Source organism: Aegilops tauschii, chromosome 4 (genome assembly GCF_002575655.3).
Source record: "Aegilops tauschii subsp. strangulata cultivar AL8/78 chromosome 4, Aet v6.0, whole genome shotgun sequence".
Lineage (NCBI taxonomy): Eukaryota > Viridiplantae > Streptophyta > Magnoliopsida > Poales > Poaceae > Aegilops > Aegilops tauschii.
Genome location: NC_053038.3, coordinates 489,366,795 through 489,438,883, shown reverse-complemented (window position 1 = coordinate 489,438,883; position 72,089 = coordinate 489,366,795).

The following is a 72,089-nucleotide window of genomic DNA, read 5'->3' as shown; positions in this document are numbered from 1 at the left end:
AACCTGCGGGTTTATAAAATGATGCTTAATCCGGCCAAGTGTGTCTTTGGTGTACCTGCAGGCAAGCTCTTGGGCTTTTTGGTGTCTAACAGGGGCATTGAAGCTAATCCGGAAAAAATCAAGGCCATCACCTCCTTGGCTAAACCGAAGTGTATCAATGATGTTCAACGCCTGGCAGGCCGGATTGCCGCATTGAGCCGGTTTGTCAGTCGCCTTGGCGAGAAGGCCATCCCTTTATATCAGATGCTGAAGAAAACGGATACCTTCGTCTGGAGTGACGCTGCTAATGAAGCATTTGAGGACTTAAAGTGGCAGCTGGCTAACCCGCCGGTTCTCGCTGCTCCAGTGGACAAAGAACCATTGTTGCTATATGTGGCAGCTAATGCTCGGGCTGTTAGTGTGGCTATTGTGGTGGAGCGCAAGGAGGCAGGAAAGGAATATCCGGTTCAGCGGCCGGTTTACTATATCAGTGAGGTACTTATTGAGTCCAAGCAGAGGCACCCGCATTGGGAAAAATTGCTGTATGGGGTTTTCATGGCAAGCCGGAAGCTTAAGCAGTATTTCCAAGGTCATCCCATCACGGTGGTCAGCTCTGCTCCTTTGGGGGATATAATCCAGAACAGGGAAGCAACTGGTCGGATTGCTAAGTGGGCTATCGAGCTCGGGCCTCATGGGTTGAAATACATACCCCGAACGGCGATCAAATCTCAGGCACTTGTGGATTTCATCAATGATTGGACAGAATTACAGGCGCCAGAGGAGAAGCCGGATCACACTTATTGGACTATTCATTTTGATGGGTCCAGGCAATTGGAGGGCTCCGGGGCTGGAGTCGTATTAACTTCCCCATGAGGTGATAAGTTTTGTTATGTTCTCCGTTTAATGTTCCCTTGCACTAACAATGCAGCTGAATATGAGGCTTTACTCCATGGTCTTTGGATGGCTAAGGAGATGAACCTAAGCCGAGTTAAGTGCTTCGGTGACTCGGATCTGGTGGCTCAACAAGTGTCCGACACTTGGGATTCCAAGGACCCACTAATGGCAGCATATCATCGTGAGGTGGATATTGTTGCAGGTCACTTTAAAGGTTATCAGGTGGATCACGTGGACCGGCGGAAGAATGAAGCGGCGGATGCTTTAAGCCGCCTGGGTTCCCAACGTAAACCGGTTCCACCTAATGTCTTCCTGGATGTTTTGCATAATCCGCCCGTCAAGCTCCCTGGTGAAGAGGATTTGGCTGTTCCTGATCCGGAGGCTCAGTTGGTGGCGGCTCTTCATGTTATCTCGGATTGGACGGTTCCATATCTGGCGTATATAAACCGGGGCGAGTTACCATAGGATGAAACTTTGGCCAGGCAGATAACCCGGCGGTCCAAGTCCATGACTATTATCAATGGAGAGTTACATCATTGCAGTGTAACAGGGGCGTTTCAACGCTGTGTGTCTCCTGAGGAAGGTCGTGAAATTTTGCGTGAGATCGATGAAGGAGATTGTGGTCACCACGCCGGTTCAAAATCTTTGGTGGCCAAGGCGTTTCGTCATGGTTTCTATTGGTTGACAGCTCATGCTGATGCCGAGGACTTGGTCAAAAGATGTGATGGCTGTCAAATTCTCAAGGCGCCCTCATGTACCGGCTCAAGAATTGAGGATGATTCCAATCACCTGGCCGTTTGCAACTTGGGGGCTAGATATGGTTGGGCCTTTCAAGAGGTCCAAGGACAAGAAGGCCCACCTTTTGGTGGCGGTTGATAAGTTCACAAAGTGGGTGGAGGCAGAGCCAGTTAGTAAGTGTGACGCAGCCACGGCGGTTCAATTCATCAAAAAGGTGATCTTCCGGTTTGGCTTTCCACACAACATTATAACAGACAATGGTACCAATCTGTCAAAGGGTGCCATGAAGGAGTTCTGCCAACGTGAGCACATCCGGCTTGATGTGTCATCAGTGGCTCACCCCCAGTCCAATGTTCAAGCGGAGAGGGCCAATCAAGAGATCTTGAGAGGCATCAAACCCCGGCTTATGGTTCCTTTGCAACGGACGCCGGGTTGTTGGGTTAAGGAGCTACCTTCAGTGTCATGGAGCATCAATACCACACCCAACAGATCGACAGGATATACACCGTTCTTCATGGTTTATGGAGCAGAAGCGGTTCTTCCTAGTGACATCCGTCATGATTCACCTCGTGTAGCGGCATACGTTGAAGCTGACAACGAGATGGCACGGCAGGAAGCTCTTGACCTGTTAGATGAGGAGCGTGACATGGCGGCAGCCCGTTCGGCGATTTATCAGCAAGATTTGCGTCGTTATCATAGCCGCCGAGTTAGAACCAGAACCTTTCAAGAAGGAGATTTGGTGCTTCGACTGATCCAGGATCAGACGGATATGCACAAGCTATCCCCCCCTTGGGAAGGACCTTTTCTGGTCAGCAAGAATCTGCACAACGGTTCATACTACCTAATCGATGTTCGAGAGCGTAAAGACTCACGTAAATCGGAGGAGAAGACCAACCGGCCGTGGAATATTGCTCATCTTCGACCCTACTATACTTGAGCTACAGGCTCTGCTTATGTACATATTATGACATTGTATATATTATGATCAATATAATAAACCGAAACCTCAGCTAAAGCGGGGTATCTGTTGTTTTCTTACATCATGTGTGGTTACATGGAGCTTACAAAGCGGCGTCCGGTTTACCCCTTGATTTAGCTTCTCAAAGCTTCATATTAGATCACTTGGGGGCTTGGTCGTATCCGAACCATAGCTACACCTCTTGATCGGCGTAATGCCACAGCATCACTTGGGGGCTTGGTCGAACCAGAACCATAGCTACACCTCTTGGTCGGCGTAATGCCACAGCATCACTTGGGGGCTTGGTCATATCCGAACCATAGCTACACCTCTTGATCGGCGCAATGCCACAGCATCACTTGGGGGCTTGGTCGAACCCGAACCATAGCTACACCTCTTGATCGGCGTAATGCCACATCATCACTTGGGGGGCTTGGTCGAACCCGAACCATAGCTACACCTCTTGATCAAATTTGGGGCCTGGCAGCCCGTGAAAAGCCTCGACTACAACAGTTTTTATTTGCCTTTTGCTGAGTTTTCTTTGTTTTCATAAGATTTGTGACATTTTCAAACCGGTGTTTATCAACCCGGTTAGGCTGTCAACTACAAGTTGTTAGTACATGATCAAGTTATACTCCGGAGACTATCAGCTCGGTATGGTTTTGACTCATAGTCACCAGTATGGAGTAAACCGGTGTTTATCACAACCCGGAACGGTTTTATTGTAAACCGGCATCATATAACAGGAGTTACTTTTACTCCGGATTAGGGTTATTACCCTCTTTACAAGGTTGGTCAGCCAACACTATGCCTAAAGGTAACAGGTATCATGTATTTCCATATTTGGTTATATTTTACAACCTTGGTTATAAACCTTGGTCATATATATATTTGGGTATCATGACCCGCCCGGTGGTAAACCGCCAGGGCGCTTTTAACTTCTTATCTGCAGGAACAGCTTGAATAAATAGCTATGGATTATGAACATCATATCTTAAGCATGGCGGATTAACATGCATCAGTCGTAGATAAATATGCACGAAGGCATAACAGACCAAGTGTTTTAACTAGCCTATTACAAGGCGTTTTAGTGCCCAAAGGGATAATTGTTTCTCAATAAGCATTGCAGCAAGTGGAAGACTAAACCGGCCCCCGGATTATGATTGCTTCTCAGCTTGACCTGACGGCTGCGGATCATCTTGCACCGGTTCATCTTCTTCGTCTCTACCCAGCGGCTGGAAGTTAACAGTTGTCCAGTCGATCCCAGTTAAAGCTTGGAACACAGCTTCGTCGCTTATAAGGGTTGACGGTTCAATATCAGGGGCATAAGTGTGCTTACGGATTGGAGGGATCAGATTTTGCGCTTCTGGAACTGGCGCCGCAACTCGTCTGTTCTTATCATCATAACTTGCCTGATAGTGTGAGAGATCAACTTCTTCAGCCAATTGACAAGCCAGTGGACGTACTTCCCGGTTTATGGCGCGGAGATCCTCCTGGCCAAATTCTGATCCGTCTTCTTTTAAGCTTGGGAAGCCTTTAGCCACGTCCACCGGATCAAGATCAGGCACCCACGCCTTTGCCCGGGTTAGAGCGGTCAGAGCGCCAACCCTTGCAGCAGACCTCTTTAGCTCTTCTACCCAGGCAGTCAGCATAGATAGCCTGTCTAAGGTATCCTTGATTAACGTCAGGGGCGGCTTATTGTGAGAAGCGGCACAGATAATTCGTTGAGCGCCGGTATACAGTTGTTCTATCAGCGTGTAGGCAGCCTTCAGCTTCTTCTGAACATCAGAGCCCAGATGACTAATGCGAGTTCCTGCATCATTGCAAACATCAGTAAACCGGCAACGCATGGGAAGATATGTTGAAAGTATTAAGGAAAAGATGCTTACCAAACACAGCAGCGGTCATCGCATGTACTTGCCTCTTTACACCAGTCACCTCGTCTACCACCGGTTTGAGAGCTGCTTCTGCGTCTTCAGCTCTTTTCCGCAAAGCGGATTTCTCTGTGTTCCAATCCGCCCGCTCCTTGGCAAACCTCTCCTTTAGCTTTTCCATAGCGGCTAAAGCGCTCGTCAGCTCATCTTTTGCTTTTGAAATTTCGGCCTGTTGGGACTTGATGTTCTCTTACAGATCAGCGGTTTGGCTTTCCTTCTTGCTCAGTTCAGCCTATAAAGAGACAGATACACAATGAGTTGACAGTACATATTTGAAGTACCAAGCACATAACAAGTTATCCCCTTGATACTTGGGGGCTAATGCATATTTGCTCCTTATCAGAAATTTCTACAAGTCCCAAGCACAATACAAGTATTAATCTTGGCACTTGGGGGCTAATGTGTGTTTGCTCAAAAACTGTTGGTATGGGAATTCTTCTACAGTCCCGGTTCATTTTTATAAAGTTAACCCGGCCCTTGGGGGCTATACCGGTGAAAGAGCAGTATGACAAATTTTAAGGAACCGGTTCATCTTAAAAAGGTAATCCGGTACCTGGAGGCTAAATATGCAAAGTTAAGTTATCACAAAAGTCCCAGTTTAGATTGGTATCATAAACCGTCACTTGGGGGCTACTAGGAGTTGATAAACTGCAATTGGACAAAAGAGAAAAATAGTAGTTACCTCATATCGCTCCTTCATCAAGTTTACCAAACTAGCTTCATAGTCACGGCTGGTATACAGACGGTTCAAGAAGCCAGAGTGAATGTCTTGAGCATTGAGATTGGCATAGCTTGATAAATCGGCATTCCAGCCTTTGCCGATAGCAGAGAGCTCGTCCTTGGAAGTATGCTTTGACAAAGCGACAGGGTTGCCAGGAGTGGTGTGGCCAGTGCCAGTAATCATAACGTCATCATCTTGATCATCAGCAGCCTTCGCTGGAGTTGGCGGTTTGTCAGTATCCTTAACCGGACTCGCCGGTTTGTCATCTGTTTGGACAGGGCTGGTTGGCCGGTCTGCATGGCTTGTAATGTCAACTTGCACTTGTTCAGCAAGGAAGTCATGGTCTTGAGGCGGCGGATCGTTAAGCATGTCGTCAGCGTCAGTTTCTTCCGGATTTGGAGTTGTCTCCGGTTCAGCAGCTACATTATCATCAGCCGGTTTACTTAACCGAGCCTTCTTGCTGGGTCTTGGCTTGGCGCTGAGAAAATATAAGACATAAGGATCAGTACAGTATGTAAACATAACACATCAAGAATAAAGACACGTGCATAGCTCACCCAGGAACTGTTTTGAGAGGTGGAAGCTGCGTGGCCGATGACTCGCCAGAGGATGAGTGAGAAGTACCCTGATAATTTGAATCAGACGGGTCAAGAGGCTGGCGGAAACAACTTGCTTTCGGGCATGAAGTATCAATGGGATAAGAGATCTCTGATCGGCGTTTCCGAACCAGACTGTTCGGTAAACCGGCGGTGGTAACTACTTGGCCACTGTGCCGGGTTGTACGGCGAGCTTCGTGCTACTGCGTCTTCAAAAGAAAGTTTGGGTCCAAGTAAGCAAGAGGGTGAGAAAATTTTACTTTCCGGTTTGCTTGAAGGATCTTTGATGTTGGCAGAGGATCTGAATCGGAGGAAAGAATAGTTACCTCTACGTCCTCAGCATGACTGCCTTCAGCGTCGTCCTGATAATAATCATTGTCAATGAGATGTACGAAAAATGAACCAAGAGAGTCAAGTTCTACCTCTGGTTCCGGGTTACCCACATCGTCATCAGCTGGTGGATCGGAGGATGCAGTGGTCCTTCTCTTGGCAGGTTTTTTAACAACCTTGGTCTTTGGACGAACCGGCTTGACCGGTTTATCTTGCGGCTTCGCCGGTTTGTCTTGGGATGGTTTCTTGTTCCAGAACGGATCATCACCCTGTCAGAAAATAATCACACTTTTAGAGAATATTTTGACAGAAGCTACTTCAGATAAAAAGATTATATGATTCTTACAGCTGGCGGTTTGTTGAAGGTGCAGAAAGGGAGTAGTCCGGTTTGGGCACAGACAGCCTCCGGTTCGTTCAGTATCTTCTTTACAGCTTCAGTGACTTCTGCATCTGTAAGCTGAATGTCAATGTGCCACTGAGCATCCTTCAAACTCCCCGTGTATTCAAACATCTAACCGGGGCACCGGCTTAAGGGCAGAATACTCTAGCTTATCCAGCAACGAGCAAGATCAACTCCTGTTAAACCGTTCACCATGAAGGCTCTAAGCTTTGATAATTGGGGAGCATAGTTGGCCCTTTCTCTTGCTGTCAACCTCTGAGGAAAAGGATGTGTGTTGCTAAGACGTTCAGGGCGGTAACTCGGCAAAGGATTTTCATCAGATGGAGATGTATCAATGCAGTAAAACCAAGTCTGGTTCCACTCTTTGGGGTGACTGTGGAGTTTGGGGTGAGGGAAGGTGACTTCCTTCCTTTTCTGAACCGCCATTCCGCCCAGCTCCATATTGGGTCCGTCTGAGAACTCTGTGCGACGGTTTAAGTTAAAGAAATCCCTAAACAGTTCGACTGAAGGTTCCTCTTGCAGATAAACCTCACAAGAGACTTGGAAGTGGCAGATGTTGGTCACAGAATTGGGACCGATGTCTTGAGGGCGCAGCTGAAAATTGGCCAGTACATCCCGGAAATTTTTTGAACCGGGAGGGCTAAAACCTCGTCCGAGATGATCAACAAACACGACTACCTCTCCGTCCTTGGGTGTAGGAGGATTTTCCGGGCCAGGGACCCTCCAGTGGATGACATCTTTCTTGGCTAAAGCGCCCGTTTTAACAAGATTGTTTAATTGTTCCTCGGTTACTCGAGAAGGAGCCCAATTGCATTCATACACTTGCTTGGCCATGGCAATGGAAGTCTGAAACATGATTATTGCCAGTTTAAGATTTACAGTGGACAACTATGCAGCAGTATAAGGATACAAGCATATTGATAAACCGGAATTGGTTATTCATAAACCGGCGTCTGACAATGGAAACAGTACAATGATGAAAGCATTGGCGGTTCAACAAGGGACTAATGGTATCTACTAGGTCATCATTTTGTATGTGAAGTTAAACCGCCCAATCTGGTATTAAAGATGTATAAGTGAAGGGAAAAACAAGTTTCACAAGTTGGCGTCGTAATTTTGGATCTACCGCATGTCAGAAAATGAAAATATATCCAGACCTAAATATTGGTACCGAAGCAGTTGATGAATGTTCAGATGGGATTTTCTACTTAAACGAGATGAGTTGGATATCAAACAGGTGCTAAAACTACTACCGCGCAAGATCTATGTGGTTTTTGGATCTAATCCATGGATATAAGTAAGGATAAAGAAGGGCAGCGAAGAACACCGACGAACGACAGAAACCCTAAGTGCAGATCTATGGTAAGAGAAAGGGGAGACTTACGGAGGCTGTCGAGCAGCGGCAGCGCGCGGAGGAGCTCTGGTACGTTCAGGTCGATGCATCAGCCAAGGTTGGTGCAGCAGTCGAAGGTTGACGGCGGCGGCTGAGGTCGAAGGCTCGGGCGTCGCGAGGATGACGATGACGCGAAGAGGCACGAGGGGGAAAATGGAAAGACCCCCTGGCCCTATTTATAAGGGAGATAACCGACAGGAGCGAAAATCGAGGAGCCGAATTTTTGGATATGAGGCGGAGCTGTCGCCTCGATTGTCGGAGGCCCGTTAATGACAGGTGACGTCACGGCGGTTTACCATGATCCTAGAAGATGATGTCACGGCGGTTTACAAGATTGTATGAAGATGTTGAAGAAGAAATTTTCTGAAGTATTGAGGATTGACATGAACCAGTTCAAATCAATCTGGGGCCTAATGTTGGGGATATTACCACTGGGTGTAAACCGGCCAGGAGAGGCCGGGTTAACCCCATAAGTAGTTCATCTATATCTGAAGCCCATGAAGACAGACGGTGATGCCTCATGAAGGCCCAGGGCCCAAAGCCGGTTTAAGGCCTGTAGACACAAACCGGCATTGATATGTAAACTTGTGTTGTAAGATAGAGGTAGCAGAGACCGAGCCGGACACGATTATGAGCCGGCCTCGGGATTCTGTAAACCGGCGGGCGTCAACCCATGTATATAAGGGGACGACCCGACGGTGGTTCAGGGACAACAGACAACAACTGGAGACCCAGGCAAAGCGTATTCGCTCCCTGGTCATCGAAACCGCATCAATTCCATCACAACTAGACGTAGGCTTTTACCTTCATCGTAAGGGGCCGACCTAGTATAAAACTCTCTTGCGTCCCTTGTCCGCTTTAACCCCTTTAAGCTAACCCGTAGCGATGGCTCCACGACTAAGTCCTTTCTCTAGGACATCTGCCGTGACAAAACCACGACACATTGCCTCTTATTGCTTTCAATTTTTTTTCTCGTGTCAACATAGAACAACAGGAGTGTTGTGTGATTTTTTGTGATTTTGCGGGGTTCGTTTGGACATTTTTATGCATTAACTGAGTTTTCAATGCATTTTATGTGCATAATTCAAATTTGAACTACATGCACATGCTCCAGTGCATATAAATTGGTCGAAAAATCAAATCTGTGTCCTTGGGTGCATGCTTAGGTCCCATGCAAGAAATGGGAATGAATTTCAAACACCGGGGCACCATTGATTGCCGGCAAAACATTGAGATGCTTGGTTTTTAAATTCTAGTAAATCCAGAACTCGTCTGAAATTCATGAAACTTGGCATGCTATCATGGAGCGGCATCAACATGTCGTGGTACAAATTTTGTCCCATTTGGGGCAGGTTTGGGTATATGCTTCTTGTTGGGGATATGACTATCAGATATGACCCGCCCAGGAGGGGCCGGGTCATCCATTATGGCGGTTCATCTAAATGAAGCCCAAGAGTATATTAAAGATGGCGGTTCGTAAATAGGCTTGTTAAAAGGCCCAAACCCGAAGGCGGCTTAAGGCCCATAAGTGTAAACTGCCATGTATATGTGAACTTGTATTGTAAGGCATGTAAGATAGGTCACCGAGCCGGACACGTTTGTATGAGCCGGCCGGGACTCTATAGGCCGCAGGGCGTCAACCCATGTATATAAGGGGACGACCCGACAGCGGCTTAGGGCAAGAAACAACAGATCGAGAGCCAGGAAAAGCGTATTTGCTCCCTGGTAATCTAAACCCTAGCAATACCACCTCAAACTGGACTAGGCCTTTACCTTCACCGCAAGGGGCCAAACCAGTATAAACTCTTCGTGTCCTTTGTCCTGTTTAACCCCTTTAAGCTAACCTCGTCGTAATAGCTCCACAACTAAGTACTTTCATGAGGACATCTGCCGTGACACTTCCACGACAGTTGGCGCCCACCGTGGGGCCAGCGCACGGTGGTTTTGAGTTCTTGAAGGGCAGCTTCAAAGGGATCAAGGGATACGCTGTGGGCCGGATGACCAAGAGTCGTCGCGGCAAGCTCTACATCGACGACGCAGGCTGGGGCCCCGACGCCGGCTCAATCGAGTACGGGTACCGAGTCCCCTTCAGCGGAATCCATGTCTTCATCGGCAAGATCGGCGAGCCGGGCCCTGAGCCGAACATCTACACCGACATCATCGAGACGGCTCAGCGTGCACGACTCGCCCGGGTTAAACCCGCCGTGAAGCATGCTTTTGTTGGATGTATCCATGGGGCTGAGTTTAAAGGCTCTGTGTCTGGCGGTGAGACGGCCATCTACTCTGATGGAGAGTCGTCCACGGGCGAAACCGATTCGATGTATCAACTGCAAGACGGACGGCTTGGGGGCTGTTCCGATGGCGACAGTATTCCAGACCCCCACGAGCCACCGAACAGAGTGGAGATCTTCATGGCTGGCACCCAGCCGGTTCTCGGTTCAACAGCCGCCCCGGCCATGACTTCCAGTGCGGCGGCGGTAACAGCGGCTGGTGTTGGCGGGTCAGCTCGCCCGCCGGCTCAAGTTTTAATAGATTTGTTGGATGATCTGGCGACTCTGATGGGAGTGGAGGTAACCGCAGACAACCAGGAGCAGGATAAGGTGGATGTGGCTAAGTTGCGTGATGAGATAGCGCAAGCTAAGGCGGAATTGGCAGCGAAAAACACTAGGATGGCTGCAGAGCGAGCCGTCTTAAACGCCCAGGCACAACGGATTCAAGCAAATTCGTACCGACTTATGGTGGATCAGAACGCTTCAAACGAAGTCTTGAGGAGAAAACGCCAGAGTCGTCTGCCCTCGATTTATGAATCAAGGAACCTCTTCAACACACCCGGAGTGGGGGCTAGTAACCCGCCGGTGATAAATTAGACGCTTGAGGCGCCTGGGGGTGGGGCGATGGGTCAGCCGCGCATAGCAGGTTCTCCGCATATGAATAACATCCAGTCTCAGCATGTAGTGACGCCACCGGGTCATTACTCCACCCCTCTAGACAACATGATTGCGGCAGCAACGCGATTGGCGGCTCTGCCAGTCGAGGGCGAGACACCGACGGCGATTGAAACCAGAAGGGCCAGGGAGCTTCTTCAAACGGCTTTGGTATAGCAGCAGGCTTATTCCTATAGTCGTGACCGGATTCACTCGAGCCCTTGTCCAAGCCGGAGTTACAGTAGGCACATTGACTCGCTAGCAGTCTCGAGTACTAAGGAGCGCCGTAATCAGCCTCATGGACATAACCCAACGCGCAATGGGGCCAATGCACAGGATTTGGTGGACCAGGGCAGAACGCGCCGGGAGGCCGAGCTGGCGGCTCACCAACACACGCCGGTTTACCCGACGGTTTCAGTTGAGGCGAGTGTAACTTCTAGAGCTTTCGGTGTGTCGTGTCTAACGACGGCTCTACGGAACGAACGTTTTCCCAAGGACTTCAAAGGCCCTCGCAAGGTGCCCAATTACACAGCAGATCAGCCCCCTGAGGCTTGGGTGGAGAGTTGTGAGATGGCTATGGAGATGCTGGATGTTAGTGAGGCTGCATACGCTAAGTACTTCACCATGATGCTGGAAGGGACGGCTCGTACCTGGTTGAAGGGGATGCCGGCTAACTCCATCGGGTCATGGGCAGAGCTGAAAGCCCGGTTCATCCAGAATTTCAAAGATACATGCAAGCAGCCTATGTCGATAGTGGATTTGGTTTCTTGTGTTCAAGCTGAGGGCGAGTCAATGACCAGCTGGGTGCGCCGGGTCTCGACTATCATACATTCCTCAGATAACATCAACGTCGGCTCAGCGTTTCTAATGTGGGAGAAAAATTGCCGTTTTGTTCCACTCAAGTAGAAGCTTGGGCGGCTTAAGCATCATTGTAACGACATGGGGGAGCTTATGGCAGCTCTGTTAAGTATGCCGACTCTGATGGTACCAAGGACCCCGACTCTGAGGATGAAAGATCGGGAAAGGGAAAGAAGAGTAGCGGCATGAAGGGACAACAGTATAATCCTACCAATCAGGGCGGCAACGGTAAGCGCAAGGCTGATGATTTTGTGGCTAACACCGGTGTGCGCAATTATAACCAGCGTCGTAAGGGACCGCCGGCTCAAGGGGCAAGGTTTGACCTTGATGCAATATTGAATCAACAATGTCCAAAGCACGGAACGGATTAGAAGTCGGCTACTCATCTATGGAAAGATTACAATATAATGAGAAGCTTTAGGGAGTCCATCCAACACAACCGTGGCCCGAACAGCGGTTCAGGGTCCGGCTCCCATGGTCCGGGTCATGGAGGCGGCGGTTCAAATTCCGGGTTTCAAGGCCACGGTAACCAGGGTAGCTACAACCAGCAGAACAATCAGGGAAATCAGCAGCAGCAGTCTGGTTATCAGAGCAACCCGAAGCAGTTGAATAGTGGACAGTACCACGTTTTCACCACTAGCTTATGTAAGCGGGATCAGAAGCTTCATAAGAGGGCAGTCAACGCTGTTGAGCCGGCAGTGCCACGTTATTTACGGTGGTCAGAGCAGCCTATTGTGTGGAGTCGTGAGGATCATCCGCCCCGGGTTGATAATCCGGGTCACCTGGCTCTGGTGGTGGCGCCTCAGGTTGGGGGCTATAAATTTACTAAAGTACTCGTGGATGGAGGCAGCAGCATTAACATACTTTATTACGAGACCTTCCATCGCATGGGACTGACTGATAAAAATCTTAAGCCGTCAAACACTGTTTTCCATGGCGTGGTGCCGGGTAAGTCAACCTATCCAGTGGGTAAGATATCTTTGGAAGTTGCTTTTGGAGATGAGCATGACTCTAGGTCTGAGACTTTAACCTTTGAAGTGGTCAAGATCAAGAGCCCTTATCATGCTCTGTTTGGGCGGCCGGCTTATGCTAAGTTCATGGCAAGGCCTTGTTATGTTTACTTGTAGCTTAAGATGCCTGGTTATAAGGGCACCATCATATTGCATGGGAGTCGCAAGGTGTCCTTGGAGTGTGAGGAAGGTGATGCGGCTTATGCTGAATCAGTTTGTGCAACAGAGGAGCTGAAATTTTACAAGGATAATGTTGACCCGGCAGACATGACGTCCTTGAAAAAGCCAACCACAGAGCATGATCCTTCATTGAAATTTAAGTCGGCGATGACACTAAATTGGTTGACTTCGTCCCTGGCGACTCATCTAAGCAGTTCAGCATCAGTGCTAATCTAGATCCGAAATAGGAAAGCGCGCTCATCGAGTTCATCCATGAGAACCGGGACATCTTTGCATGGAAGCCTTCAGACATGCCAGGTGTACCGAGGGAACTCGCTGAGCACACTATTAATATTGATCCGAAGTTTAAGCCGGTTAGGCAATTCCTCCATCATTTTAACGAGGAGAGGCGGAAGGCCATTGGTGAAGAGGTGGCCCGGCTCTTGGCGGCCGGGTTTATCGTTGAAGGTTTTCATCCTGAGTGGTTGGCTAACCCAGTGCTGGTGCTTAAGAAGAATGGCACTTGGCGCATGTGTGTGGATTAAATGGACTTAAATAAGGCTTATCCGGCTGATCTATTTGCTCTCCCCCGTATTGATCAAATCATTGATGCTACGACGGGTTGTGAGCGTCTGAGTTTTTTGGATGCTTATTCTGGTTATCATCAGATCAAGATGGCAGTTAAGGACCAGGAGAAGACGGCTTTCATTACTCCATTTGGAGCCTTCTGCTATGTGTCTATGCCTTTTGGGCTCAAGAGTGCCCAGGCGACTTACCAGCGGTGTGTGCAAAATTGCCTACACAATCAGATTGGGCGCAATGTTCACGCTTAAGTAGATGACATTGTGGTGAAGTCCAGGAAGAAGGAGACCTTGATTGATGATTTGAAGGAGACGTTTGACAATCTCCGGGTCTACAAGATGATGCTTAACCCAGCCAAGTGTGTCTTTGGTGTGCCAGCAGGCAAGCTCTTGGGTTTCCTGGTTTCTAACAGAGGCATTGAAGCTAACCCAGAGAAGATCAAAGCTATTACTTCTTTGGCTAAGCCGGCTTGTGTTAATGATGTTCAGCGCCTGGCGGGTCGCATTGCAGCTTTAAGCCGGTTTATAAGCCGGTTGGGAGAGAAGGCTATTCCTTTGTATCAGATGATGAAGAAGACAGATCATTTTGTCTGGAGTGATGCGGCTAATGAGGCGTTTGAGGCGCTTAAGAAGCAGCTGGCTGAGCCGCGGGTTCTTGCTTCCCCTATTGATAAAGAGCCTCTATTGTTATATGTGGCTGCCAATAGCCGAGCCGTCAGTGTGGCTATTGTGGTGGAAAGGAAGGAGGCAGGCAAGGAATATCCGGTTCAACGGCCGGTTTACTACATCAGTGAGGTGCTTATTGAGTCCAAGCAGAGATATCCACACTGGCAGAAGCTTGTGTATGGGGTTTTCATGGCAAGCCGGAAGCTCAAGCAATATTTTCAGGGTCACCCCATTACCGTGGTTAGCTCTGCTCCCTTAGGAGATATCATCCAAAACAGAGAAGCCACAGGCCGGGTCACTAAATGGGCCATTGAGCTTGGACCCCATGGTTTAAAGTATGTGCCTCGTACGGCCATCAAGTCCCAAGCACTTGTGGATTTCATCAATGATTGGACAAAGTTGCAGGCACCTGAGGAAAAGCCGGATAACACATATTGGACTTTTCACTTTGATGGATCCAAGCAATTGGAGGGCTCAGGGGCTGGAGTTGTCTTGACTTCCCCACGAGGTGGTAAATTTTCTTATGTTCTCCGGCTAATGTTCCCTTGCACTAACAATGCAGCAGAGTATGAGGCCTTACTCCATGGTCTTCGGATGGCTAAAGAGATGAATTTAAGCCGGGTGAGGTGTTTTGGCGATTCAGATCTAGTAGCTCAACAAGTCTCTGGCACCTGGGATTCTAAGGATCCACTCATGGAGGCTTATCGTCGAGAGGTTGATGCTATTGCGGGTCATTTCAAAGGTTATCAAGTTGAGCATATTGATCGCAGGAAGAATGAGGCGGCTGATACTTTAAGCCGGCTAGCTAGGGTCTCAGCGTAAGCCGGTGCCACCTAACACGTTCCTGGATATTTTGCTTAGCCCTTCTGTCAAATTACCTACAGAGGAAGATCTTGCTGTCCCTGACCCGGAAGCACAATTGGTGGCGGCTCTTCATGCTATTCCTGATTGGACAATTCCATATTTGGCTTACATGACCCGGGGTGAGTTGCCAGAGGATGAGATTTTGGCCAGACAGATAACCCGACAGTCTAAGTCAATGACAATTGCCAATGGGGAGTTGCACCATCGCAGCGTCACAGGGGCGTTTCAGCGTTGCGTCTCTCCTGAAGAAGGCTGTGGGATTCTACGAGAGATTCACGAAGGAGATTGTGGTCATCATGCCGGCTCTAAATCTCTTGTCGCCAAGGCTTTTCGTCATGGGTTCTATTGGTTGACGACTCATGCTGATGCTGAGGATTTGGTAAGCAAATGCGATGGTTGTCAAAAGTTTTCACGACGAGCTCATGTGCCGGCTCAAGAATTGAGGATGATTCCAATTACTTGGCCAGTTGCGACTTGGGGGCTTGATATGGTTGGGCCTTTCAAGAGGTCCAAGGATAAAAAGACCCACCTTTTGGTGGTGGTTGATAAGTTCAATAAGTGGGTTGAAGCAGAGCCGGTCAGTAAGTGTGATGCGGCAACGACGGTTCAATTCATCAAGAAGGTGATCTTCCGTTTTGGCTTTCCACACAGCATTATAACAGATAATGGCACTAATCTCTCTAAAGGTCAAGAATTGAGGATGATTCCAATTACTTGGCCAGTTGCGACTTGGGGGCTTGATATGGTTGGGCCTTTCAAGAGGTCCAAGGATAAAAAGACCCACCTTTTGGTGGTGGTTGATAAGTTCACTAAGTGGGTTGAAGCAGAGCCGGTCAGTAAGTGTGATGCGGCAACGACGGTTCAATTCATCAAGAAGGTGATCTTCCGTTTTGGCTTTCCACACAGCATTATAACAGATAATGGCACTAATCTCTCTAAAGGTGCTATGAGAGAGTTCTGTCAACGGGAGCATATTCGGTTTGACGTCTCCTCTGTGGCTCACCGTCAGTCAATGGTCAAGCGGAATGGGCTAACCAAGAGATTTTGCGAGGTATCAAGCCCCGGCTTATGGTTCCTTTGCAAAGAACGTTGGGTTGTTGGGTAGAGGAGTTACCCTCAGTGTTATGGAGTATCAATACAACCCCCAACAGATCAACGGGTTACACACCTTTCTTCATGGTTTATGGAGCAGAGGCGGTTCTCCCTAGTGACATCCATCACGATTCACCCCGGGTGGCGGCTTACGTTGAAGCTGACAAGGAAAAGGCACGTCAAGAGGCGCTTGACCTGTTAGATGAGGAGCGTGACCTCGCGGCGGCTCATTCGGCGATTTATCAGCAAGATCTACGTCGTTATCACAGCCGCCGGGTCAAAATCAGAACCTTTCAAGAAGGCGACTTAGTGCTCCGGCTCATCCAGGATCAAAGAGATATGCATAAGCTCTCGCCGCCCTGGGAAGGACCTTTTGTGGTCAGCAAGAATCTGCATAACGGGTCATACTATCTTATCGGCGTTCGAGAACACAAGGATTCACGTAAGTCGGAGGAGGAGACCCATCGGCCATGGAATATTGCTCATCTTCGGCCCTACTATACTTGAGCCACCGGCTCTATACATAGTTACATGATGTATATATTATAAGCAGTATAATAAAGCCGACATCCCTGATAATTCAGGGCCTCTATCATTTCACTTCCTCGAAGCTGAGTCTTTATCATCATATTCATTTAAGAGGCTTGACGCCCAAACTTCAGGGACCAACGAGAGTTGGATGCACAACACAGCTCAAACATAGGTCCCTGATGAGCACGACTTGTCAGTATGTCACTTGGGGGCTTCCTGTTCAAACATAGGCGTATTTGACCAAAGAGAACATAGCGTTACTACCCTCTTGACCAGGTTTGTTCAAACATAGGCGTATTCGACCAAAGAGAACATAACCTTTCCGGGTCAGCCTACCTGTATACCAGCTGCTTCAACTCCATCGGGTAATCCCGATTGACCCGTCGAACTCTTAACGATCAATCTTTAGAGCGTATTCGACCAAGATCTGAGCTTGTTAAGGTTCAAACGGCGGCTTGTCATGTGAGAGCACGGCTTACAGATACTCAGGATCGATCCAGGCTTCATAAGCCGCCTTCCTTGAAACTTGGATAAATCGGCCCGTGATGTATGTTGTTACTCTGACCCCGCGTACTCCTGATAAGTCTTTGAGCCAGACCTGACTTTATCTGGGTTCAAATGTCGATTGGGTACTGTGAGTCAGGCTCACGGAATGCACGAACAATCTAGTGGCTCAGGCTAGTTTCATTGAAGAAGACACTTTGGCTTGGCAGCCTACAAAAGCCTTGATATTCTTTTGATTTCTTATTTAATGATTTTTTATTTGCCTTCTGTTTTTTTACAAGTCGGGCCCAGCTGCACTACTTATGGCTCATATTTGAAGCATCTTTTGGGTCTCTATAACCCGCCAGGATGGAAGACTCTAAGTCGCCAGAGTATCATACTCTTATGTTTACAGTTACAGCTCTACCGCCTCTAACTGCATAAGGTTGCTCAACCGGCAGTCTAAGCATAAAGCCACAAGTATGATATTTTATGTTAAACATTATGGTTAGACCAGCCCTGGTTATGGACTATTTGTCCCCAGTGGCTTCAATTGGGTATCATGACCCGCCCGGCGGTAAGCCGCCAGGGCACTTGTGCTTTCTTTGTGTGCAGGGTAATGATAAACCAGATCTACATCAATCAATGCTATTATAAGCATAAAGTGATGGTTTTTTAAACCAACGGACCAGCGGTGTTGCGCAAAAAACAGAAACATGCACGATGGCACGACAGATTCAAGTTTTCACTACCCTTTTACATGGCTCCATGAGCCGAATGAGATCAAGTTTTTCAAGGATCAAATATATAAACCGCCAGGCGGTTCAATCTTCTTGGCCTTGCTGATTGGAGGCCTCTGGTTCATCCCTTTCCGGTTCTTCATCCTCCTCTGCCGTCTGAAAGTTTGGTGATGACCAATTGATGTCAGATAAATCTTGAAATTCAGCCTCGTCATCTATAAGATCAGACGGCTCAACTTTAGGGGCAAAAGTGTGGTTACATATTGGGGGGATTAAGTCCATCACTCTATAAGACGAGGTCGGCATCTTCTGATTCTCCTGGTTATAAGCCGGATGGTACTTCGCAAGATCCGAATCATTGGCAATCAGAGTCGCCATTGGACGTATTTCCTTTACGCAAGCTGAGAAGTCCTTTTGACCAAACGGAGTGCCACTTCCTTTAAGCTTGGGTATCCAGTGGCTACCTCAGACGGGTCAAGCTCTGGTACCCATGCCTTGGCCCAGCTCAAAGTCGTCACAGCGCCGGCTCTTGCAGACGATCGCTTCATCTCCTCAAACCTGGTAGGCAGCACAGAAAGCTTTTTCAACACATCTATCAACAGAGTAGGCGCCTGGTTCGTTGGAGAAATTGCGGCCAATGCACGTTGGGCTCCTGTGTACAGCTGTTTGACAAGTGTGTAGATAGCCTTGAGCTTCACAAGCATGTCTTGGTTCAAGTTGCTGCTCCTGGGACCTGGATACATCACAGATTGGTTAAATGGCGGTTTATATTATCACGATAAGGATTCACTTTTTTGACTAGCAAGGCGACTCACCAAAGATAGCAGAAACCATCTGAGATACACGGTGTTTTAAGCTGGTGAGCTCAGTAGTCACCTCTTGTAGAGCCGCCTCTGCTTTCTCAGCCTGCTGCGTTAAAGCCGTCTTTTCTTCAGCCCAAGTTCTTTTCTCTGCCTCAAATCTGGTCTTCAGCTTTTCCGATTCAGCCACGCTAAACTGGAATTTTGGCTCAGCTTTCTGGGTCTCAGATTCCTGAGTCGCCAGCCGGGTCTTTGCGTCATTTAGCTGTGACTCCAGTTCAGCAGTAGCAGCCTGTGTGAAGCACAGAGTTGTCAACACATTTATATCAGGATTACAAGAATATAAGTCCCAAGTCTTTTTCAAGCAACAACACTTGGCACTTGGGGGCTAATGTCTGTCACAGAAATTTCTTTAAGTAAAACGGTTCTTACGAATAAAGTCCCAAGCACTTTGCAAGCAAGACTACTTGGCACTTGGGGGCTAATGCATATCGCTTGTGTCTTCTTAATGATGAGCCGCTTGTGCTGTACATAGTCCCAGCCGACTCATGGGGGCTACACAGATAAGCTCTCTTTTCTTAAGACAATGGTAAGTAGGACCGGCTTATTCATGCTGATTAAACCGGCCCTTGGGGACTACGGATGCAAGGCTACATTGTTTCAAACATCAGGTTTAATTTTAAACCGGCCTTGGAGGGATTCTATGACAGAAGCTTATGGATTATTCTAAGTCTACAACCTATTCACTCTTATCATAACCAGTAGACTTGGGGAATGGAAGGATATACATAACTTATTTAAAAGTCGGAAGTCATACCTCATATTTTTGGTGCATCCGCTTCACCGTATCAATTTCAAGGTCGCGACTGGAATGAACTTGGTTGAGATAACCAGAGAATACTTCATTGACGTTCAGTTGAGAGTAATCAGCAATGTCAAATTTCATTTTCCACTTCTCGATGAATTCATCTTTCGTGGAGTGTTTGGCCAAGACGGTTGGATGTCCCGGTTCTTTGAAGCTGGTGCCAGTAATTATGACATCTTCACCATGTTCTTCTGGCGGCTTAAGTGGATTGGATGACTCGGTGAGCTCAGGATTGACATCCCTGTGATCACGGGAGAGGTCAGGAATTTCAGGTGGAGCATCAGAGGCCGGCTTTTCTAGCTGTTTGTCAGAAGTTCCAGGTATAGAGATTTGCTGTTCCGGTTCAGTGACAGTAGGCGCCTCGGTTGGCTTGGTCGCTTTTGCCTTCTTATTAGGCTTCGCTTGTCCACTGTACGGGTTATGATAAATCAGTCTAAGTATAAGAATATAAAGAGGTACAGAGTAAAAAGTAATTGCCATTACCCAGGGGTAGTTTTAAAAGCTAGCAACTCAGTTTGCGATGAATCGCCAGAGGAAGAGCGGGCAATTTCCTAGTCAATTGAGACCAAGAGAGTTAAATGGTAGACAAATAAGACCCGCCAGCAGGTAAAATGAGTAAGTTAAAAAAAACCTCGTTTCGCCGTTTTCGAGGAGCGGGAGTGTTTGGTAAACCGGAGGACAACTCTTCACCTCCACTGCTCCGGGTCTGACGTCGACTCTCGTGTTGCTGTTGCTTCAAAAGAAAGTGAGGATCTAAATAAGCCAAGGGGTGTGAAAACCTTACTTTCCGGGTTACTTGCCGAAGTTTTTGTCTTGGCAAAGGTTCTGAGCCGGAGGAAATAATAGTTACCTCTTCTTCAACTGCATGGCTGGCTCCCGTGTCATCCTGATAATAGTCAGTGTCAATAAGATGATTGAAAAACAAGCCAAGAGAGTCAAGGGCTACCTCCGACTCAGTGGTATCATCCAAACTAAGCATATCATAGGCGCTTGGTTTCTTATTTTTCTTGGTGGTCTTCTTGGCGGCTTTCTTGGTGGCTTTCTTAACGGCCCTGGCCTTCTTGGCAGCTTCATGATCATACTCCTCTTTCCAAAAGTCAGACTTAGCATGTAAAGGTCATTAAAGGTTGAGTTAATAAAGGTATTTGAATAATGAAGTAAAGGTAAGAAAATGAAGAGACTCACATCTGGTGGTGGGTTAAGCTTGCAGAAAGGGGCTAGACCCACTTTAACACAATCTTTCGGATCTTCATTCAGAAGGGACTCAGTCATTTCATTAACTGCCTCGTCAGTTAATTGCACAGAGGTGTGGCGCAGTGGATCCTTTACACCACCAGTGTAAGTGCACATTAAGCTGGTGCGGTGGCTCAAGGGTATGGTCCGCCAAGAAACCGAGCACCTGACTAAATCAATGTCAGTTAATTCATTGGCCAGCAGAGCTTTGACTTTCTCAATAGTGGTGGCAAGCTTTGCACGTTCAGCAGCGGTAAGTTTTTCAGGAAGAAGACGCTTTGGGTCCAGGCGCTCAATGCGATAACCCGGCAATGGATTCTCATCAGCCGAAGAGGTATCTTTGCAATAAAACCATGTCTTATTCCAATCTTTGGGGTGACTCGGCAAGATCACATAAGGGAAGATGGCGTCTCTTCTTCGCTGAATTGAGATTCCGCTAAGTTCCAAGCTGGGTCCGTTCGTGTACTCATTTTAGCGGTTTAAATAGAAGTATTCCCTAAAAAGTTCAACACTGGGCTCCTCTTGAAGGTATACTTCACAAAAGACTTGAAAATTGCAGATATTTGACACGGAATTGGGTCCGATGTCTTGAGGATGGAGTTGGAAAAAGTGCAGAACATCCCGGAAAAACTTAGAACCGGGTGGTGAGAAGCCCCGGTTAATGTGATCAGTGAATACAATGACTTCGCCATCCTTTGGCTGAGGTCTTTCTTCGCCTGGTTCAGGAGCACGGTAATGCATAACACTCTTTGCGGGTAAGTACCCGACTTTGACAAAATCTTTGAGTGAGCCCTCAGTGACGACGAGGGGAACCCAATTGCACGTATAGTCTGTCTTTGGCGGCATTGTGAAGGGAGAAAGCCTAAAGGAGGGAAAATTTTGCCGGTTTAAGTTAGTTGGTGAAATCAGGTTAACAGTTACACTATATATTCAGAATGGCGGCTTAAGTGAGGACTAATTATATATGAGTAATTATAAGCCGGACACGTAAGCCTCCATGACACGTACTGGTATTCAGGATCTGCCAAGGGCAAAATTTTACTAAGTGTGGGGACAAACAGGTTTCGCAGATTGAAGCTATAAGATGAGATTTGTAGTTATTCACAAAAAGGAAATAAATTCTAAACCTAAGGTGGCGGCAGCAGAAAAGTGGGGGTGCCCAGATGAGATCTGCTGCAATGAGGATATGCTCTAATATAAAAAAGGGTGCTAAAACTGTTACTGCGCGAGATCTGTGTTGTTTTCAGATCAAAGCTATGCGATCTAGGCTGGAGAAAGGGAAGAAACGGTGATGAACACCGACGAACAGAGAAACCCTAAAAGATAGATCTATGAAGAGGAAAGGGGAGGACTTACTGGTGCTAGCTGACAGCAGAGGAGTGCCGCGGCGTTTTTGGTCCGTTCAGGGTGATGCAGCGGCCGGAGTTGACGAAGGGGACGAAGGTCGACGGCGGCGGAGCTCGGGCGCACTGGAGCGTCACGAGGAGGAAGAAGAAGGAGAAAAGGCAAAGGGGGGGGGATGAGAAGTGAACCCGTGGAAAGCTGAACGGATAAGTGGCATGCGCGGGAATTGAGGAGACAGAAAAGTGGATATGTGACGGCGTGGGCGCCTCGATTTTCGAAGGGTCGGTTAAGAAAAAGATTTATTAAGATTTGGGCCGTGCGTCGTATTGATTACAGGTAACGTCACGGCGGGTTACCGCAATTTTCGGAGATGATGTCATGGCGGGTTATAGCATTTCACAGGAAGATGAAGAAGGATTTTTTCTAAATGTTGAAGATTGACATAAACAAGTTCAAATCAACCTGGGGCCTAATGTTGGGGATATGACTATCAGATATGACCCGCCCAGGAGGGGCCGAGTCAGCCATTATGGTGGTTCATCTAAATGAAGCCCAAGAGTATATTAAAGATGGCGGTTCATAGATAGGCTTGTTAAAAGGCCCAAACCCGAAGGCGGCTTAAGTCCCATAAGTGTAAACCGCCATGTATATGTGAACTTGTATTGTAAGGCATGTAAGATAGGTCACCGAGCCGGACACGTTTGTATGAGCCGGCCGGGACTCTGTAGGCCGCAGGGCGTCAACCCATGTATATAAGGGGACGCCCCGGCAGCGGCTTAGGGCAAGAAACAACAGATCGAGAGCCAAGAAAAGCGTATTTGCTCCCTGGTAATCGAAACCCTAGCAATACCACCTCAAACTGGACTAGGTCTTTACCTTCACCGCAAGGGGCCGAACCAGTATAAACTCCTCGTGTCCTTTGTCTTGTTTAACCCCTTTAAGCTAACCTCGTCGTAATGGCTCCACAACTAAGTCCTTTCATGAGGACATCTGCCGTGACACTTCCACGACACTTCTCACTAACCGGACCTTCTCACAACAAGCATGATGGTTTTCGGTAGGGAACGTCCCATCTTTGTGGACGAAACGATATCCATTGCCTCTTATTGCTTTCAAATTTTTTTCTCGTGTCAACATAGAACAACAGGAGTGTTTTGTGATTTTTGGGGATTCGTTTGGACATTCTTATGCATTAACTGAGTTTTCAATGCATTTTATGTGCATAATTCAAATTTGAACTACATGCACATGCTCAAGTGCATATAAATTGGTTGAAAAATCTAATCCGTGTCCTTGGGTGCATGCTTAGGTCCCATGCAAGAAATGGGAATGAATTTCAAACACCGAGGCACCTTTGATTGCCGGCAAAACATTGAGATGCCTGGTTTTTAAATTCTAGTAAATCCAAAACTTGTTTGAAATTCATGAAACTTGGCATGCTATCATGGAGCGGCATCAACATGACGTGGTACAAATTTTGTCCCATTTGGGGTAGGTTTGGGTATATGCTTCTCACAAACCGGAGCTTCTCACAACAAGCATGATGGTTTTCGGTAGGGAACGTCCCACCTTTGGGGATGAAACGATATCCATTTCCTCTTATTGCTTTCAATTTTTTTCTCATGTCAACATAGAAAAACAGGAGTGTTGTGTGATTTTTTGTGATTTCTCGGGGTTCGTTTGGACATTTTTATGCATTAACTGAGTTTTCAATGCATTTCATGTGCATAATTCAAATTTGAACTACATGCACATGCTCCAGTGCATATAAATTGGTTGAAAATCAAAGATGTGTCCTTGGGTGCATGCTTAGGTCTCATGCAAGAAATGGGATTGAATTTCAAATAACGGCGCACCGTTGATTGCCGGCAAAACATTGAGATGCCTGGTTTTTAAATTCTAGTAAATCCAAAACTCATCTGAAATTCATGAAACTTGGCATGCTATCATGGAGCGGCATCAACATGCCATGGTACAAATTTTGTCTCATTTGGGGCAGGTTTGGGTATATATATGCTTCTCACAAACCAGAGCTTCTCACAACTAGCATGATGGTTTTCGGTAGGGAACGTCCCACCTTTGGGGACGAAACGATATCCATTTCCTCTTATTGCTTTCAATTTTTTTCTCTTGGCAACATAGAACAGCAGGAGTGTTGTGTGATTTTTTTTCGTGATGTTTGGGGTTCGTTTGGACATTTTTATGCATTAACTGAGTTTTTAATGCATTTTATGTGCATAATTCAAATTTGAACTATATGCACATGCTCTAGTGCATATAAATTGGTTGAAAAATCAAATATGTGTCCTTGGGTGCATGCTTAGGTCCCATGCACGAAATGGGAATGAATTTCAAACACCGGGGCACCGTTGATTGCCGGCAAAACATTGACATGCCTGGTTTTTAAATTCTAGTAAATCCAAAACTCGTCTAAAATTCATGAAACTTGGCATGCTATCATGGAGCGGCATCAACATGCCGTGGTACAAATTTTGTCCCATTTGGGGCAGGTTTGGGTATATGCTTCTCACAAACCGGAACTTCTCACAACAAGCATGACGGTTTTCGGTAGGGAACGTCTCACCTTCACTACTAGGGAAAACCTTACTAGTAGCGCTGGTTTTTGAGCTACCAGTAGCGCGGGCGCCAGCGCTACTGCTACGGCGCTACAGTTATTTTGTAGCAGTAGCGCTTTTTTAGGCCAGCGCTACTGGTAAGTTCAGGTACTAGTAGCGCGGCACTGGACAACGCTACTGGTAAATGAGCGCTGCTGGTAATATTTTGGCCCGCGCCACTGCTAAAATTTATGTTTTTTAGCATTTTGGCGTTGTACATGTTTAAACAGATATATCTTTTATACAATAACAACTCATCATGAACTAGTCTGTTTAAATAGCAGATTCATTACCACTTGTCATCACCACCAAACAATGTTCGTCAATGAGACATCATATAACAAGTTGGTCACTAGTCATAATCACAACTCCTCCGCATCATCATCAACTCTAACACATTGTAGCACATAATAACAGATTCTAGCTACGACCTACTCCTCTCATAGGACCTACTCTACCCTCTCTTAGGTAAAATATCATAAAACAAGATAGGCATTGACTCTCCATTAAGGAAAATTGACTCTCCATAATAAAGAACGGAGATCATCCTGTCTCCAAGTCTTGGCCTACGCACAATGTTGCTTCCAAGTAGCTCTCTACGATGGTTCAAACATTTTTTGAAATCATTTATTATCATGGCTTCCTCGATTTTAGAAATCCGGTATGGACAGGAGTGATGTGGATACTGCGGCTGACCTGGCCGTGGTGGCCGTAAGCTCATAACATCAATGCGACCTCTCGGCAACATCAGATGAGGCACACAATCCACTAGGATTTTCTATTCAAAAACATAGTAATAACTTTGTAGTTAGCAATGTAGTTTAGTTTTAGAAGAATTTATGCAAAAGATGCACGGATGTCGTAATAGTAGAAGATCTTACCATGCTATCTCCATTGATGTTACCATAGTTCAACATGTGCACTAGTGGCACGTAATTGACCATAATGTGGGGGAGTTTGATAATAGCTATTGTAATTCTCAAGATTAGTAAAAAATGCGATAAGACCATCTTTCTCCTTATAAGTTAATTGTGCTTCATCATTGTAGTAGTAGGTTCTGTCTACCATTTTTCGTACATTTTTTGAAGAATGAAAATAAGCTGTCAATGGAAATAAGCTATCAAATATTTTGAAATAAATAATATAAATTACTTAATAAATATGTTTGAGAAACTCACACAGCGGTAGAACTGGAAGCGTGTCAACAAGGACCCAAATGGTCATATTATTTTCGTCGATGTCAGGATCACCAAGATCGAAGGTGACAAGCATACCCTCATGAAAATCATACGCCTTGCAAAGGGCTTCCCAATTTAGGCAACCAAAATTGGATGAGTTCACAGAATTGTATAGATTTACAGCAAAATCATAACCATGATGGGTCCTTAGTTGAATTATCTTTGTCTCCATGCTTTCATGATCTTCAAAACCCATCTTCTCCAAGACATAGCGTCTTGCATGGCATGGGATAAGCTAGTCGAATTGTAGAAGACGGAAATTACACATTGAAGAAGCAGAGAAGTCGTGCAAAAAATAACAAAAAACACTTGTCGTCGTTGCGTACCGTTTCAACATCGAAGGTCTCTTGGAGCTTGATGCTGAAGCACCGACCTTCTACCAGGTGAGGCCTGTCGCACAGACCGCGCTCATCTTCGCAGTACTCGCACATACCGAATTCCCTTTCGTCGTCAGACATTTCCTAATAGGTAATTAATAATCCATCATCGAATACATATATAGTAGTTTGTAGCAAAGATCATCATATAACAACTAAAACACCTAAAATTTGTAGTTTGTAGTAGTTTGTAGCAAAGATCATCATCGAACCTAGTTTGTAGCAAAGATCATCATATAATCCATCATCGAATACATATATAGTAGTTTGTAGCACAAACCGCACTCATATTTTGCATTCAATAAGCAAATAACTAATAGGTAATTAATAATCCATCACCGAATACATAGATAGTAGTTTGTAGCAAAGATCATCATATAATATCACTAATACATCTCGAATAATAGCTCCTCTAGGTTCAATGGGCCGCGGTGGACACCCAAAGAGAAGGAACCATCACCGGATCATAGCTCCGGTGAGACCCCCAAAGAATCTTCCAGGTATTGGAGAACCGGCCATTCGCCAACGCAACCATGTAGCGTTGGATGTGCGCGTTCTCCTCCGTGACACGGTGCTGTACCACCTGCGCGGGGGACTCAAGCCTCTCCACCGATGCAGGCCCACGTGACCGCCACCAAAGAAGCTCCGGGTCGACGACGGGCTGGCTCCTCACTAAGCTGCGCCCACCAGAAGGTAGCACAACCCAGTACCAGCCCGGCGGAGCCTAGTCCCGGACATGGCCCCTTGGCACAAGCAGGAGTCCTCCGCCAAGTCGACGACGAGGATGCGGGATAGGCATCGTTGACGTCGAGAACAAAATGCTTAATTATGAAAACAAAATTAATAAACACTTAGCAAAATTTGGCATGACCTTTGCTAAAAACAGGACATATCGAGCACCTAAAATTTGCCCGAACGTAAATGAATCGACATTTCTGGCAAAACATAGGCCACTCGGTTAAACAACTAAGATTGTGACATGTTCAAAATATGACATATATCCACTTCAAATTTGCATATAACAGGAATAATTGTTTTTACTAAAAAAATAACAACAAATGTGATAGTTCAAAATATGATCCTAAGATTAACTAGCTAGGGTTCATACTACATTATCCTAAGATTCATACTACATTATCCTAAGATTAACTAGCTAGGGTTCATACTACATTATCCTAAGATTAAACAACTAAGATTAAACACCTAAGATTAAACAACTAAGATTAAAAACCTACATTATCCTAAGATTCATACTACATTATCCTAAGATTAAACAACTAAGACTAAACACCTAAGATTAAACAACTAAGATTAAAAACCTACATTATCCTAAGATTCATACTACATTATCCTAAGATTAACTAGCTAGGTTTCATACTACATTTTCCTATGATTAAACAACTAAGATTAAAAACCTAAATTTTTCAACTTGCTAGGGTTCAAAAGAAACTAGGGAGGAGGAGGAAGGAGGGAGGAGGATGTACCTCTCGGTGGAGGAGGGCCAGTGCGAGGGGGCGGCCAGCGGGGGAGGAGGCCGACGCGGGGGAGGGCAGCCGGCGGGGAGGAGGGCCGGAGTGGGCGAGAGCAGCCGACGCAGGGAGGAGGGCCAGCGCGGGTGACGACGGCGGCGCGCGAGGGATTGAGGGAGGAGTGTGGAGTGAGTGAGTGAGCTGAGTGATGAGGTCGGGGGGGGGGGGGGCGAGGGAGGGAGTGGGCTTAACACCAGCGCGGGTAATGGGCCAGCGCTACTGCTAAGCCCACTAGCTGTAGCACCGGCGCACATCACACGCTACAGCTAAGTGGCCTGCCCTTTTGGCCCCGGCGGCCCGCGCCAACCAGTGCTGCTGCTATTCACTAGCAGTAGCGCCCATTTTGGCCGGCGCTATTGGTACATACCAGTAGCATGGGCGCCCAAACAGGCGCCACTGCTAAAATTCTATGTATAAGCATTTTCCTAGTAGTGCTTTGTGGACGAGACGATATCCATTGCCTCTTATTGCTTTCAAATTTTTTTCTCGTGTCAACATAGAACAACATGAGTGTTGTGTGAATTTTTGTGATTTTTCGGGGTTCGTTTGGACATTTTTATGCATTAACTGAGTTTTCAATGCATTTATGTGCATAATTCAAATTTGAACTACATGCACATGCTCCAGTGCATATAAATTGGTTGAAAAATCAAATATGTGTCCTTGGGTGCATGCTTAGGTCCCATGCAAGAAATGGGAATGAATTTCAAACACCGGGGCACCGCTGATTGCCGGCAAAACATTGAGATGCCTGGTTTTTAAATTCTAGTAAATCCAAAACCCGTCTGAAATTCATGAAACTTGGCATGCTATCATGGAGCGGCATCAACATGCCGTGGTACAAATTTTGTCCCATTTGGGGCAGGTTTGGGTATATGCTTCTCACAAACCGGAGCTTCTCACAACAAGCATGATGGTTTTCGGTAGGGAACGTCCCACCTTTGTGGACGAAATGATATCCATTGCCTCTTATTGCTTTCAATTTTTTTTCTCGTGTTAACATAGAACAACAGGAGTGTTGTGTGTATTTTTGTGATTTTTCGGGGTTCGTTTGGACATTTTTATGCATTAACTGAGTTTTCAATGCATTTATGTGCATAATTAAAATTTGAACTACGTGCACATGCTCCAGTGCATATAAATTGGTTGAAAAATCAAATATGTGTCCTTGGGTGCATGCTTAGGTCCCATGCAAGAAATGGGAATGAATTTCAAACACCAGGGCACCGTTGATTGCCGGCAAAACATTGAGATGCCTGGTTTTTAAATTCTAGTAAATCCAAAATTCTGTTAAACATTCACGTGACGCCACGTGTCTTGGTTTTAATGGCTGTAGGAGGTGCCGTGCGGACAGCTGCTTGACCTTGACTGAACGAGAGGCGTGTGAGCGTAGTCCGGTGCGCAGGCTGACCAAGAGGCGTGCAAGCTGTCCTTGAGTGCGCAGGCTCACCGGGAAGCGTGCGAGCTGTACGCTGCGCAGGCTCACTGGGAAGCGAGCCCTTTGACTTCCATGGCCACCAGCCTTGCTCGCATCCTCTCCATTAATGGCGCCCAAGCCGCAGTTTAATTCTCTTTTTAAATATAAAACACTCATCGCAAACGTTTTAGTTAGAACACCCGTATGCAAACCGATAGATTCCCCAGGAAGCCAAGAGAAAATGTGCCGAACAAGATTTCTGCAGCTCTTGATCGCAAACGTTTTAGATAGAACACCCGTATGCAAAGTGAGAGCAGCGCATGATTTGTGCATCGCTTCAACGCAAACGGTTGTTTTGGATGACCCATGTGGAACCACGTACAAACAATTTGGTAAGATTTGTCAATCCTTGTAACACTGCGATTTGTCAAAATATGAAGCTAAAAATCACTAGCAGTATCTAATTTTTGCAACTAAAATTCAGTAATTAAGCATAGCTTTCATTCATAGATTAAGCAGTCGTTCTTAATTTATACAAACAGTTCAACTCGACAGCTGAACCGACCAAACTTTTCCCCAATTGTTGCCAACCACGTACCCAAATAGCTAGTTTAACTATATATACTAGCTAATTTTAAGTATGTTGTACAGTTCCACCACATCTATAGTCAGATGAACTGAACAAAATAGCCCCTAAATACTACTACTAATGCGGAGGGGCTTTGTAGTACTTCCGGTTGCCTCTCCTCTGCCGAGCGCGCTCAGTAAGAGGCGGAGGAGGAGGAGCCTACCGACGAGCTGGGCAACCGCAATGCGGTGCCTGCCGCTAATGTAGCTTCAGCGAAGCTCGCCTCGAACGCCCTCTGCCGCTCCAGACGACCCCTCTCGAACTGGTGGTTCTCCTCATAGATCTCCTGATTCCTCGCCTCTGAGGTGGCGTGTGCCGCTGCCACTGCGGCGGTAAGTCTCTTTGCATGCTCGACAAGGCGCTGCTCCTCCTCTCGCAGGAACTCGGTGTAGCGCGCAAGGTCGCTGTCGCACGTGCGGGCATCCACCTCCGCCTCCCGCCTTTGGGCGGCGGTGGCAGAGCAGGTCATGACCCCGGCGGTCGACGGTGGGCTGGCGGCCATGGCGGTCGACGACGAATGGGTGGCGGCCACGACCACCACCTCCCGCCTTCGGGCCGCGGTGGCGGAGCGGGTGATGGCCACAGTGGCCGGCAGTGGGGTGGCGGCCACGACGGCCATCTCCCGCCTTCGGGCCGCGGCGGCAGAGCGGGCGATGGCCCTGGCTTTCGACGGTGGTGTGGCGGCAACAGCGGCCGGCAACAGCTGCTGACGGGCACCGGCGGCGGAGCGTGTGGTGGGTGTTCCACGCACACCCAACAGGGACGCCACGCGCACTACACTACGCCGGGGACTGTGCCGCCGCCGCGGTGTAGCCTCCCAGCTGGAGCTGTCCTCTGATGACGGCGGACTGGCTGAGCGACGACGACGGACCGGTGCCATTGGCGAATGTGGGAGAAGCAGACGAGATAAGCTACAGGGATGGAGGGGAAAATGCGACGCAGGACTCGCCGGCCGTGAGGGTTTTTATAGCAGGCCGGTAAGCATTGGGATTCTTTCACCGAGTCGGGCGGGAAGCTTGCGCGGGAACGGGCTCACCGACGATTCATTGGCGCCATCGTTTGGCAAAAAGAACGCCCCCGTGCGCTGCGCAAGCTTGCGTTGTAAGCCGTCTGCGGCAGCAGGGTGACGAGACGTGCGAGAGGAGGACGAAAGGCCACGTACACATACGGTTAATAAAAAACGTTTGCAAGTTAATTACCTACTATACCACCGTCCTGGTTTATAAGTATGATTTAACTAATAAAATATGAATGCATGTTGCCAAAGATTATATAGTTGGATTTGTATTTGAACATAGTTTCCAATTATATAATTTTTAAAACATGCATTAACATTTTGTTGGTTAAATTTGAGGGCAAAGTATGACACGGAATATAAAGGAGACTATAGACTAGACAGAGGTGGTACCACACGGCCGCTCTCTACGCAGCGACGCAACTGTGGGCTGGCTTGTAGGCGACCATTTGCTGCGTGTTCAATTGTTCCATGCGTGTGGTTGCTTGCGGTCCAGGCGGCCGCGGCGCGCTCTGCTTGCGTCCCGCCGCGCGCGCTCTGCTCTCGCATCCCTCCGGGTGCTCTGCCCTCATCCCTCCACGCATGCTGCCAGTGTTTTGGGCCAGCGCACGATCACGCACGTTCGTGTGCAAGCGGTTGCGCCGGGCGCGGCGCGATGATGTTGTTACCCGCTGCAAAATTTGCCATGCAGACGCGCCGAGAATCCACGCCGCCCGACTCCCTTTTATTCTTGCGGCCATTTACCTTCATCTCTCGTCTCACACAACACAATAAGCACACCCATGAGGACACATACAGAGAGGACATCCAACGGTTCCAATGGCGCTCCCTGTGGCTCCAATGGCGCTCCAGCGGCCGCCGACGACAATGGCAGGCAGTTCACCACGCATCACGTAGTGGACACCTACGTGAGGGGGAAGGCCCTCTCGGTGGTGTACACGAATGATCCAGTCTCGGTGGAGGGCTCCATCCAAACTATGGAGCAGTTCCTTGCCGAGGACAAGTAGCGAGTGGTCGGCTTCGACCTCGAGTACACCATCGGTCGTGCCGGGCATGATCAGAAGGTTGCCGTCGCCCAGTTGTGCGTGCGACATGACGTCCTCGTCTACTACTTCCACCTTGCCACAAGGCCTTGCGAGCGTTTCTCCAAGTTTATCAAGAGCTCCGGCTATAGTTTCACTACGGTGGATACCACCAACGATCTAAAAGCGCTCAAGGTTTCGGACTTGAAATGCCTGAATCTTGTCAACATCCAGCACCACTACAAGGTCTGGGGCACCAACAAAAGCAAACTGAACTCCCTGGTTGACCTCGCCTCGGCCATCATCGACCCCTACTACGCGAAGATGAAGCAAGAGAGCAATAAGGACAAGAAAACTGGCAGACTGTGTGGCATAAGAGACTGGATGAACAACATGTCAAGTACGCAGCCATGGACGCGTACACAAGCTACGAGATGTACAGGCGGATCGTTGACATGAGGAACTGTCTTCTTCCTGACCCAGACGAGCGATCGAGCCACATAGCAGTGGCGGGAGCGTCACAAGAAGTAGATGACTAGACGATCGTTTCTCCTACTTTAGAATGCATGCAATTTTTTATTGAGGTGTCTGCGAATGATCTGTATAGTCACTTATGTAATTGGATGTTTATTTCAGTTATATATATATATATATATATATATATATACACACACATGTTATTCTACTGTAGACAGAGCAATTCACACGGCTTATTAGCAGCAATTGTCTGTGTTATTATTGGTCTTCGCACACATTTCAGATTACGGACCTGTTTGTCGCGTATCACACACATCTTGTTCAGTTGAACCGTTTCCATTGTGTTGCCTAATCACACACAGTTCATCCCAGTGAACCGTATGTTGTATATCGCACACGCCTTCATCTGGCTGCCCTTTTCTTTTGTGCCTCCTCATCCCAAACAGTTAACTGAGCTGAACCGTATGCCCTGCATCGCACATGCAACTAAATTCTGAACCGTGTTTGATGCATCTGTCATCGCAAACATTTTGCACCTTTTTTGACGGGTTTTTTACACCACCATTTGCGATTATGGCATCGCACACAGTTTCGTCGAAGGGTCTCTGATCGTAGTGTCGCGTTTGGACCATCCTGCAGTAGTGAATGACAAAGAATAAAAGCGACAGACTGCATAATAAAGGTTGTCATCTTAGGGGGCAATGTAACGTGACGTTCTTTTGCACTAAGGGATGGAGCATGCAAACAAATAAGCGCATGGTAACCTCTGCTTCCCTCTGCGAAGGGCCTATCTTTTACTTTTATGTATTTACTTTTATGCAAAGAGTCAAAGTTTTCCTTCTATTCCTTTTATTTTTCTCTTTTGGCAAGCATCTTGTGGTGAGGAAAGATCTAGGCACATATGTCCATTTGAATATAGATAGCATGAGTTGTTATTATTGTTGACATCACCCTTGAGGTGAGTATGTTGGGAGGCAAAACTATAAGCCCCTATCTTTCTATGTGTCCGGTTGAAACGTTTTGCTCATGTGTACTCAGTGAGTGTTAGCAATCATAGAAGACTATATGATGGTTGAGTATGTGGACTTGCCTAAAGGCTCCGACACGTGACCCTTCCTGAAAAGATGATGAATTGTAGTTGCAAAGTTGATTGAGAACATAGTTTGTTGGTTTCCAATAGAGTTTTTGCCTTATACTTCGATTGTGTCATGAACTACTACTTACTCATGGGAAGTGTAGGATAGAAGTTCTATGTTAAAAGTTTTATGTTTAAATTTGTTGCTGTTATAATAATCAACATGATGCTTCTATGTCCGTATTTTGTTTTTATCGACACCTCTCTCTCAAAAGCATGTGGACATGTTTTTCGATTTCAGTTTTCGCTTGAGGACAAGCGAGGTCTAAGCTTGGGGAAGTTGATACGTCCATTTTGCATCATGTTTACTTACTGTTATTTACAATATTTTTATTCACAATAATGCTTTTTGGAGTAATTCTAATGCCTTTTCTCTCATAGTTTGCAAGGTACACACCAAGAGGGAGAATTCTGGCAGCTGGAAATCTGGACCTGAAAAAGCTACGTCATGCCACCTATTCTGCACAACTCCAAATGAGCTGAAACTCCACAATGATTTTTTATGGAATATTTAAGAAATAATGGAGCCAATAAACACCAGAGGGGGCCACCAGGTGGGCACAACCCACCTGGGCGTGCCAGGCCCCCCTAGCGCGCCCTGGTGGTTTGTGGCCTCCTCAGCCCACCTTCGGTGCCCATCTTCTGGTATATAAGTGATTTTGACCTAGAAAAAAAAATAAGAAAAAGGCTTTCGGGATGGAGCACCGCCGTCTCGAGGCGGAACTTGGGTAGGAGCACTTTTGCCCTCCCGCGGAGCGATTCTGCCGGGGGAACTTCCCTCCCGGAGGGGGAAATCATTGTCATCATCATCACCAACAACTCTCCCATCTTGGGGAGGGCAATCTCCATCAACATCTTCACCAGCACCATCTCATCTCAAACCCTAGTTCATCTCTTGTATTCAATCTTGTTACCGGAACTATAGATTGTTGCTAGGGGGTGACTAGTAGTGTTGATTACATCTTGTAGTTTATTACTATATGGTTTATTTGGTGGAAGATTATATGTTCAGATCCATTATGCATATTAATACCCCTATGATCATGGGCCTGTTGATTATTTGTGAGTAGTTACTTTTGTTCTTGAGGTCACGGGAGAAATCATGTTGCAAGTAATCATGTGAACTTGATATGTGTTCGATATTTTGATAGTGTGTATGTTGTGATTCCCTTAGTGGTGTAATGTGAACGTCGACTACATGACACTTACCATATTTGGGCCTAAGGGAATGCATTGTGGAGTAGTAAATAGATGGTGGGTTGCGAGAGTGACAGAAACTTAAACCCAGTTTATGCACTACTCTACAAGGGACCGATTGGATCCTAGAGTTTAATGCTATGGTTAGAATTTATTCTTAATACTTTTCTCGTAGTTGCAGATGCTTGCGGGAGGGTTAATCATAAGTAGGAGGTTTGTTCTAGTAAGAACAACACCTAAGCACCGGTCCACCCACATATCAAATTATCAAAGTAGCGAACACAAATCAAACCAACATGATGAAAGTGACTAGATGAAATTCCCGTGTACCCTCAAGAACGCTTTGCTTATCATAAGAGACCGTTTTGGCCTGTCCTTTGCCTCAAAAGGATTGGGCTACCTTGCTGCATACTTACTGCTACGATCGTTACTTGCTTGTTACAAATTATCTTGCTATCAAACTACTCGCTACTTACAATTTCATCACTTGCAGACATTACCTTACTGAAAACTACTTGTCATTTCCTTCTGATCCTCGTTGGGTTCGACACTCTTACTTATGGAAAAGAGCTACAATTGATAGCAAGATAATTTGTAACAAGCAAGTAACGATAATTGCAACAAGTATGCAGCAAGGTAGCCCAATCCTTTTGAGGCAAGGACAGGCCAAAACGGTCTCTTATGATAAGCAAAGCTTCTTGAGGGTACACGGGAATTTCATCTAGTCACTTTCCTCATGTTACGAGGGGCCCACGAGGGTATAAGAGTATATATAGGCGAAAGAAGTATGTCGGTGGAGCTACGAGGGGCCCACGAGGGTGGGGGCGCGCCTGCCCCCTAGGCGCGCCCTCCTGCCTCTTGGCCTTCTCGTGGAGTTCCAGACTTCAACTCCAAGTCTTCTGGTTTGCTTTCGGTCCAAGAAAGATCATCGCGAAGGTTTCTTTCCGTTTGGACTCCGTTTGGTATTCCTTTTCTGCGAAACTCTAAAATAGGCACAAAAAATAGAAACTGGCACTGGGCCTCCGGTTAATAGGTTAGTCCCAAAAATAATATAAAAGAGCGTATTAAAGCCCATTAAACATCCAAAACAGATAATATAATAGCATGGAACAATAAAAAATTATAGATACATTGGAGACGTATCAAGCATCCCCAAGCTTAATTCCTGCTCGTCCTCGAGTAGGTAAATGATAAAAACAGTTTGATGTGGAATGCTACCTAACATAATTATCAATGTAATTTCCTTTATTGTGGCATGAATGTTCAGATCTGAAAGATTCAAGGCAAAATTTTAATATTGACATAAAAATAATAATACTTCAAGCATACTAACAAAGTAATCATGTCTTCTCAAAATAACATGGCCAAAGAAAGCTTATCCCTACAAATTCATATAGTCTGGCTATGCTCCATCTTCATCACACAAAATATTCAAATCATGCATAACCCCGATGACAAGCCAAGCAATTGTTTCATACTTTAGTATTCTCAAACTTTTTCAACTTTCACGCAATACATGAGTGTGAGCCATGGACATAGCACTATAGGTGGAATAGAATGGTGGTTGTGGACAAGACAAAAGGAGGAAGATGGTCTCACATCAACTAGGCGTATTAATGGGCTATGGAGATGCCCATAAATAGATATCAATGTGAGTGAGTAGGGATTGCCATGCAACGGATGCACTAGAGCTATAAATGTATGAAAGCTCAACAAAAGAAACTAAGTGGGTCTGCATCCAACTTGCTTGCTCAGGAAGACCTAGGGCATTTTGAGGAAGCCCATCGCTGGAATATACAAGCCAAGTTCTATAATGAAAATTCCCACTAGTATATGAAAGTGACAAAATAAGAGACTCTCTATCGTGAAGATCATGGTGCTACTTTGAAGCACAAGTGTGGAAAAGGGATAGTAGCATTGTCCCTTCTCTCTTTTTCTCTCTGTTTTTTTGTTTGGCTTCTTTGGCCTCTCCTTTTTTTCATTGGCTTCTTTGTCCTTTCTCTTTTTTTATTTCCTCACACGGGACAATGCTCTAATAATGATAATCATCACACTTCTATTTATTTACAACTCAAGAATTACAACTCGATACTTAGAACAAAATATGAATCTATATGAATGCCTCCGGCGGTGTACCGGGATGTGCAATGAATCAAGAGTGACATGTATGAAAGAACTATGAAGGTGGCTTTGCCACAAATACGATGTCAACTACATGATCATGCAAAGCAATATGATAATGATGGAGCGTGTCATAATAAACGGAACGGTGGAAAGTTGCATGGCAATATATCTCGGAATGGCTATGGAAATGCCATAATAGGTAGGTATGGTGGCTATTTTGAGGAAGGTAAATGGTGGGTTTATGGTACCGGCGAAAGTTGCGCGGTACTAGAGAGGCTAGCAACGGTGGAAGGGTGAGAGTGCGTATAATCCATGGACTCGACATTAGTCATAAAGAACTCACATACTTATTGCAAAAATCTACAAGTCATCAAAACCAAGCACTACACGCATGCTCCTAGGGGTATAGATTGGTAGGAAAAGACCATCGCTCGTCCCCGACAGCCACTCATAAGGAAGACAATCAAAAAATATCTCATGCTCCAACTTCGTTACATAACGGTTCACCATACGTGTATGCTACGGGACTCACAAACCTTAACACAAGTATCTCTTAAATTCACAACTACTCTACTAGCATGACGCTAATATCACCATCCTCATATCTCAAAACAATCATAAACAATCAAACTTCTCATAGTATTCAATGCACTTTATATGAAAGTTTTTATTATACCCATCTTGGATGCCTATCATATTAGGACTAGTTTTGTAGCCAAAGCAAATTACCATGCTGTTCTAAAAGACTCTCAAAATAATATAAGTGAAGCATGAGAGATCAATAATTTCTATAAAATAAAACCACCACCATGCTCTAAAATATATAAGTGAAGCACTAGAGCAAAATTATCTAGCTCAAAAAATATAAGTGAAGCACATAGAGTATTCTAATAAATTCCGATTCATGCTTGTCTCTCCCAAAAGGTGTGTACAGCAAGGATGATTGTGGTAAACTAAAAATCAAAGACCCAAATCATACAAGACGCTCCCAGCAAAACACATATCATGTGGTGAATAAAAATATAGCCTCAAGTAAAGTTACCGATAGACAAAGACGAAAGATGGGATGCCTTCCGGGGCATCCCCAAGCTTAGGCTTTTGGTTGTCCTTGAATTTTACCTTGGGGTACCTTGGTCATCCCCAAGCTTAGGATCTTGCCACTCCTTATTCCAAAATCCATCAAATCTTTACCCAAAAACTTGAAAACTTCACAACACAAAACTTCAACAGAAAATCTCATGAGCTCCGTTAGTATAAGAAAATAAACCACCACTTTAAGGTACTTTAATGAACTCATTATTTATTTATATTGGTGTTAAAACTACTTTATTCCAACTTCTATATGGTTCATACCCCCCGATACTACTCATAGATTCATCAAAATAAGCAAACAACACACGAAAAACAGAATCTGTCAAAACAGAACAGTCTGTAGCAATCTGATTTGTTTGAATACTTGGTAACTCCAAAAATTCTGAAATAAATTGGTGGACGTGAGGAATTTTTCTATTAATCCTCTTCAAAAAGAATCAACCTAAAAGAACTCTCCACTAAAAAATGACAGCTAATCTCGTGAGTGCTAAAGTTTCTGTTCTTTACAGCAAGATCGCAAAGACTTCACCCAAGTCTTCCCAAAGGTTCTACTTGGCACAAACACTAATTAAAACATAAAACCACATATAAACAGAGGCTAGATGATTTACTTATTACTAAACAGGAACAAAAAGCAAAGAACAAAAATAAAATTGGGTTGCCTCCCAACAAGCGCTATCGTTTAACGCCCGTAGTTAGGCATAAAAACAAGAATAGATCTAGGTATTGTCATCTTTGGTATGCAATCCATAAATGGCTCTGATAATAGATTCATAAGGCAATTTAATTTTATTCCTATGAAAGTGTTCCATGCCTTTCCTTAACGGAAATTGTAATCTAATATTTCCTTCTTTCATGTCAATAATTGCACCAATCGTTATAAGGAAAGGTCTACCAAGAATAATAGGACATGTAGGATTGCAATCTATATCAAGAACAATGAAATCTACGGGCACATAATTCCTATTTGCAACAATAAGAACATCATTAATCCTTCCCATAGGTTTCTTAATGGTGGAATCCGCAAGATGCAAATTTAAAGAACAATCATCAAATTCATGAAAACCTAGCACATCACACAAAGTTTTTGGAATCGTGGAAACACTAGCACCCAAATCACATAAAGCATAGCATTCATAATCTTTAATCTTAATTTTAATAGTAGGTTCCCACTCATCATTAAGTTCACTAGGGATAGAAACTTCTAGATCAATCTTTTCTTCATAGGATTGTATTAAAGCATCAACGATATGTTTAGTAAAAGCTTTATTTTGATTATAAGCATGAGGAGAATTTAACACGGATTGCAACAAGGAAATACAATCTATCAAAGAGCAATTATCATAATTAAATTCCTTGAAATACAAAATAGTGGGTTCATTGCTATGTAAAGTTTTGACCTTTTCAATCCCACTTTTTTTTATTTTTGCATCAAGATCTAAAAACTAGAAGAACACGCTTTCACAAAGCAATCTCTTTTAGCATGCATCCTAGCGGTTCTTTCCTTGCACTCATCAATGGAAATTATCATGGCTTTGAGAGACTCGTTGATGTCATGCTGAGGTGGAATATATCTAAGTTTCAAAGAATCAACATCAAGAGAAATTCTATCCACGTTCCTAGCCAACTCATCAATCTTAAGCAATTTTTCTTCAACCAAGGCATTGAAATTCTTTTGCAAACTCATAAATTCTTTAACACTAATCTCAAAATCAGAGGGAATCTTATTAAAATTTCCATAAGAGTTGTTGTAGGAATTACCATAATTATTAGAGGAATTATTAAGAAACGACCTAGAATTAAAGTTCCCTCTATACACGTTGTTACCAAAATTGTTCCTACCAACAAAATTCACATCCATAGATTCATTATTATTCTCAATCAAAGTGGACAAAGGCATATCATTGGGATCAGAAGAAACACTTTTATTAGCAAACAATTTCATAAGTTCATCCATCTTTCCACTCAAAACATTAATCTTTTCAATCGCATGAACTTTTTTACTAGTGGATCTTTCGGTGTGCCATTGAGAATAATTAACCATAATATTGTCTAAGAGTTTAGTAGCTTCTCCTAAAGTAATTTCCATAATAGTGCCTCCCGCGGCCGAATCTAAAATATTTCTAGAAGCAAAATTCAATCCAGCATAATTTTTTTGTATAATCATCCACAAATTCAACCATGTGTAGGGCAATTACGTATCAGTAATTTCACCCTCTCCCAAGCTTGTGCAACATGCTCATGATCAAGTTGATTAAGATTCATAATATCGTTCCTAAGAGAGATGATCTTAGCGGGAGGAAAAATACTTAGAGATAAAAGCATCTTTGCACTTATTCCATGAATCAATACTATTTTTAGGCAAAGAAGAGAACCAAGTTTTAGCACGATCTCTAAGCAAAAACGGAAATAGCTTGAATTTAACAATATCATTATCCACATCTTTCTTATTTTGCATATCACATAAATCAACGAAGTTGTTTAGATGGGTTGCGGCATCTTCACTAGGAAGGCCAGAAAATTGATCTTTCATAACAAGATTCAACAAAGCGGCATTGATTTCACAAGATTCAACATCGGTAGTAGGTGCAATCAGAGTGCTAATAAAATCATTGTTGTTGGTATTGGAAAACACAATTTAGTATTATCATGAGCCATCGTGACAAACAATCAATCGAACACACAAGCACACAAGAAGCAGGCGAAAAGAGATGAACGGAAGAGGGTCGAAGAAAAGTCAAAGGTTTTCGAAAATCGTTTTAGAAGTGGGGGAGGGGAAAACGAGAGGCGAATGGCAAATAATGTAATGCGAGGGAGAAGAGTTTATGATGGGTACTTGGTATGTCTTGACTTGACGTAGATCTCCCCGGCAACGGTGCCAGAAATCCTTCTTGCTACCTCTTGAGCATGCATTGGTTTTCCCTTGAAGAGGAAAGGGTGATGCAGCAAAGTAGCGTAAGTATTTCCCTTAGTTTTGAGAACCAAGGTATCAATCCGGTAGGAGACAACGCACAAGTCACCTAGTACCTGCACATACAATCAAGAACCTTGCAACCAACGCGATAAAGGGGTTGTCAATCCCTTCACGGTCACTCGCAAAAGTGAGATCTAATAAAGATAGTAAAGTAAATATTTTTGGTATTTTTGTTGTATAGATTGGAAAGTAAAGATTGCAAAATAGTAAACGAGATGCGATGTAAATAAAAGAGATGCAATATAATAAGAAAGAGACCCGGGGGCCATAGGTTTCACTAGTGGCTTCTCTCAAGATAGCATGTATTACGGTGGGTGAACAAATTACTGCCAAGCAATTGATAGAAAAGCACATAGTTATGAGAATATCTAAGGCAATGATCATGGATATAGGCATCACGTCCGTTTCAAGTAGACCGAAACGATTCTGCATCTACTACTATTACTCCACACATCGACCTCTATCCAGCATGCATCTAGAGTATTAAGTTCACAAGAACCGAGTAACGCATTAAGCAAGATGACATGATGTAGAGGGATAAACTCAAGCAATATGATATAAACCCCATCTTTTTATCCTCGATGGCAACAATACAATACATGCCTTCTGCCCATACTATCACTGGGAAAGGACACCACAAGATTGAACCCAAAGCTAAGCACTTCTCCCATTGCAAGAAAGATCAATCTAGTAGGCCAAACTAAACCGATAATTCAAGAGACATGTAAAGATATCAAATCATGCATATAAGACAGAGAAGAACCAAATAATATTCATAGATAATCTTGTTCATAAATCCACAATTCATCGGACCTCAGCAAACACACCGCAAAAGAGTATTACATCAAATAGATCTCCAAGAACATCGAGGAGAAATTTGTATTGAGAATCAAAGAGAGAGAAGAAGCCATCTAGCTAATAACTATGGACCCGAAGGTCTGTGGTAAACTACTCATGCTTCATCGAAGAGGCAATGGTGTTGATGTAGATGCCCTTCGTGATCGATTCCCCCTCCGGCAGATCGCTGGAAAAGGCACCAAGATGGGATCTCACGGGTACAGAAGGTTGCGGCGGTGGAAAAGTGGTTTCGTGGCTCTCCCTGATCGATCTAGGGTATAAGAGTATATATAGGCGAAATAAGTACGTTGGTGGAGCTACGAGGGGCCCACGAGGGTGGGGGCGCACCTACCCCCCCGGCGCGCCCTCCTGCCTCATGGCCTCCTCGTGGAGTTCCAGACATCAACTCCAAGTCTTCTGGTTTGCTTTCGGTCCAAGAAAGATCATCGCGAAGGTTTCATTCCGTTTGGACTCAGTTTGGTATTCCTTTTCTGCGAAACTCTAAAATAGGCAAAAAAACATAAACTGGCACTGGGCCTCCGGTTAATAGGTTAGTCCCAAAAATAATATAAAGAGCATATTAAAGCCCATTAAACATCCAAAACAGATAATATAATAGCATGGAACAATAAAAAATTATAGATACGTTGGAGACGTATCAAATCACAACATACATATTTGTGGGGAACGTAGTATTTCAAAATTTTCCTACGATCACGGAAGATCTATCTAGGAGAATCATAGCAATGAGCGGGGAGAGTGTGTCCATGTACCCTCGTAGACCGAAAGCGGAAGCGTTTAGCAACGCGGTTGATGTAGTCGAACGTCTTCACGATCCAACTGATCCAAGCACCGAACGTACGGCTCCTCCGTGTTCAGCACACGTTCAGCTCGATGATGTCCCTCAAGCTCTTGATCCAGTTGAGGCCGAGGAGAGTTCCGTCAGCACGACGGCGTGGCGACGGTGATGATGAAGATACCGGCGCAGGGCTTCGCCTATGCACTATGACGACATGACCGAGGTGTGTAACTGTGGAGGGGGGCACCGCACACGGCTAGGAACAATTGATGTGTGTTCTAGGGGTGCCCTCCCCACGTATACAAAGGATGGAGAGGGAGGGAGGCAGCCTAGGGTGCACCCAAGTAGGGTTCCTCCTACTTGGGCCCCTAGTCCAATTCGGCCCCCCTTACCATGTTTGGACAAGGGGGAAAGGAAGGAGGGGGAGGGGAAGGAAGTAGGAGTCCTACTTCATACTTTCCTTTTCCTCCTCTCCTTTCCCTTTCTCCCCACGTGGCTGGCCCTATAGAGGGCGCACCAGCCCCTTGTGGGCTGGTGTGTTCCCTTACATGGCCCATTAAGCCCAAATCTTTGCCGGGGGTTGCCCGGAACCACTTCCGGTGACCCGGTATCACCCGGAACACTTCCGATGTCCAAATACCATCGTCCTATATATGAATCTTTACCTCTCGACCATTTCGAGACTCCTCGTCATGTCCATGATCTTATCCGGGACTCCGAACAAACTTCGGTCATCAAATCACATAACTCATAATACAAATCGTCATCGAACGTTAAGCGTGCGGACCCTACGGGTTCGAGAACTATGCAGACATGACCGAGACACATCTCCGGTCAATTACCAATAACGGAACCTAGATGCTCATATTGGCTCCTACATATTCTACGAAGATCTTTATTGGTCAAACCGCATAACAACATACGTTGTTCCCTTTGTCATCGGTATGTTACTTGCCCGAGATTCGATCCTCGGTACCCTCATACCTAGTTCAATCTCGTTACCGGAAAGTCTCTTTACTCGTTCCGTAATGCATCATCCCGTAACTAACTCATTAGTCACATTGCTTGCAAGGCTTATAGTGATGTGCATTATCGAGAGGGCCCAGAGATACCTCTCCGATACTCGGAGTGACAAATCCTAATCTCGATCTATGCCAAATCAACAAACACCATCGGAGACACCTGTAGAGCATCTTTATAATCACCCAGTTACATTGTGATGTTTGATAGCACACAAAGTGTCCCTCCGGTATTTGGGAGTTGCATAATCTCATAGTCAGAGGAACATGTATAAGTCATGAAGAAAGCAATAGCAATAAAACTAAACGATCATTATGCTAAGCTAACGGATGGGTCTTGTCCATCACATCATTCTCTAATGATGTGATCCCGTTCATCAAATGACAATTGCTACCTCTTGAGCACTGCGTTGGTTTTCCCTTGAAGAGGAAAGGGTGATGCAGCAAAGTAGCGTAAGTATTTCCCTCAGTTTTTGAGAACCAAGGTATCAATCCAGTAGGAGGCTACGCGCGAGTCCCTCGCACCTACACAAACAAATAAATCCTCGCAACCAACGCGATAAGGGGTTGTCAATCCCTACACGGTCACTTACGAGAGTGAGATCTGATAGATATGATAGGATAATATTTTTGGTATTTTTATGATAAAGATGCAAAGTAAAATAAAAGCAAAGTAAATAACTAAGTGTTGGAAGATTAATATGATGAAGATAGACCCGGGGGCCATAGGTTTCACTAGTGGCTTCTCTCAAGAGCATAAGTATTTTACGGTGGGTGAACAAATTACTGTTGAGCAATTGACAGAATTGAGCATAGTTATGAGAATATCTAGGTATGATCATGTATATAGGCATCACGTCCAAGACAAGTAGACCGACTCCTGCCTGCATCTACTACTCTTACTCCACACATCGACCGCTATCCAGCATGCATCTAGAGTATTAAGTTCATAAGAACAGAGTAACGCCTTAAGCAAGATGACATGATGTAGAGGGATAAATTCATGCAATATGATAAAAAACCCATCTTGTTATCCTCGATGGCAACAATACAATACGTGCCCTGCTGCGCCTACTGTCACTGGGAAAGGACACCGCAAGATTGAACCCAAAGCTAAGCACTTCTCCCATTGCAAGAAAGATCAATCTAGTAGGACAAACCAAACTGATAATTCGAAGAGACTTGCAAAGATAACCAATCATACATAAAAGAATTCAGAGAAGATCCAAATATTGTTCATAGATAAACTTGATCATAAACCCACAATTCATCGGTCTCAATAAACACACCGCAAAAGAAGATTACATCGAATAGATCTCCACGAGAGAGGGGGAGAAGATTGTATTGAGATCCAAAAAGAGAGAAGAAGCCATCTAGCTACTAACTATGGACCCGAAGGTCTGAGGTAAACTACTCACACTTCATCGGAGAGGCTATGGTGTTGATGTAGAAGCCCTCCGTGATGGATGCCCCCTCCGACGGAGCTCCGGAACAGGCCCCAAGATGGGATCTCGTGGGTACAGAAGGTTGCGGCGGTGGAATTAGGTTTTTGGCTCCGTATCTGCTCGTTTGGGGGTACATAGGTATATATAGGAGGAAGGAGTATGTCGGTGGAGCAACATGGGGCCCACGAGGGTGGAGGGCGCGCCCAGGGGGGTAGGCGCGCCCCCCTACCTCGTGGCTTCCTGCTTTGTTTCTTGACGTAGGGTCCAAGTCCTCTGGATCATGTTCGTTCCGAAAATCACGTTCCCGAAGGTTTCATTCCGTTTGGACTCCGTTTGATATTCTTTTTCTGCGAAACTCTGAAATAGGCAAAAACAACAATTCTGGGTTGGGCCTCCGGTTAGTAGGTTAGTCCCAAAAATAATATAGAAGTGAATAATAAGCCCAATAATGTCCAAAACAGAAGATAATATAGCATGGAGCAATCAAAAATTATAGATACGTTGAAGACGTATCAAGCATCCCCAAGCTTAATTCCTGCTCGTCCTCGAGTAGGTAAATGATAAAAACAGAATTTTTGATGCGGAGTGCTACTTGGCATAATTTCAATGTAATTCTTCTTAATTGTGGAATGAATATTCAGATCCGAAAGATTCAAGATAAAAGTTCATATTGACATAAAAATAATAATACTTCAAGCATACTAACTAAGCAATTATGTCCTCTCAAAATAACATGGCCAAAGAAAGTTCATCCCTACAAAATCATATAGTTTAGTCATGCTCCATCTTCGTCACACAAGAATGCTCTCATCATGCACAACCCCGATGACAAGCCAAGCAATTGTTTCATACTTTAGTAATCTCAAACTTTTTCAACCTTCACGCAATACATGAGCGTGAGCCATGGACATAGCACTATGGGTGGAATAGAATATGATGATGGGGGTTATGTGGAGAAGACAATAAAGGAGAAAGTCTCACATCAACGAGGCTAATCAATGAGCTATGGAGATGCCCATCGATTGATGTTAATGCAAGAAGTAGGGATTGCCATGCAACGGATGCACTAGAGCTATAAATATATGAAAGCACAACAAAAGAAACTAAGTGGGTGTGCATCCAACTTGCTTGCTCATGAAGACCTAGGGCACTTGAGGAGGCCCATTGTTGGAATATACAAGCCAAGTTCTATAATGAAAAATTCCCACTAGTATATGAAAGTGACAAAACAAGAGACTCTCTATCATGAAGATTATGGTGCTACTTTGAAGCACAAGTGTGGTAAAGGATAGTAACATTGTCCCTTCTCTCTTTTTCTCTCATTTTTTGGGCCTTCTCCTTTTTTATGGCCTTTCTCTCCTTTTTTTATTCCTCACTTGGGACAATGCTCTAAAAAAATGATGATCATCACACTTCTATTTATTTACAACTCAATGATTACAACTCGATACTAGAACAAAGTATGACTCTATATGAATGCCGGAAGAAAATCTTATACGACCGGGTCGCTGGCTTTCACTCGTATGACCCGTTTCATCAGAAGACACGTGGATTTCGTGAATCTTCAAGCAAACCCAATCCTGTCTTCCCCTTTGCCGGTCAAATGCAGCACAACGCCTCCCCGTATCGGCCCTCCTTGTACGGCTCATTCCGGCGTGAGCCACCTGTAGGTTGTTTGCCGGCGCCGGGAAGCTCGCCGGAGACCCTGTTTATTAAGCTGCTTATCGTCGGAGCGCCGCCTGGGTGATGCTGCCTACCTGCCGTGGCTGTAGACCAGTGCCGCTGTGCCGGATCCCAGTACGTATGGGCCAGGCAGATGGATTTTGCAGGAGGGTAACGCATTGGTCAGCGGCGAACTCGTCGTGCTCTGCCGCCGGCTTGATGGAGTGGCTGCTTCCATGGCTACTTTTCTTCCTCGACATCTCGCCGTAGCGGGTGCCTAAGTGTCGTTCGTCTACCTCGCCGGACATGGGCGACAGGCAGGAGCAGCAGAGGCAGGCGAGCACCGGCGGCAGACTGTGGCGTCGCGATTTTAAGGGGTCACTTGGAGATTCGTGACTCCACGTGTTGTTCGATGGAAAGGGTCGTACGAGTGAAAGCCAGCGACCCGGTCGTATAGGATTTTTTCCATGAATGCCTCCGGTGGTGTACCGGGATATGCAATGAACCAAGAGTGACATGTATGAAAGAATTATGAACGGTGGCTTTGCCACAAATACCATGTCAACTACATGATCATGCAAAGCAATATGACAATGATGAACGTGTCATGATAAACGGAATGGTGGAAAGTTACATGGCAATATATCTCGGAATGGCTATGGAAATGCCATAATAGGTAGGTATGGTGGCTGTTTTGAGGAAGATATAAGGAGGTTTATGTGTGAAAGAGCGTATCATATCACGGGGTTTGGATGCACCGGCGAAGTTTGCACCAACTCTCAATGTGAGAAAGGGCAATGCACGGTACCGAAGAGGCTAGCAATGATGGAAAGGTGAGAGTGCGTATAATCCATGGACTCAACATTAGTCATAAAGAACTCACATGCTTATTGCAAAAATCTACAAGTCATCAAAAACCAAGCACTACGCGCATGCTCCTAGGGGGATAGATTGGTAGGAAAAGACAATCGCTCGTCCCCGACCACCACTCATAAGGAGGACAATCAAAGAACACCTCATGTTTAAAATTTGTTACATAACGTTTACCATACGTGCATGCTACGGGACTTGCAAACTTTAACACAAGTATTTCTCAAATTCACAACTACTCAACTAGCACGACTTTAATATCACTACCTCCATGTCTTAAAACAATCATCAAGCATCAAACTTCTCTTAGTATTCAAAACACTCATAAGAAAGTCTTTACTAATCTTGAATACCTAGCATATTAGGAATTTTTTTAAGCAAATTACAATGCTATTTAAGACTCTCAAAATATCAATAGTTTCTATAAAACAAATCCACCACCGTGCTCTAAAAGATATAAGTGAAGTACAAGAGCAAAACTATATAACTCAAAAGATATAAGTGAAGCACATGGAGTATTCTAATAATTTCTGAATCATGTGTGTCTCTCTCAAAAGGTGTGTACAGCAAGGATGATTGTGGTAAACTAAAAACAAAGACTCAAATCATACAAGACGCTCCAAGCAAAATACATATCACGTGGTGAATAAAAATATAGCTCCAAGTAAAGTTACCGATGGAAGTAGACGAAAGAGGGGATGCCTTCCGGGGCATCCCCAGGCTTTGGATTTTTGGTGTTCTTAGATTATCTTGGGGGTGCCATGGGCATCCCCAAGCTTAGGCTCTTGCCACTCCTTGTTCCATAATCCATCAAATATTTCACCCAAAACATGAAAACTTCACAACACAAAACTCAGCAGAAAATCTCGTGAGCTCCGTTAGCGAAAGAAAACAAAAGACCACTTCAAGGTACTGTAATGAACTCATTCTTTATTTATATTGGTGTTAAACCTACTGTATTCCAACTTCTCTATGGTTTATAAACTATTTTACTAGCCATAGATTCATCAACATAAGCAAACAACACACGAAAAACAGAATCTGTCAAAAACAGAACAGTCTGTAGTAATCTGTAACGAACACAAAAACTCAGCAGCAATTGGAATCAATATTTTATCACATTCTGGTGATTTTTAACAATTGTTTTCGTGAACAGAAAGTTTCTGGAATTTACAGCAAGATCAAATAACTATCATCCAAGAAGATCCTATAGGTTTAACTTGGCACAAACACTAATTAAAACATAAAAACAGATCTAACCAGAGGCTAGATCAAATATTTATTCCTAAACAGAAGCAAAAAGCAAAAAAAATAAAAAAATTGGGTTGCCTCCCAACAAGCGCTATCGTTTAACGCCCCTAGCTAGGCATAATAGCAAGGATAGATCTAGGTATTGCCATCTTTGGTAGGCAATTCTTCAATGAGACATCTATCATCCTTAGGAATTTCTTTCTCTTTAGTAATTATCAAACTTTTAGGCACAAGATCGAAAAACTCATTTGTAAAAATTGGTTCCTTAATGATAGCAAAAAGATTGGGATGAATACTTATAGACTTGTGATCCGCAATTCCTTATTAGAGGATTCACCCTTGTTTTTAAGAACATACGTAAGCTTAGCAATTTTAGTTGGAGGACTAGGAGTATTCTTTATGGAAGAAAAAGTGGTTCCCAAGTTGGTAATGATACCCTCAAGTTTATCGATTCTAGTGGAATCTTGATTTATTCTCTCATTAACTATGGGTTCCTTCTCCTTAATATTTTTCAAAGTGACTCCTACCTTAGATCCATATTGGCTAATTTGGTTGTGGATCTTTTTATCCAGATTTTCAATTAACTCTTCGGTAGCAACTTTATTTTCAATAATTTCAAGTCTTTGCATTACATGCTCCAAAGTTAACATAGTTCCGTTAACCAAAAGAGGTGGTGAGCCAAATAAATCTATCATAGCATTATAAGAATCGAAAGTATGACTACCCAAGAAATTCCCTCTGGTAATGGTATCAAGAATATATCTATACCAAGGATTAGCGCCTACATAAAAATTGCGGAGAAGAACGAAAGTAGATTGCTTCCTGGCAGATCTATTTTGAGCATTGCAAATTCTATACCAAGCGTCTTTTAGATTTTCTCCCTCCCTTTGTTTAAAATTTAGAACTTCATTCTTGGGAGACAACGGAGAAGATAGAGGACTAGACATAACGACAAGCAAACGAAAAAGAGGCGAACGAAAAAGAGAGGGCGAATAAAACGGCAAGGGTGAAGTGGGGGAGAGGAAAACGAGAGGAAAATGGCAAATAATGTAATGCAGGAGATAAGGGTTTGTGATGGGTACTTGGTATGTTGACTTTTGCGTAGACCTCCCCGGCAACGGTGCCAGAAAATAGTCTTGATAACCCACAAGTATAGGGGATCACAACAGTTTTCGAGGGTAGAGTATTCAACCCAAATTTATTGATTCGACACAAGGGGAGCCAAAGAATATTCTCAAGTATTAGCAGTTGAGTTGTCAATTCAACCACACCTGGATAACTTAGTATCTGCAGCAAAGTGTTTAGTAGCAAAGTAATATGATAGTAGTGGTAACGGTAGCAAAAAGTAACGGTGGCAAAAGTAATATTTTTGGTATTTTGTAGTGATTGTAACAATAGAAACGGAAAAGTAAATAAGCGAAGAACAATATGTGGAAAGCTCGTAGGCAATGGATCGGTGATGGAGAATTATGCCGGATGCGGTTCATCATGTAACAATCATAACATAGGGTGACACAGAACTAGCTCCAATTCATCAATGTAATGTAGGCATGTATTCCGAATATAGTCATACGTGCTTATGGAAAAGAACTTGCATGACATCTTTTGTCCTACCCTCCCGTGGCAGCGGGGTCCTAACGGAAACTAAGGGATATTAAGGCCTCCTTTTAATAGAGTACCGGACCAAAGCATTAACACATAGTGTATACATGAACTCCTCAAACTACGGTCATCACCGGGAGCGGTCCCGATTATTGTCACTTCGGGGTTGCCGGATCATAACACATAGTAGGTGACTATAGACTTGCAAGATAGGATCAAGAACTCACATATATTCATGAAAACATAATAGGTTCAGATCTGAAATCATGGCACTCGGGCCCTAGTGACAAGCATTAAGCATAGCAAAGTCATAGCAACATCAATCTCAGAACATAGTGGATACTAGGGATCAAACCCTAACAAAACTAACTCGATTACATGATAGATCTCATCCAACCCATCACCGTCCAGCAAGCCTACGATGGAATTACTCACGCACGGCGGTGAGCATCATGAAATTGGTGATGGAGGATGGTTGATGATGACGACGGCGACGGATTCCCCTCTCCGGAGCCCCGAACAGACTCCAGATCAGCCCTCCCGAGAGGTTTTAGGGCTTGGCGGCGGCTCCGTATCGTAAAACGCGATGAATCCTTCTCTCTGATTTTTTCCTCCCCGAAAGTGAATATATGGAGTTGGAGTTGAGGTCGGTGGAGCGTCAGGGGGCCCACGAGGTAGGGGGGCAGGCGCGCCCCACCCTCGTGGACAGGGTGTGGGCCCCCTGACATGGATTTTTCTTCCAGTATTTTTCTTATTTTCCAATTAGATGTTCCGTGGAGTTTCAGGTCATTCCGAGAACTTTTGTTTCTGCACATAAATAACACCATGGAAAGTCTGCTGAAAACAGCGTCAGTCCGGGTTAGTTTCATTCAAAATCATGCAAGTTAGAGTCCAAAACAAGGGCAAAAGTGTTTGGAAAAGTAGATACGATGGAGACGTATCAACAACACATGTCTATGGCTAGAAACTTAACCATCTTTGATTAACGAGCTAGTCAAGTAGAGGCATACTAGGGACACTCTGTTTTGTCTATGTATTCACACATGTATCAAGTTTCTGGTTAATACAATTCTAGCATTAATAATAAACATTTATCATGATATAAGGAAATATAAATAACAACTTTATTATTGCCTCTAGGGCATATTTCCTTCAATATTATCAAAATAGCAAACACATATCAAGTTCACATGATTACTTGCAACATGATTTCTCCCGTGACCTCAAGAACAAAAGTAACTACTCACAAATGATAAACATGCTCATGATCAGAGGAGTATTAAATAGCATAATGGATCTAAACATATAATCTTCCACCAAATAAACCATATAGTAATCAACTACAAGATGTAATCAACACTACTAGTCACCCCCTAGCACCAATCTATAATTCCGGTAACAAGATTGAATACAAGAGATAAACTAGGGTTTGAGATGAGATGGTGCTGGTGAAGATGTTGATGGAGATTGCCCTCCCCAAGATGGGAGAGTTGTTCGTGATGATGATGACGATGATTTTCCCCTCCGGGAGGGAAGTTCCCCTGCAGAATCGCTCCGCCGAAGGGCAAAAGTGCTCCTGCCCAAGTTCCGCCTCGAGACGGCGGCGCTCCACCCCAAAAGTCTTCACTTTATTTTTTCTTGGTCAAAATGACTTATATACTAGAAGATGGGCACCATAGGTGGGCCGAGGAGGCCACAACCCATTAGGGCGTGCCAGGGGGACTGGCGCGCCCAGGTGGGTTGTGCCCACCTGGTGGCCCCCCTCCGGTAGTTATTGGCTCCAATATTTCTTAAATAATCCATAAAAAATCTCCGTGAAGTTTCAGCTCATTTGGAGTTGTGCAGAATAGGTTGCCTGACGTAGCTTTTTCAGGTCCAGATTTCCAACTGCCGGAATTCTCCCTCTTGGTTTGCACCTTGCAAATTATGAGAGAAAAGGCATTAGAATTACTCCAAAAAGCATTATTATGGATAAAAACATTATAAATAACAGTAATAAAACATGATGCAATATGGACGTATCAGACTCCTCCGACACGATGACGTGTGTTGCGGCACTGCCACAAAGACTGTGAGGCCTTCTAAGGGCGTGGACCGGTGGTGGTCATCCTTGGCCGTTGCTTCGACGTTGTCCAAAAGGTGAGTTTTCCAATACGGGGTTGATGGAGGGCGGGTTGGATATCTGATATCCTCCTTCGAGGGTGTCAGATGGAGTATCTGAAGACCGAGATCTGATGATGCTTTCGGGGTTCAACCCTAATCGATGAGCCACAAAGATGATGTCGTCGTCCGTTGTGGCATGCTACTTTGGAGTAGAGGAAGAATGTTGGAGACGATTACTTTGGTGGTGGAGAGCGGTCGATGCATATGGAGATTGCAAGGACTACTAGGGGCCAAGTTGCTTGTTGTTTCTTTGTGGTGGAGGTGTGGGAGGGGGTCGTTGTGTAATTGTGTCGATTAATACCAATAAAAAATAATGGGTCCTTCCATTTTCATTCTCTTGTAGTGGATTTCGTTCACTCTTATTCTCGTGCGAGTGAGAGGGGGGAGTTGATCGGGTGTTGAATCCGTTCTAACTCATGAGGTAAATGACAAGTTTTTCCATAAACCATTTTATCATTTTATGAGGGGACATACCCATAGGATTTTTATAAGCATATGCCAAAAGTGCATCATCTAGTTTTTGAGGCCAATTTTTCTAGATCTATTAAAAGTCTTTTGCAAGATTAATTTTATTTATCGGTTACTTAATTTAACTTGTCTACTAGACTGAGGATGATAAGGTGATGCTACTTTATGGTTTACATCATATTTAGATAGGACTTTACGGAAAGCACCATGAATGAAATGTGAACCACCATCAGTCATTAAATATCTAGGGACTCCAAACATCGGAAAGATAACCTCTTTAAGTATTTAAATAGAAGTCTTATGATCAACCCTACTAGTAGGAATAACTTCTGTTTACTTAGCAATGTAATCAACAACAACTAAAATATTAGTGTATCCATATGAAGGAGGAAAATGTCACGTAAAATCAAAACCCCATACATTAAATGGTCCAATAACAAGTGAATAATGCATAGGCATTTCCCGAAGGCTACTAATATTTCTAACTCTTTGACATTCATTACAAGAAAGGACGAACTTACGTGCATCTTCGAAGAGAGTAGGCCAATAAAAATATGATTGCAATACCTTGTACGCAGTTCTGTCTCCGACATGGTGTCCTCCATATGCATCCGAGTGACACTTCCTCAAGATTTGTCTCTGCTCATGCTCAAGTACACAACATCTAATAACAACATCCACTCCTTCTTTATATAAATGTGGGTCATCCCAAAAGTAAAGTCTTAAATCAAGGAACAATTTTTTCTTTTTTAGTATGTGTAATTAGGCGGTATATATTTAAAGAAAATATGCCCTAGAGGCAATAATAAAGTTGTTATTTATATTTCCTTATATCATGATAAATGTTTATTATTCATGCTAGAATTGTATTAACCGGAAACTTAGTACATGTGTGAATACATAGACAAACAGAGTGTCACTAGTATGCCTCTACCTGACTAGCTCATTCATCAAAGATGGTTAAGTTTCCTAGCCATAGACATGAGTTGTCATTTGATGAACGGGATCACATCATTAGAGAATGATGTGATTGACTTGACCCATCCGTTAGCTTAGCACTTTGATCGTTTAGTTTATTACTATTGCTTTCTTCATGACTTATACATGTTCTTACGACTATGAGATTATGCAACTCCCGAATACCGGAGGAACACTTAGTGTGCTATCAAACGTCACAAAGTAACTGGGTGATTATAAAGATGCTCTACAGGTGTCTCTGATGGTGTTTGTTGAGTTGGCATAGATCGAGATTAGGATTTGTCACTCCGATTGTCGGAGAGGTATCTCTGGGCCCTCTCGGTAATGCACATCACTATAAGCCTTGCAATCAATGTGACTAATGAGTTAGTTATGGGATGATGCACTATGGAACGAGTAAAGAGACTTGCCGGTAACGAGATTGAACTAGGTATGATGATACCGACGATCGAATCTTGAGCAAGTAACATACCGATGATAAAGGGAACAACGTATGCTGTTATGCGGTTTGATCGATAAAGATCTTCGTAGAATATGTAGGAACCAATATGAGCATCCCAGGTTCCGCTATTGGTTATTGACCGGAGATGAGTCTCGGTCATGTCTACATAGTTCTCAAACCCATAGGGTCCGCACGCTTAACGTTCAATGACGATATGTATTATGAGTTATGTGATTTGATGTACCGAGGGTAGTTCAGAGTCCCAGATGTGATCACAGACATGACGAGGAGTCTCGAAATGATCTAGATATGAAGATTCATATATTGGAAGGTTATGTTTGGACACCGAAAAGGTTTCGGATGAGTTCGGGCATTTTCCGGAGTACCGGGGGGTTACCGGAACCCCCCGGGAGTTAATGGGCCTTCATGGGCCATGGTGGAAGAGAGGAGGAGGCGGCCAAGTGGTGGGGCGCACCCCCCGAAGCCCAATCCGAATTGGGGAGGGGGGCCGGCCCCCCTTTCCTTCTCTCCTTCTTCCCCTTCCTTCCCCCTCCTAGTTGGACTAGGAAAGGGGGGAAACCTACTCCTAGTAGGAGTAGGAATCCCCCTTGGGGCGCGCCATAGGAGGCCGGCCCTCCGCCTCCTCCACTCCTTTATATACGGGGGAGGGGGGTACCCCATAGACACACAAGTTGATTTTAGCCATGTGCGGTGCCCCCCTCCACAGATTTCCACCTCGGTCATATTGTCGTAGTGCTTAGGCGAAGCCCTGCGTCAGTAACTTCATCATCACCGTCACCATGCCGTCATGCTGACGAAACTCTCCCTCGGCCTTAGCTGGATCTAGAGTTCGAGGGACGTCACCGAGCTGAACGTGTGCAGACCGCAGAGGTGTCGTGCGTTCGATACTTGATCGGTTGGATCGTGAAGACGTTCAACTACATTAACTGCATTACTTAACGCTTCCGCTTTGGGTCTACGAGCACTACAAAAAAAAACACTTCCGTGATGATACGTGTTTGTCACCGTAGGTCAATTTTTCTGTCATGCATGTACATCCATGACAAATTTATGACAGAATCAAGATAGTCATACCTGTGCTGTCGTAGAAATGTTCCATGACATTACCGAAATTATCATCCTGGAAGTGTCCACTTCCATGATGATAAATCGCGCGTCACAGAAGTGCTTTCGTCAAGGGTGACCGACACGTGGCATCCACCGTAATGGAACGCCGTTAAGTATCGGGTCCGGTTTTGGATCCGATAACCCGTTAACAACCCGGACCAATGGCGATTTTCCACGTGTAAAATCATCATTGGCCGGAGGAAACCCGTGTTGCCTCACCGTTGGGACATATGTCATCCACTCATTGGACAGGAGGCGCCTATGATAGGTCGACACGTGGCACGGCCCAACAGTGGCCCATTCTGGTGAAAAAGGCCGGCCCAGTAATAAATAGCAGGCCGGCCCATATAAGGCCTACTTGTGTCAGGTCCATTTAAGCCCACGGCCCATACGAGATGTGCCAATTTGGCCCGTCAACGACCCATTAAAGATTTGACACCATTGCAGCCCATCGTCAGTTTCAGCCCGTTAACAGCCCGCTATATATTTGGGCTCAATATCGGCCCGATGAGATTTCGGCCTGTTAACGGCCCATTCAGTGGATGGGCCAATTTTCACGATGTACATCTTTCGGCCTTTTAGCGACCCATTTAAATGCTGGGCTAATTTCCGGCCCGGTGTGTCTTTCAGCCTGTTGACGGCCCATAAATCAGTTGGGCCATTTGTAGTCGGACCTGAGTTTCGACCTTTTAGCGACCCATTTAAGTGTTGGGCCAATTTCCGGCCCGGTGTGTCTTTCAGCCTGGTGACGGCCCATATATCTGTTGGGCCATTTGTAGTCGGACCTAAGTTTTGGCCTTTTAGCAACCCATTTAAGTGTTGGGCCAATTCCCGGCCCTGTGTGCCTTTCAGCCTGTTAACGGACCATAAATGAGTTGGGCCATTTGTAGTCGGACCTGAGTTTTGGCCTTTTAACGGCCCATGCCCTTCATGGTCCAATACCAGCCTGATTTCTCTTTTGGCCTGCTAAAGGCCCACAACACAGTTGGGCCATTTACAATACGACCTGACTTTCGGCCTCTTAGCGGCCCATGCTCTTCATGGTCCTGTACAAGCCCGCTGTCTCTTTCGGCCTGCTAAAGGCCCAGAGTATAGTTGGGCCATATGTAGCCCGAACTTAGTAACGGCCTGTTAATGGCCCGTGAAATCAATTGGGCCCGCCTGTTGCCCGCTTTGATGTCAGCCTGTTAACGACCTGGGAGTTAAGAGGGCCGACCATTAACTTTCGGCCTGGTAACGGCCCATTAACTTAATGGGCCCACTAAAGTTCGTACATGTCTTTAGGCCAAATTAGATAATTTGAGCCCATTACGACGAGCAATTATGCACAGGACCAAAACCGATCAAGCAAAGGTACGGCATACAGGGAAAAACATTGCACATCCAGCATATATTACAGGAAATTACATCCACTGGGCAATCAAAGATTGATGCCAGTGCAAATAAATGAACAGAACCTAACGATCTACAACGTCACAATCTGCAACCTCAGCACGGATGACGCCCATAAGCATGTGGGCAAGCTCTTGCTGCTTTGCTACACTGTCTCTAAAAACATTGATCAGTTGTTGTGTCGCATGACTCTGCACCTCTGATTCCTCCACCATTTCCATCATTCCTTTAGCCATTAATTGGTTCACAAACATACATTTTTTCCATTGCATTCGAGACAGAGGATACTGAACAGATTCAGATGGCGATTTTGGCAGGCTTGTATTATTGATAGTGGAGAGTGTCTCGACCACTGCATCATAACATAAATTAGGAGGGGAACCAAACAGATTAATCATGAGTTATTGGCATATTACCTGGCCTAGATTTATTGGAAAGAAACAATCGGGTTGCCTTGCTATTTTCAGAGTTTGTCTTCTTATCTTCAGCAGCCTGCACCAAATTAAGATACTAGCATTGCTATCATAGGCCTAGTCAGATAATAGGAAAGCAACATTGGCACAACAAACGTTTGGGCAACTAGCCAACACCAAATTAACACAATATGGCACAGCTATCATCAGCCAGGTAAGGTAATACGAAAGCAACATTGACACAATGAATGAATGGGCAACCAGAGCAGCACTACAATTCAGTAATGTGCATGATATGAGATAGTACACTCATGCAGCTCAGTATGCAAAAGTACCAGGAAGTTTTCTTTACAAAAATCAACAACTAATTTTAGATCAGATAAAGGTTGGATTCACGCCGATTAGCAAAATACATGCTGATGTAAAAATATAGTGATATACAACAGGTACTTACATTAGCATTGGAGCACAGAGAATTCCCACAAGATATTTTCCTCGAATTCAATCCCAATGAAGGAAGTCTTCTATCATTTAACCTTATTTTCTAAAAGATAGATGGGTAAGAAACATGTAGAAAATATGATCAGAATGCTATAAAATTTCATGATGCGAGGATACGCACACGCTTCTTAGAATGGAGTTGACATTCTTTTGCTGGACTGGAGCGGACTAGTTCTTTGGCCACTGGAATCTGCTTATTATCAGTGGGAGTTGGGTTTCTCTGTGCTGGAGCAGTATCTATGAAAAATGGAGTTGGTTTATTATCTCCTGGCGTTTGGATCTTTTGCAAAGACCTGGTTTGTAACCCTTCAGATTCTAACATAGCTGTCTTCCCCTTGCATGCCTTATATAGAAGAATGGTGCTTCAATTATTAAACATGCTACAGCAGAGATGGAATAGGTACTGAAGAATAGAAAGGCATGACATATTGACATGTATTCCCTCCATCCGGAAATAAATGGATGGGTCTAGGCGTATTTTAGTTCTAGATACATCCAGTTTTATCCATTTTTGCGACATGTAATCCGGACGGAGCGAGTATGATGTAAGAGCTAGGAATACGACAGGACAACCCAATAAAAAAACACTGAAAACCCACTGCAGAACCAAAGTAATCAAACCCACTGATATGAGATAGTACACTCATTCAACTCAGGATGCAAAACTACCAGACAGTTTTCCTTGCAAAAATCAACATTGTGGCCTTTAATCATACATTTTTCTACAACTAAATTTAGATCCAATAAAGGTTGGATTCACGCCGATTAACAAAATACATGCTGATGTAAAAATATAGTGATATACAACAGGTACTTACATCTGCATTGGAGTACAGAGAATTCCTGCAAGAATTTTTCCTCATAGACGATACCAGTGCAGAAATTCTTCTATCTGTTAAGCTTATTTTCTAAAAGAGAGATGGGTAAGAAACATGTAGAAAATATGATCAGCATGCTATAAAATTTCATGATGCAAGAATACGCACACGCTTCTTAGAATGGAGTTGACATATTTTTGCTGGACTGGAGTGGACTAGTTCTTTGGCCACTGGAATCTGCTTATTATCAGTAGGAGTTGGGTTTCTCTGTGCTGGAGCATTATCTATAAAAACTGGAGTTGGTTTATTATCTCTTGGCGTTTGGATCTTTTGCAAAGACCTGGTTTGTAACCCTTCAGATTCTAACATAGTCGTCTTCCCCTTGCATGCCTTGTATAGAAGAATGGTGCTTCAATTATAAAACATGCTACAACAGAGAGATGGAATAGGTACTGAAGAATAGAAAGGATGACATATTGACATGTATTCCCTCCATCCAGAAAAAAATGGATGGGTCTAGGCGTATTTCAGTTATAGATACATCCTTTTTTATCCATTTCGGCAACATGTAATCCAGACGGAGGGAGTATGGTGTAAGAGCTAGGGATACGACAGGACAACACAGTTAAAAAAACACTAGTTGAATGTAAAACTGTATGCTAGCGGAATACATACAGAAAAAACTAAGGCAACATACACGTGTATGATTGGGAAACTAAGATGGCATTGCAACAGAGCACTAGAACATCACTTCAATGTAAAAAAACATGGTATGGTAGACAGATGAAGTACATACTGATGAATAACAATGCATAAGATATTCAGAAGCATGATGTCCTAATTAAGCAGATGGCATTGAGATAGAGTAGAATGACAGTACTTGAATTTGAAACATGTTATCATGAATGGAATAGGTACTGAAAAGCAGGAAGGCATGACATATTTACATGCATGATCAGCATGCTAAGCACATGGCATTGCAACAGAGTAGATACACTCCAAGACATTATATGCATGTTGTACCCATATCATGGGCCAAGTTAGAGCAAGGACCTTGTGGGGTGAAGAGGATTCAACATGTTTCTGCAAGTCTTCTGAAGAACTGCCTTTACATGTTCCATCATATTGGGTATCATTGACATCAAGTTTATTGGCCTTTACATTGCTCCGTGAGGTTCTTGTGGATATATAAGTGTGTGCAATTATATCTGACATGCATGGAAGACAACTAGTAGTTAGATTTATGTAATGAGTGCATGTAGGAGACGACATAAATAGTAGGACTGGGGTTAACTAGCAGCAACAGGTCTCAAAAATTAAAGGGAGAACACAGATGAAAGCTACAGAATATGTATCGTTTGTACTCGAGATTAATTAGATGGCACACAAAAGTATTAAAGGACAACATAGGTAATACTAGAAGTGGTATAATACTATAATCACCAGCCTGTGGGATAGCATTGGCTGATGGATGATATCTATGGAACAACGTTACCTAAAGAACAAGTATCTTAGCTGAACTATGGAACAACATTAACTCCTAAACAAGACCCGTAAGAGATCAGCATGAATATACAGTGAAAAGTGATAATCTATTTTCCATGCTTAGATGAATAACAAAGCCATAAATGTTGCACACAAGTAAGATGAGGGTACAACCTATCTGGCCGTCAGCCATAGGAGTGAGCATCATGTGCTGACTTGTCGATGGCCCTGCAGTTGTTGTAGATGTCCATGTCGGGCATGCGCATTCGATGCAGGGAACTGTTGAGTGGGGACTATAGCTCCCTTCTGGTGTATGCTTCCCTTGTTGGAGCAGCAGCGGTGAGTCGGAAGATGCTGTGGCTGAAGATGCAGATAACGCATAATGTTAAGAATGACACATCTCTTTGATCTGAAGAAATACACTAAGAGATCAATAGCAAGGTACGAGAGTGGTCACACGTCTGTTGACTGAAGACTAAATTGGGGTCACATGATTTTATTTTATTTTGGTACTGTTCGATCTACGCCAGATGGCTTGATGACCGTCTTGTGCCTCCCGGCTGACACTGTTAGGAATCTTCCCCGAAGAGCCAGCGAACAACGGCAAAGCAGCTTGCCTCCGCCGTCCGTGGCCCCGGCCAAAACCCCGCTCCCCGCCCCACCGCACTGCCGTGGTTGCGCCACCCCGGGCCAATCCACAAAGACTCCCCGTCATCCAGATCCGGCGGCGGCAGTACCTTCAACCCACGCAACTCTAAGATAGCCATCTAAGCGCTACTGCCGCAGCGAACTTGCGGCCCCGCACCCTTACGTTAGACACCAGCGAACCGGCAGCCTAGGAGCTCCGCCGCCTCGACGGGTGCTGCTTCCCATTGGGAATCGATTGGCCCAGAATAAAAATTCAGACAACTGACGCCTAAATAAAGTGATTTGAGATGAGGGTGCGACCTATCTGGCGGCATGGTGAAGTAGGCAGGTCCAGCTGCCGAGTCGGTGAGGCCGGCGCGATTGTGGTGGCCACCGGCGCCAGGGAAACAGCGATGTCGCGACGGTCGACGGCTATGGGGAAGCAGCGCCGGGACTCTGGACGGATCCGAAGTTGGAGCCGCTCTGGCGCCGTGAACAACGGCGGGGTGAATCGGCTCCGGTATGGTTCACGCGGCCGTCGTCGAGGCAGAGTAAGAGGCACACGGCCCAGTGCACGACGACAAATGGATAGCGTCTCCGGCATTAGGGAGGAGGGCGGCTGTGAAATTGGTGCGGTGGGGCGCGCCATGGAGGAGGGGCTGAGGTTTCGCGGCTCGGGAGAAGGGAGCTTCCAGGGAGAAGGTGATTTGGCACCCACGAGGTATGAATGGGGGGAATTGGGAGGGGAGTGGAACCATGTTTTACGGTACAGTTCTACCCCTGCCTTTAGGCTTCTCGGCTTGGGTCTGTGTACTGAGGGTCGGGGATAGTAGAGTAACTTTGCTTCTCCCCAAATAGTGGGCGGGAGCGATTTTGGGCGAGGAGGGCGTGTTTTGAAATATAGTAGGCGCAGGCGATTTCGGGAGAGGAGAGCGTGTTTTGAAATAGTGGGCGCGAGCTATTTCGGGCGAGGAGAGCGTGTTTTGCCGACCATGGTTTATGAATTATTCGGCACATGTCATTGCGGCCGAGGAGAAGGCGCGCTTGGATGAAGTTACGAACCTACCCTCGATGTACAACGGGCCAATTAATGCGTCTCCCACATAGGACGTTAATTTTGCGTCTCCCATTTATTTGCTCGGGCGAATTCCACCGAGCAGAGGATGTTTAACGGTTCGTTCAAAATTTGGGAGAACAAGCATCCACGTCTACCTTACCAAGTCGATTCGAATCAAATTTTGAAATATTAGCTTGCCACTTCTTTTTTAGATGAAGAGATGATGCTCGGGAGTAATGTGTTTTTACATGCTCATTGCTAGCGATTTACTATATGACAAATAGTTGACCCACTCAAAAACGGGAATCAAACCCAAAATGAAATATCTTGATTCAATGAAATAGCTCGTTCACCAGGTCAAAATAGTGAACTAAATCCAAAATTGAACACCTCAATCGAATAGCATGTTGTACAGTATTATAGTACTCCATGAACATGTTGAAAGTCGAATTAATGAACTTGTTTGATATACGCATATATCCGTTCATGTGTGGATTGCAGACAACATGTTCTCCAATTTAAATATTTGAATGCAAGTTTATATTGAAACATGGTTTATATCAGTGTTTGATGCATAAAACGCAACCTCCCCCTCTCCCGGACTCGTGCTCTCTCTCTCTCGCCGACAATCTTCAATTCTGTCGCAGGCATCCAACACACAAACCTTGTTGGTCCCTCTCGCTTTCTCTCCATCTCTCTCTCTCTTTGTGTGTGTGTGGGGGGGGTCTTTCTAGTTCGCATGCATATATACTCCATCTATAGGTCTCTCTCGCACACTATGTATGATTCTCTAGTCCAAGCTAGATATCTTGGGTGCACTCATCGTACGCACACAAATTCCGTGGCTCGTTGCCCGTAACTCTCTCACGCACCACTCTGTCGTCTCGGAGCTCTTCCCCCCTCTCAAACTCTCCATCTACCTGGGTCACACATACACATGTATATCTCACTCGCACTCGATAGGTCCATCTAAAACTCTATCTCTCTCCCTCGTCCTCTCTCCATCTCACACGCACACACACAATCTCATGCCTAGCTAGCCAAGTATGATGGTCTCTCACTCAATTGTAGGCACACGCAGTCCCCCCTATATGTATATGACTAGCTAATCTTAGTCTCCGTCACAAACATGTGCATGGTCTATCTTGATTTCTCTCGGGGCATCTTTCTATCTCGCACGCACCTCCCTCGATCTCCCACCCATATAGTCCCCTCACGATCTCGAGGGGGTGTCTCTATCACAAACACACCCTCTCGCCCTCCCCATGCGTCCATGTTCTCCATGTGTCCCTCTCGACCTTTGTTCCTTGTTGGCCAGACCTCTATTGGACATGTGCTATAGGGGTGTCTCTCTCCGTTGCAAACAATCACACACTAGCTATCTTCGTGTATCTCGTCACCTCGCTTTTCTATCTCGAAGATGCATGCATGATATGTTCTCCTAAGAAACGAAAAAACACTCTCTCTCTAATTTATCGTCTGTTATCACTTTCTCTTTCACACACATACTCTTTTTGCACACTTACTCATTCTCCTTCACACGCACTTGATCCCTCTTGACTTAGGCACTCTCCTCGGTCCATAGCATATTGATTTATTGAAAAGTAAAACATCACAAAGTTTGACCATGTACGTGGAGAAAAACAGTTACATCTAGAATGACAAACATATACCATTAGATTCACCATGAGATGTAGTTTCGTATGATGTATCTTTGGTATTAAAGATATAAATAACATTTGTGTAAACCTGATCAAAGTTTCCAAAGTTTGACTTCTAAAAAAATTACATGCACTGCATTATCAAGCGGATGGAATATCTCTTTCCCCCTCTCAGCTATCTGACGCACCACTCAGCCTTATCGGGGCTCCTCAATCTCTCTCAAACTTTATATCTCCCTGGTTCACACATACACATGTCTCGCTCACGCTATACATATAGACCCATCCAACACTCTCTGCCCTTGTTCTCTCTATATGTGACATGCACCCCCCTAATAAGTACCATAATCCCTCACTCCATCATAGGCGCAAGCACTCCCCCCCTAAGTATGATTATCTCTCACTAGCCATCAGGAACACATGTATTGTCTCCTTCCATCCATACGTCTATCTCGATATCTCTCGGGGTGTCTTCTATCGCGCACACACCTTGTCACTCGATCTCCCACCCATGTAGTCCCATCACGATCTCCAGGGGATCTCTCTATGACAAACATACACTCTCTCCTCCCCATGTCTGCATTTTCTCCGTACGTCTCTCTCGACCTCTCTCCCTTGTTTGTCAGACGCCTCTTGGCCACGTGCTAGGGGTCTTGCTCTCTCAGTTGCAAACTACCACAGACTATCTCCTCACCTTGCTTCCGTTGTCGAAGATGCATGTGTGATATGTTTGCATAAGACGCACACGTTTTTTCTCGACTTTTATCGAGTGTTGTCCATGTCTCTTTCACACACACACACACACACACACACACACACACTTTTTTCACTCACTCTTTCTATTTCACTCTCTCTCTCGCTAGTTAGGGACTCTCTCACGTCCATAAGCATATGGATGTTTTGAAAAGTCAAACCTCAGAAAAGTTTGACCAGGTATATGTGGAGAAAAACATTTACATCTGTAAGGATCATTAGATTCATCACAACATGTACTTACTTCATACTATCATTTATCTTTGGTATTGTAGATATAAGTAATTTGTTTATAAACTTGGTCAAAGTTTCAAAAGTTTGACTTTTAAAAAAATGTTGGAACTACATTATCGAACGAAGGGAGTAGCTCTTTCTCTCTCTCTGCTATCTCTCACAGGCCTCCCCTCTCACACGAACACTATATACCGACGGATTATACGCTCACTTTGTTAGTGTATAGCTCCGTATATTTTTTAGTTGACCGGTCAACCAGTCCACATGCTGCCTTGTCAGCTTGTGTTCTGTATCTTCGTGTGCTGGCCCATGTGGCAGTGGGTGAAAATAAGTAAAATAGAGGCCCAGCTGACACGCGGTGAAGTAAACAAAGTTGAAACCAATCGGGGTAGCACCCCGCACGCTAGTAAATTGAGGGCGCATTGAGGACACACTTCTTCCGCGTGGAGGACGCACTCGCGCACAATTCACCACTGCGCGACGGCATGCACAGAAGGACGCACTCGCGCACACCCAGCACACAACACACACCAGCACACGTGTACACCGGCGTCGCCGCCGGTTGAGATGGACGGCGAGGCAGCCAACAAGCGGAGGCATCTCGAGCCAAAACCACATCCGGCGAGCCTGGACTTCATCAGCAGCCTCCCCGATGACATGCTGCTCGTCATCATCGGCCTCCTCCCCACCAAATCTGCCGTGCGGACCGCCCTGCTCTCCTGGCGGTGGCGCCCCCTCTGGCGCCGCGTCCCCCTCAACCTCACCGTCGACAGCTGCCTCTGCGACGGGGATTGCAAATGCATGGCCGCAGTCTCCAAGATCCTTTCATCGCACCCTGGGCCAGCCAGACGCCTTGACATCCGCATGTTCAGTACCAACTGCAAGGTCCAACCCAAGTTCGACGAGTGGTTCTTATCCCCCGCCCTAGATCAGCTCAAGGAGCTCAGCTTTGGAGCTGGACGATGTCGCTCTCTGCCGCTGTCCGCGCTCCGCCTCGCACCAACGCTGCGCCGCGCCAGCTTCAGCTCCTGCTATCTTCCCCAGATTAATGTCGCGCCTGCCCTTCTTCTCCCTCAACTCAAGCAGCTCGACCTCTTCGACGTTGTCATCTCGAAGAAGGCTATGGAGCACCTGCTCCACAGCTGTACTGCGCTCGAGTACCTTCGTCTTGAGCAGATCCACGGGTTCATTAGCCTCCACATCGCCTCGACGAATCTTCGATGGATTTATGTGTCTTGCTGGCCCTGCAACAAGACATCAATTGGGAAGAGATCACTCCAGCTGTTCCACGTTATGGTCATTGAGAATGCACCTTTCCTTGAGAGATTGCTTGTATCGGATCTAGAAGGTCCAACAAAAATTAGGGCCATTGACGTGCCGAAATTGACAGCGTTGGTGCACTCATCTACCAAATTCTCCGAACTTTTTATTGGATCCGTAATCGTTCAGGTACAGCACTCATCTTCTTCTCCGTCTTCTTGAAATTCACATTTTTAAATTTCTTCTTGATGTATTTACGACTGTCTTCCAGAAAATGATTCCCACAAGCTTGACCCAGTCTATGCGCACAGTGAAGATCCTGGCAATAAAATCTATCGGCCCCAATCTGGATCAAGTTGTTGGATTCCTTACATGCTTTCCGTGCACGGAGAAGCTACTCATCGAGGTGAAACTTCTTTCCTATTAGTAAACGGTAATCACAACGTAGCTCAAAATTTTCGTAATTTTCCCAAATTACGATGACAAGTGTAGTGTTCAAAACTGCATCTATGCACTGCACCGAAAGAAATGTTTTTAGTATTTTTTCTCACGTGATCACCTGCATCGTTTTTTTGTTGTACTACTATAGTATCCTAGGCTAGTCATAGTGGAAAGTAACTTAGACTACTCCAGTAACTCTATGGTTACCCTAAGAGCAAGTACTACCTTTGTCCTGGTTGGCACTTCCTATTTTGTAGTATCAAAATTTGACCATAGATTTAACTGACAAAATGTTAATGCATGTCACTAAGAACTATATCGTTGGATTTGTATTTGAACATAATTTCAAATGGTGTAATTTTTAGTGACATGCATTGGCATTTTCTTACATAAATATATGGTCAAAATTTTATACTAAATAAGAGGTAGTACAAAAGTGGGCTATAACGGCCCTCCACTATGTAGGCCAAAACACGTGCCAAATTCACTTGGGATGCATTTGGCATCGATGCCCCTCCATTGCTCACCTGGTACCCCAATCTGGATCACCTACTTTGCTCCGGTGCCAAATTAACCCACGCAATGAAAAAACACTTGCGTGGGAGAGAGAGAGGACTGAAGCAATAAAAAAACACTTGTTTGGGAGAGTGAGAGGCTGGTGTAGTTGGTTTGATTGATTTGTTTATACATGTGGGTCTGTGTGCACAGCGGTGCCAACTCTCTCACATCGCGAGAGCGGTGCCAAAATCTTTTGATTTGACATCGATGCGTATTATGTGGCATACTTTTGCGAAATATGGCATTGGCCACATAGTGGAAGGCAACAAATGCCCAAGCTCTTCACGTACTCCTAGGTAAATGAGAGGAAAGAGAAAGAGAGAGAGAGAGTGAAAAAATATCACTAGCCAGCCAACCCTATCGTATGAGCGAATGATATTGGTACCTCTTGATGACACGGCAATCTTATACAGCCAGCTGCTCTAATATGTTCTCTTCTTTTGCAGATAAAAAAAGACCCGAAAGCGAAAAATGTGTTGCACTATAAAAATCTCATCGAATGCCTTGATCTCCATCTTACAGAAATTGATTTGATCGACTACCGAGGCAGCACATCTGAGATTAACTTGACCAGGTTCTTTGTTCAGGAGGCAAGTGTGCTCATGGTAATGAGGTTTGGCGTTCTCTGGCGCAACAATGAATGGCGTGTTGATCACCGCAAGCGTCTAAGCCTAAATGACAAAGTCTCCGCAGAAGCTGAATTTGTTTTTGAAACATCAAGTGGCCAGAGACTCGAAAACTTATTTGCCCATTAGTGACTTGTCAGGGCGGTGGATTTTAGTTTGTACGATAATGCTGCATCCACCTAAAGTAACGAAAGTTCTTATGTAAACTTCCTAGTAATTCCCTCTTCGTAGGTGCAGCATTACTCCTAACATTTGTAATATCAGTTTGAAACTTGTAATATTGTCGTGTCCTATTCCTGCATTTTCAAAATCCTGCGAATCAAACAGGTCCTGAGTTGGTGATGATGTTGTGCCTGCCATCTTTCACCAATAGCCGTCGGATCTAGATCTGACGCATACAAACCAAACTTCTCCAGTTTTGCAAAAAAATGCCCGCACTTGTTCCCTATTTACAAACAACTCCTTGTCTCTCACAATCAGCCTTATCTCCTCCCCACCACATCTAGAAGGCCATGGAAAAATCTGGCGCGATGGCCGCTGCCGGCGCCGTCCACCCCCCAATCTTGGTGTTCCGTGCAATGCACGGGCATCTACGCACGGGAAATTATGTTGAACACGGCTAGTTGTAAGCAGGCTAGGTCTACATCCATGATGATAGTGACTGCAGACGGTGAGGCTGACTATGGTATGCCGAACACGGCGCCTATACTCAGGTGTCATCTCCGGCGTAGGGTCTTGTCACTTCACTGTGAGGAGCATCACGTAATAATTTGACCAACGGGTAGTATAGTGCTACTACATTGGTAGTACTACTACTACTAGTACTAGCACCACCGTCTAGATTTAGTAGTACTACCACGTCCATCTGGATTTAGTATTTGACTAGCAATATCTAGCAATGCATGTCACAAAAATCATACTACTCCCTCTGTAAATAAATACATGGTGTATTGTTTTATTCCTATCGGCGAGATAACTTAATGTATTTTTGCTACTTAATAGGATTACATGCAATGAACTAACCAGTGCATGTGATGTTTGGTAGTCTCAAGTCATTGAAAGCATGCACGGGCACAGAGGGGGACGCAACTTCATTGACTTGCTGCACCTGCCTTTGGGTGTATGACACGTGGGCCCAACGGGTGGCTGGCCAACCTGTCCTACAGCCAAAGGCAGGTGCAGTAGAGGGGCGAGGAGTAGATGGCCAACACGCACATGAATTCAACGCAGTCTGCACTTCTCATATAAAGGCTCCCACCAGTCCAATCTACGAAATCCTACGCACCTACGCACCCAAGGGCAAGAGTGATCACTCCAATCGCAAGATCAGGTGACTAGAAGCTAGACCCATGGAGGCGATGAGCGTGAGCATCAGCCGGCTGTGCCAGATGGTCCACGACGCCGGCCTGCGGCCCGGCACCAAGGAACGTCTCCAGGTAGTGCTTGAGGCCGCCAGGGCAAGGGGCCGCTTGGACGACAACTTCGTCTCCTTGTTCGATGAGGTCCTCGTCGGCTTCCTCGACAAGTTCACCGTCGTCAAGAAGCTCGCAGACGACCTTGATGTACGCCTCCAGCCCACGCGCCCAGGCTTTGTGATGCCTGCCACCCTCAATGGCCTCTAGGGTGACAACCTCTTCGACGCACTAGTGGCCCTGCGACTGCCCGTCGTCGCGCCGGAGAATGTCCACCTCGAGGCCGCGCTCACCGCGCAGCGCCTGGCGTAGCAAGACACCATCGACATAATCACCCACGTCTACGCGCAAATCATCCACAAGGACTACTACATGCAAGAGGAGGACGATAGGGCGCTGGCCTTCTTGGACCGCATGGCAACCTTGGACAGCATTGTTCAAAAGCACGTTGAGCTTGCCGCCAACGGCGCTGCTCCTCACACGTCGGTTGGTGACCCGGTGCACTAGGGCGTGAGGATGTCGTTGATGGATCCGTATGTATCTTTATCTTTCCGTCAAATCCATGTAGTAGTATATGGTACTACTAGTAATTATCTTACCTTTCGCATCAACTTCATAATTTTCCTACGTACTCCATGCATGAACCGCGCCAGAACCAAACTTCTCATTACTCTAGGGAAAATCGTTATTTCTATCTATCGGTCGCGCCATGGAGCAGAACCAAATTTTACAAGTTCAAAAGGAAAAGCCTGCAGTGTTCGCGTCGCACCCCCACACGGTTGGTCCGGCACGCTGCTCAAGGGGGAATGCGTGCTGTGTTGCATTTTCACTTACAAGTGGGACCGCAGTTGAGCAAACCGACTATCGGCAAACCCCCACCCCGCCCACCGCGCGATGGCTGAGAAAACAGGAGGGAGAAGAGATGGCCGTAGCACGGGCTCCAAGAAAATTGGTGTCGGATGGGACTCGTGTGGGTGGCTTGTGCCGTACTTCTAGACATGAATACTAGTTATGGCCCATGCCACCCCACTATATCGAGGTGCTGGTTACGTAGAACAAATTTCCTGGAGTCCCTGCTCAGCCCTCCTCTATCTCTCTTCTCAGCCAGCCAGCACACGCGCGGAGCCCATCATCTGTTTGCTCATATGCGGTCCCACATGTTAGTGAAAACGCAAGAGGACCCACTGAACCTGCACATCTTTCACCTTGACGTGCTGGTGATGAAAAACAAATCCAATAAAGATCTTCGGTGGCCGCTTTTGGAGTTACTCAAGAGTAGTAAGATTCTATTTACAGTTTAACCCAAGATGCACATCACGTGGCTTCAACTACCACTCTATTTTCTTGCATGACACGACCTGGATGCTGGATGTCCCACGTGTCGGCAAAAGGAGGAAGAACTCGACCAAGTCTTCGGTTGTGCTCTCGGATTAGACTAGTTGTGCTAACTTAAAATTTTATTGTGCAGAATGGATGCTAGTTTTGGTATTGGGAAGAAGAGTACAACGATATATTGATAGAGCGCAATTTAGTAGATGTTCTAGCACTTTTAGCTAGCATAGAGGCTAGAGATGAGATTAGTGCACTTGTTGATAGAATAGAGGCTAGACACGTCTACTTCTTTACACTCGAAGAAGAAAGAAGCACGCAAGATCGAGCCTCCGCAGATCAACAATGAATGCATCGAGAAGGCACTAATCCAACTTACAGGAGCAGTTATGGAAGTTGGATATCTTCTAAAATGTATTCTTGTGGTTCTTGTTTTCTTTGGTCTTGCTTTTCTAGTCAAAATTTTGGTGATGTATTTCCATGTACCAAAAAATCAATGATGAAAAAAAAGATATGTGTTTGCAAAGAAAAATGTACGCGGCCGGGATGCGTCCGCGCGTTCGGCGCACGACCACCGCATCCAAGAAATGGCCCGGACACGACCCCATTGCCCTACCCAAACGGACAGAATCCGGGCAAAACGGAGGTCCGTTTGGGGTCGTGCGTTGGAGTTGGCCTTACAAGTGGGACTGCAGTTGAGGAAACCGACTATCGGCAAACTCCCACCTTGCCTGCCGCGTGATGGCTGAGTTAGAGAAACGACGAGGTTGAAGAGATTGCTGTAGCACGGACTCCAAGAAATATGGTGTCAGATGGAAGTCGTGCTGGTGGTGTGTGTCGTACTCCTGGACGTGAATGCTGGTTCTGGCCCATGCCACCCTAGTACTCCTACTACTTATAGTAGTAGTATCAAGGATTCGAGGTGCTGGTTACGTACAGCGAACACATTAACATATGGCCCACCTTTTCATGGAGTCTGTGCTAGGTTAAAAAGTGTTCTTTGTGAGGATGGGTGGCTGGTCTCAAGTTTAAAACTTGTTGTATTACGTACGTAGACGTAGAGATAGTGCAACATGTGAAGCTAGTACAAATAGTGTACTATTGTTTATTGGCCTCATCCGATAACCTATTGCACCGTCGCAGCACCCGCTCAGAGAAGCGACTCGAAAGCCATTCATAAATTTAGTAAGTTTATCACAGGCATATCATTTTATTACATACAACAGGTCATCAACCCACAACGACAACGAGGATACATTATAAATACTAAAGTTTTCATCACACAACAAATAACAAGCAATGAAATGAACTTCAACTCAACCAATCCTCGGCGTTGGAAACGCTTGCTTTGAACCACAAGCGATTCTCTGGGAAGAGCCAGCTACTGTCAATCTCGAGACCAACGCAGGACTGATCGTCCAGGCTGAAGCGGCCTACTATATCACGACCAGGGTAGGGAACCACCACAATGTCCGACGTATATATACAGTTGCTTCTCATAAATGGTAATAACGTTGTGTCAACAGCAGTTGGATCGCCTTTCACCATCATTGGATAGTTTTGTCCAAGGAAGAGCGAGTTTGCTCCAAGACTATCAATAATGTACCAGGGAGAAGGTGTTGGCGCTAGCACACTAGTATCCATCCCGAATACCATGCAACGGGTGTTAGAATAGGTCCGGAGAGTGCGACCATGGGAGACAACACCTGCTCCCTCAGTAGTAACATCAGCAGTGGGCTGTATACAGACAAGAAGTGGTGATCCATTGGAATTAGTTACCAGCCGCCAGTGAGCATATGGGCCCTGCTCGTCGTCTCATGCTCGTGATCATCACCATCGTCATCTCCCCCTTGGTTATAAAATTTTTCAAGTATAGGTGGTGGAATATTCACAGGACCTTGGAAACACAAGAAGAAGGTTAATTA